General features: G+C 47.0%; 1 protein-coding gene across 1 annotated transcript; it reads left to right on the top strand.

Annotated features, from left to right (window-relative positions):
* The first annotated feature begins 16,084 nt into the window (after window positions 1-16,084).
* Window positions 16,085-42,952, top strand: ATP1A1 (ATPase Na+/K+ transporting subunit alpha 1). Its single transcript, XM_039558639.1, has 23 exons — window positions 16,085-16,336; window positions 23,698-23,802; window positions 25,021-25,080; window positions 26,141-26,344; window positions 26,703-26,816; window positions 27,342-27,476; window positions 27,634-27,751; window positions 28,251-28,519; window positions 29,549-29,747; window positions 31,153-31,262; window positions 32,661-32,795; window positions 33,337-33,529; window positions 34,012-34,187; window positions 34,728-34,864; window positions 36,131-36,281; window positions 36,809-36,977; window positions 37,565-37,719; window positions 38,073-38,196; window positions 38,985-39,130; window positions 39,244-39,374; window positions 39,948-40,049; window positions 41,152-41,243; window positions 41,692-42,952. Exons 1-23 carry the CDS (start codon window positions 16,325-16,327, stop codon window positions 41,718-41,720), a joined length of 3,066 nt encoding a protein of 1,021 aa, XP_039414573.1. The 5' UTR covers window positions 16,085-16,324; the 3' UTR covers window positions 41,721-42,952.
* The last annotated feature ends 17,996 nt before the right edge of the window (window positions 42,953-60,948 follow it).

The raw sequence follows: 60,948 nt of genomic DNA, 5'->3' as shown, positions 1-60,948 counted from the left end.
TTAGGGAGAATAAGGAGACTGAATCTTGTCATTTGAAGAGGCAAAGAACAGGTAAAGCAGAGGAGAACGGGAGCAAATACAGAAGTCAGACAGAAAACTCCCACCTCAGCAGCAGGACTTGCCATCTAGGTACTGCTTTTCAGATACCCCAGATGAGGGACTTGAGGAGTCTCAGCCTCATCTGTTTCTCACCTCCTTGCTTTGGTGTGTTGCAAAGGAGGCAGGAGGCATGTTTTCAGAGGATGCAGCCCATATGACAGGCAATTAGAAAACCAGAGCTCCCAGAGCAGCTCTGCCAGTGATGGATTTTACAAGCAGAGTAGCCCCTCAGTGAAACCTCATTGCTAGCAAGCATGAGGGGCAGCTCCTCAATCCGTCACCTTGTGTCAGATCACTGTTCAGGGTCCACCTTTCCCTCTCCTCCAGCGAGTTCACTGTGGGATGGGCCCAACATCAGCCCTGGCAGCAGACTCTTTCTGAGCACCTGTGGCTTTTTCTGATTAAGGGGCACCCAGCTGAGAGGCACTGGGAATTAAAGATAAGTTCCAGCACTGGGAGTAGTTCTGACAGCCCTCTAGCACAGCTGGAGAAACAGATGAGTGCAGAGATGTGGATTTCACAAGCCCTGTACAAGGTCTGAAGCACACTCAGCTCTGGATGATGCAGTTGAGCCCTGAGCACCTGGGGATGTGGCAGGCTGGCCAGAAGTCCTCTGACGAAGGTAGTGATTCAGTACCTTCCTGCATGCTGGGTGAAGCACCAAGTGCCCCAGCTCCTGGAGCAGGTGCACAGTTGCAAGGTATCACATGTTCCTGGTGGCTCCATGTCCTTAGCCAGCTCAGCCAGAGGTGGAAGGACACACAGACCTCAGACAAGCAGGATGCCTGGCAGGTATTGCTTTCTCCAAACATTGCCAGCCCAGTCTGCCTTGCCTGCGCACCCGGGGTGGCTTTACTGCAGTGGTACAAAATGTGTGCAGCCTGAGAGCCCTTTGCTTCCCCAGGTCACCCCAGACACCCTGCAACCCTCCCTTTCTGTATGCAGCCTGAGGGCCCATCGATCCACCCTCCTCTCTGCCTGGGCACTTCCTGTGCCTTCAGGCTGGGGTAGGAAGCTACAAGACTGTTAACGCCCTCCTCCCTGTCCCGAGAGATAAATGCACAGATGCATTCCAGCCAGGCAAAGCCTCCTGGCAGCTGAGATCCAGACTGGCTGCTTGACAGGAGTGGCCTCCTCTGTGTATTACCTGGCACTCCAGATGTGTCAGTCCTCCTCCTGGATGCTAAACTTCAGATGTCAAGCTGCTACCTGTGTGATTCAGCTCTTGCTGTCACTTTCTTACACATGTCCTCTCAGGTTCTCAGTGACTAAGACAGGGACACAGAATATGGAAACTTATTTCATTTGCATTTATTTTGGTATTTATAATTATAAAATGTGAAAGGCCTGTTCTTCAATAATCTCTGATGCAACAGTACTGACATCCTCTCAGTGCAATTTGCAACAGGATAGGCTGGTGGACTGCATGTTTCTTGGATCGATTTCAGCTTGCCTTCCCCATGGCTCTGCCATGGCTTCTCTGGTTACCACAGGTAGATGTGCTGAATCCCCGAGCAGTAATGCACACCGTGCCTTCTGCTGTCCGTGCTGGTGGGACAGGGAGAAGGAATGCCACCTGGAAAGGCTCCTCCACCTCTACTGTCATAGAGAAGTCACGCAGGCCTTGGTGCTGAGACCTGCAACTCAATCTGTGGATGTGACCTTTTGGTAAATCAAGCTGACTGTCCCAAGTTTCTAATTCTCCTGCATTATTAATATCTTGCTCAGGAATTAATGTGGGTCAGGCACTGTTTATGGGCCTATGTGTGCATTTCAAGTGTCAGCTTATTCAGGGTTCAGAGATGACTAAAAGCAGGATTTTGGCCCAGTCTTTTTTAAAAAAAGACTCTATGAAATAATGATGCAATGACAAGTATCCTCTTTGATTTTGTTTCTATTCCCTCATCAGGGAAATTGTTCACTTAGGGCCACAGTGAGTTTTATGTAGGGGCCAGGATTCAGACTTATGTTTGCACTGTATCAGGATAAAGGCTTGGAGAGGTGAGCAAAAATTTTAAGAGAAAGCAGCAAGCTGGGCAGAGGGCTCAGAAAACACAGCCTCTGAGGAAGATGTGGTAGACTCTGGTGTGTTTTCTTCTAGACACAACAACTGTAAAAGTTGCAATGCATTATTCCCCATGTCCATGGATGCAAGGCAGGCCTGACTTGATTTACAATAAGGATGATTTATGGTAGGCATAGGGGGAATATTTTCAAGTTTTAAGGATTGCTAGTCTTCCAGCAAGTACCCAGAGACAGTGCTGCTGGGCTACCACCCATCGGTCCTTAAAAACCTGTCTCCACAGCTGGGGGAGGGTGAGGTACCCTGGATCCTGTCCGAGAGCAACAGGAGGCTTAGATCACCATGAGCTAATCGGTGAGGCAACTGGGCATGGCCCGTGGCCTTTTTGGAAGAAGGCTTTTAGGAATGCATTCAGTCAGCATCCCCTTCATTCAGCTGGGTGGGGCTGGGTGACAAGAGCCAGAGATCGCACTGCTAAACTGCAGGAGAAAATGTGAGGGCACCTTGTATTCAAGTGCATGGTGCAGTGGGGAACTACAGTGTTCCACTTAGGATATAGCTGGAGTTTCCTAGGCTCCGTGATGAGTCCTCACCAATTAGTACATGGTGTTTGAGACTTAAGTATGGCTAGAAGCAGGGCAATGCCTATGAAGTTTACAGCTTGATCTCCTTCATGGTTCAGGCCTAAACCCTACCCTTTGGATCAAACTTTTCTTTCTCTTTCAAGACTTCGGGTAGAAATCTAGTCTTGCAATCAGACTGGTGTAAAGGTCTAGTAAGAGCAAGCTACTACATTGCAGCTACACAAGTGCTAAGAACAGAATTAGGTGCAGTACTTGGATTATCTTTTTTATTACACTACAATGTTCCTTCAAGGCATTGCCTTTTATAGAGGCAAACCCAGTTCATACTCATTAACTCAGATGGACTGACAGCAAGGAGCTTGGCTTTCCTGCCCCAACCACATCAAACAAACAAAAAACAATCCTGCATCAACAGAGACACAAGCACTACATGCCAACAGGAACCAGAGGTGTAACCTGCATCCACTTGCATGGTTGTTTTCCACCCCAGCCTTCCCTGATCATTACATTTGCTAATGGCATTGCATCTGCAAGAGACACTTTGCAATCTACTGCCCTGTTCCTGAGCAGAGAAATGAGGCTCCACATGGCAACAGGAGAGTGGAAATTGAAAGAGTTAACCGCACAAGATTGAATACAAGTCATGGCCAGGTCCCTCTGCAGTCCTGAAGACCTTCAGGTGAAAAAAGGGAGCTGACATCTTTTAACTGTGCTCCAGCTTGCCACACCTGCCTCATGGCACCCTGCCTGGTGGCACCGTCCCCATATCTGATCACACGCCCTTCCTTGTCCTGTGACTTTTTTTTCCCTTGCCATATTATAGGCTGATTTCAGGATTGCTAGATGTCCACGGAGCATGAAGGCACCTGTGTTTTGCTGTCAAGGACTCTGGAAGTGCTGCTAGAATCTAGCTGACCCCCCACTGCTGCCTGTGTTGGCAATATTAACAAAAAGTTATTTCCAAAACTGAAATGCAGAGCCAACTCCCTGATTGGAAGAGCAATAAAACAAATCTCACCTCCTCTTTTACCCACACAATTTTTTTTCCTTTTTTTTTCCCCCTCCTACTTCTCAGGGGGTTATGCCCTTTCATCACCATGTCTGTTCTCTGTCTCCTGGGAGAGGTAAAAACCCCAGCATGACAAATCCATCTTTCTTAAGGTGGAAGCTCTCCCAAAAGCCTCAGCATGCTGGTGAAATCCTATACCTCAGAGAACCACCCACCTCACTCATGCTAAAACCATTTCTTGAAAGATCACATAAAACAATCTGTTACGCAACTCTCAGAACATCAAATAACCCCCTTATTTATAGTATATACACTTGCAACAATAAACCTCCCTTTTGAACTGCATTGGTCAATATAGATTTAAAAGGCTTTTCCTATTTCAGTCAACATCTCAATTTGTTGTTTAAGCATTCGGTGCTTGGGCTTGAGAGGAGCTGGTCGCGTGACTTCCTTCAGGACTAGGTGATTAGGTTTGCAAAAACTTCTCCACTGTGGTTCTCTGGGAGATGGTACTGCTCCAATTTTTTTAATGCCAGCTGCTTGCTCTATATGCGCAGCCTATATTAGGAAGCCTGTTTTGAGTTTGGAATTATAGCTGGAAAATGTTGCCCCAAAAATTAAAGAAGAGGATAAAGGCTATTTCTTCAAGCGGCTAAGCAAGATTTAAAAAATACCTGTAACATTTGAGAGGTCCTTTCTGCAATAGCTCCAGCCTATAGAGGCCAGCAGCAGAGCACCAACCACTTGCAAGCAATCTCCTCCATGTCCATCACAGCTCCTTTGGTCAGTCAGCAGAAGTAATATTTTTCTGCAGTGCCCTGGGCACCACATCAGCCCCCAGAAGTCAAAGATTTCTCTAAGCCCTCCACGATGGCCAAGAGAACCAGATGAGCTCAGGCTGGGTGGCCGGTGCTGTGCAGGTGCAGGGCCTGAGCCATCCCACTCCTGCCAGTCAGCAGCACCCTGAGCTCCTCCAGGGGCCACCAGAGCTGCTCAGCTGGGGGTGGACTGAGCCACAAGGGGAGCCCTCTGCCCCATTGCCCGGTCCTCCTGGCCAGCATGGTGGTTTTGGCTTCTCCGTCACACAGCTTCATGGAATCACAGGATATACTGAGTTGGAGGGGACCCACAGGGATCATCGAGTCCAGCCCCTGGCCCTGCACAGGAGCATCCCCAAGAGTCACACCCTGAGCCTGAGAGCATTGTCCAAATGCTTCTTGAACTCTGTCAGGCTTGGTGCTGTGACCACTTCCCTGGGAGCCTGTTCCAGTGCCCAGCCACCCTCTGGGGGAAGAACCTTTTTCTAATATCCAACCTAAACCTCCCCTGACACAACTTCAGGCCATTCCCTCGGGCCCTGTCACCACAGAGAAGAGATCAGTATTCCTTTATTGCAGTGACGAAAACTGCAGACAGTGTTCAAGGTCAGCCCCCTGTTATTTCAGCTAGGGAAGAGCTGACCCCCTCTAGTTCTTCCCCACTCTTTTCCATCTCTTTATGGCTGGTGACTTCCTCAGGGCAAGGAAATGCTTTCTTTTACCAGTTGGTACAACACTTAGTGAATGATTTGCATACATTTATGGGCGGTGAGTGCCCTTGCCTGGAGATGCAGGAAAAGAGGATTGTATGGGTGTGACATGCATTAGCTCTTCAGAACATACCTCGGGGAGGCTGTCTGGTGAGTTAGGCAATGCCCTTGGAGAGGTTTGTGTGCACAGTGTAAGGGTAATAAGCTTCAAAGAATGAAGACAAGACTGGCAGTGCTTGTTACTGTTGTCTTCCTACACATTGGGGCATAAATAAGAGACAGGAAGCTCCCTCTGTTTATGTAGGAACTGGAAGCTTTTGTATCTGTCCATTGGGATAGACTGGAGATTACTCAGGCTGTTTTCTTCACCACCTCTCTGCAAAATATATATATATATATATATATATATATATATATATATATATATATATATATATATTTCTATGTGTTTACTTCAATGATGTCTTACTCTTAAAATTTCCAGGTGTAGGTATTCCAGAGGAGCTATCCAAGCAAACCTTCCTTGTGGGAGTACTGCTTTTGCTGTAACAAGAGTTCTCTTGGTTTAGCTGATTTCGATAAGTGAAACAAAAATAATTACATATTGGCAAAAAGACTTTTAAGTGGATTCAACTGCATTGCACTAAGGTTCTTGTCATTATGGGAATTTCAACTTCTCTGCCAAAGGAAAAAAAAAAGATGAAGTAAAAAAAAAAAAAGCTGTTCCTTAACAATATTGTTATTCTGGCACAAAAAAGACTGTCACAGACATGCCTCAAAATTAATTTTCCCAGATATTCACTGAACTCATGATTATCCTCTCCCATAAGCACTTTCAATTTGAGTGGAGACCAGGCTTGAAACAAGATAGTGCATCCAGCAGTCCATCGGAACATTCATATATATGGGAGCAAGATCTGAACTCTGACACAGCCCTCAAACGAAAATAAATTCCTCAGGCTTTTTAGAAGTGAGAAAATTCAGCTTAGAAAATGCTGGGTGTGGTTGGGGGTTTGGTTTTTTTTTTTCCTTTATCTGCAAGAGAGGAATCTGCTGGATTTGAGCGCTAGATCAGAAGATCCTGAGGCTTAAGGGTGGATCTCAATTATCCAGCCCAGGTCTATCTCTAACCATAATGGGCTTTTTGCATCGTTTCTTGAGGACATGCCCATGCAGACAATAGCTATGTGCCGGCAAGCCAAGGTCTAAATGTATCTAAATACCATATAATCATTAAAAAAACCACACCGGGGGATGGGGAACTGGGCTGCTGTACTGCATGTTCTTGGCAGATACCTGTGCGCTGTGCGGAGCAGTGTCATTGGAGGAGCGAAGCACGTCCTCCTGGGACACGCGATTCCTCAGAGCTGCTCCCCCGCTCTGCCGTCTCCACTGTAATTGCCTCTCGGAGCGCTAGATGTTAACGCTGTGGCCCCAGGGAATGCTGCTTCTCCAGCAGCCTGTGGGAAAGAACAAAGAGGACAACAAGAGAGCGCCTGGAGCAAAGCGCACGGAGAGACATCTCGCACTTCATCAGGGGAAAACCCAAGCTCCAAGTCAGCAGATTTACCGCAATTTCAGGTGCTGGTAATACAGCGTTAAGGTCCTGGTACACATGTGTGTATCATGAAAGTAAATCTGCATTTGCCCAAAAGCAGCCAGTGCCAGAAGAACACAGAAAAGAGCCATCAACATCTGGTGAAGAGCAGATGATATATCCCACTAAACAGCGGCTGGGCTTTCAGGTTTGCCTGGAACAGTGTGATCCTAATCAGAATATGGGCAGATCTTCACCATGATCTTTCCAAAGAGCTGAGCCAAGACAAGTTTTTGTTCAATTCACTGCCCCTAACTGTAGCTTACTGAAAAGTTTAGGTCTTTGAACAGGGCCAAAGTTAGTGGGGAAACCTGGGGTCTTCCAAAGTGACACCTCACTCTAGGATCAGTGACGGATGTCAATAGAATGATTTGCTCTTTGGAGAGGTGCTCTCCAGTGAGTTTGGAAACAGCACTAATTCAACCCTGGCCGTCTTGTGCTGTGTTTCTCTCTCCCTCCTGTTCTATGTAGATAATGACACGATGAGGTTTTTAGTGTGGGATTACAACTGGAGAGTCAGTTTAACAGCTGGGTAAATCCACAAGTGGCTAACGCAGTGCATCAAAGCAGCCAGGAGAGCACAGGCGAGCCCTCAGAAGGGTGCACCACGTGCACCTCTTCTTACTCATGGTAAATGGGCAGCATCCTGTCCTCCGCCTTGGGCAGCCACAGGAACGGATGCACTATAACCCACATGATATTCCCCGGCAATAACTTGTTCCCATGTGTGTGGTATGTGCCCCTATCACCTGCCAGCTCATACTTTCGCTAATTTGATCAAACACAGGACCAATTTTTCCTAATCTGGGTGTAATCCTTCAGATGGAGCTATCACTGCCTCTCGTCTATGTGCAACTCTTTTATCTAGGGCAGCCAGAAGAGTGTGACAGCTGCATGATAGTCTGCCTGGTACAATGGGTGGCCCCAGTCAGGGAGAAAGGACTTGGCAGCCTGCTCCCCTCAGATGCACAGAGGAAGCACTAAGGTGGATTGATGGTGCAGGGGAGAGCCTGGAGCAGCCTGAAAGGTATAACTCACCAGCACATCAGGATACATCACTTGGAGTGGCCTTCATCTCAGCACAGGGCTGTAAATCCCCTTGGCCTGCAAAGCCCCCCAAGGTCAGAGAGGGTGGAGGAAGCAACGGAGCAGCATCCTCCTCAGTGCTTGCCCTTGGCAGCTGGCTCTGCCCTGCCAACACGGAGTATGTGAGCTGCACACCCAGAGGAGATAATGCAGGTCCTTCCCTGGTTTTAGCCTGAGCCACTGCTGCTCTGCAGGAACTTTTGGAAAGGCAATGAGCTCCATACTGCTCTGCTCTGCAGTCAGACCATGGCTGTGCTCAGCACAGGGCCACGAAGGGGTGCTGGGCTGGCAGTGTCCAGATGTGCTCCTGGGAGTGTCATACCCCAGTGCCCATGGCCCATTCAAACCCTCTCTTTGCAACACATGCTGAAGCTGATTAACATGTGAGAACCTCTGTGTCCTCTGGTCTTTAAGCAGAGTAAGCAGCAATAGAGACAACCCTTGCTAGGACTTTGCTCCAATTTTTACAGATCTAGTGAACTTCATCCACAGTACAGGTGAAACTGCAGGTTGATGCAGGTTCTTTCTCAATTACCACTAGTTGAGGCTACTTTCTGAGGTCTCTTGTTTGGATTCTGAACATGTAGGCACAAAATTTTTAAAATTATGTTTCTGTAAAAGCCAGTGTCAACTATGTCTGTCACCTGAGTTCTCTCTCTCACTCAGCAATTCTCTTCTTCTAATTAATTTTCTTACTTTTTTCCATGGGGTAATATTACATTGTGTTGATAAGCAGCTCTTTTCTTTTGCTCCAGAACAGTGACCAGTGCAAATAGGGAGGTTTTAAAAACCTTGAAGAGAAAGATTTTCTGCAAACAGGACTTGTTGCTGAATTAAAAATCTGTTGCAGATAAGGAAAACTTGAAGCAAAAATCTATAGCTGGTCAGTGCTTTGCTTGCTCATGCCTATTTGAGTTGCTCTGGGCAGTAAGTACTGGGAATATAACACATCCTTGGGCTACAGCCCATCTTCACAGAACATTTTGCTGCTGAATGTGCACTTCTTAATAAGGGTAACTGCTCATCTTGAGACTATAATGATCCCAATGCACTCATGCCATGGACTGTTCTGGCAGTTCTCTTGTTTTATTTTCCCACCGCAAGAGCTGGAATGAAATGTGTTTGTTGGTGAAGCTTATTTTTGCTGGCTTTCCATCTCAGGCAGTGGAAGATTTTATGGAGTTATCTTGTCCATTTCAAAACCTTTTTTAAATCATCCTTTTCCCCAAGTTACATTGTCCTGAAATAGCCCTGTATATAAACATCAATCATGCATATGTGCTTCGTGTTTCCCAGGGTACAAAACTCCCTCTGCAAACACAGTGTAGGAGAACTACTGTGAGCCTGCACCTTCTAACCACCAACCTGGCTGGCTGTGGCTGGCGTAGGTGACATTCTTGCTCTTTCTTAGATTCTTGTGCATCTCAGCTAAGATGACCACCAATTTATCTGCATATAATTCCAGGAGTAAGGAGTACTTCCGAGTGTCAGGGATTAGCACCATACTCAGACTGTCCCAAACTCAGACTGGGGCAAGACTTGTGTGTTTCATAGCCCCTTCCCCAGCTCTGTCACTTCTGTAGGACCCCAGGGGGATCCTACTTGAGACCCTGCCTCTGTTCCACAGGAAGACAAGGGCATTTCCTTAGTAATTTCGGGTGGGCAGGATGCTTTTCCTAACAGTGAAAGACTTGGCCATTATAAGCTATAGGAACTATACCTGATTACCAGCAAATCTGGGGGCTCCTGTCTCCCCCACTGTGGTGGCAATACCGGTCTGTGGCAATGCTGCCTTGTGCTGGCAGTGCTGTTTGTGTGGATCTGGTGTAAGAGCAGATCTCCAAATAAAAGACTTCATGGAAACAAAATGGGGGATGCTTTCTGCATGTTTGTTTCAAGTGGGACCGGTTCTGCAACCTGTTTCAGTGTTTGTCCATAGCACTTGAGCCCACGTAGCTGCTGGGAGAGATGGGAAGTGCCAAGGCAGCAAAAGGAAAGGCCAGGGGACTGTGGTGGTGAGACAAAGCTTTTGCCCTGTGAATGCTGATGGATGTTTTGGGAACATCCAGGCAGTCTCAGACTCCTGAACGATGAGATTACCCTCCCTCTTTCTTATTGAGACATGTACCTGGGGGATACACCTGTTATCACTTTGATTTCTTCTTACCACATGGTGCTTTTTAGACAATTACACTTCAGGCACTGCTGAAGTATCTGCTCTGTAGTATTTGCCTTATCACAATACTTGGCTTTGCAACTTCTGCAAAAATTTTCATGGGGGCTGGATTCTTACAAAAGTGAACCTGCATAACAAATGACTCCATTTCAGAGCCCAATGCTATCTATCTTTTCTCTCTTATTCTGAGGCTGTATAGAGGAATTTTCCTGGTTTAGGGAAAGAAAACCTACAACAAATCAGTGTCAAACAACCAATGCCTTCCCAAAGCTCAAGCACTGCCATGACAGTTTGATAACCAGCTGAAAAATGTGTATGGTGGAAGATCCAGAGTGAGAGTCTGGGCCCTAAAAACAGGGTCCTAATCCATCACCAATTACTGTGTGCAACACTTGTCCAGAGAGCCCACACAGTGAGGTAAGGTTGCACCATGCTCTCTCTCCTTCCTTGAATAAAAAGTGTCTGCTCTAATGAGAGGCAAGTCCCTGATTCAGCAAAGCACTTAAGTGTTTTGATGAACTGGGGCCAAACTGAACATCTTGTGCAGAACTCAGTTGTCTAGTGAACAATATCAAATATTTTATTCATGGATGCAGACTTAAATGAAAATTAAAGACATGGCTATTTAAGGCCTTAGGTGCCCAAACCAATATGGTTCATTTTTTATTATCTTAAAGTAATCATTTGTACGGGAAAAGAAGCAGCCACCTCCAGAAAATCCATCCCTGTCATGCTGGGAAGAATATTCTCAGTCCTCCCACAGCATCCTGTCAATTTGATGGCTTATGTGTCTTGCTTAGAAACTTGTCACATTCAGGCTATTCCAGATCAACAAGTTCCAGCCAGTATCATCTCTTTTCCTACCAGGAACACCCAGCTTCAGTACCCTATGCAGGTGTGGGGAAGTGAGGCACAGCCTCCTGTAGTCCAGATCAGGTATTAGAAGGGTCTTAATATTGTGCCATCACCCTTACTTGGCCTTCAGTCCCCGTGCAAGGCACTGAGCTCTGTGCTGACCTTGGTCTCTGAGGCTGCAGCCAGCAAGGGTCCGTGTCAGGCTGCTCTCCTCGCTCCAACACCTCCTGCTGTCCTGCCATAAGGGTCTCTCCAACTCAGAGAACATCAGCCTTGGACAATGAAGCATTATGGCAGGTGAACACAAACCTCAGTCTAAGAAAGCTTTCGCTGAGCAGTGTTTCACCTGAAATGCTCGATGCAGCAGCATGCTGTGGCTGAAGGCTGCACCACAGGCAGGTGGAGAGAGCAGAGCTTGGACTTCGGCACATCCTGACTTCAGGGTGTTTCTCTTTGGAAACATGATCTTTCTCTAATGAAAATTTTCAGTAGAACATTATCTATGCCTTTTGTATATTTGAAAATATTTCTGTAGATAGTAAACGCCAAAGAGAGCTGTTTCTAGTATTGCAACACATACTTTTATTTTTTTCTCCTTGTCCACCCTAAAGCAACAATCTTCAACTCCCTTTTACTTATCAATACACCCACTTGTCCTCTCAGTTACGCAGAAAACAGTCAAAGTATGAATTAAAAAAAAAAGAAATCTGGCATTTTTCACCAGCCTGTCTATACTTAGATGCAATCACCTCCCTGCCATGGAATATAGGCAGATGCAAATGAAAGGAAAATGGAGGGGGAAAAAAAAAAAAAAAAAAGAAGCACATGGAGACATTTTTGGCTAAACCTTATGCTCTCTTAGATTTATTCCTATACAGCTACTAGTGCTCAAATGATTTCCAGAGCAAGCATACGTTACATGGCACTCGGTTTATCTGCTCTGGAATGGCAAAGTGCACACACAGATATACACTGTGGTTCCAGGGAGTCTAGGGATTTCAAAGGTGCTTTATCTTCCAGATAACTCACTGGCAGAGTGAATTAATAACAGTGTTGGTAACTAAAACTGGAATGATAGGTTATGAGTATGGGCTTTAAAAAAATAAGTGTCACTTAAATGCATGTTACAGATTCGTTTAGAGCAAGATTTTATCCTCTATGCTTTTTGATTTCTGGATTCCTAAGCACTTTTCCCAGAGAAGCACAAATCCTTGAACCGTGTATTTCAATCTACTGGCAGTGGCTTTGCTTTCTGTGCTCCCTCAGCATCACCCTCCTCCAAATAGTCTTTGGGGATCTGTGAACCAGAAGTAAAACCCCATCTCCTAGCAGTTGGACAGGAACCACGCTCCCCTAAATCCCACACATTGATCTGATTTACTGCATGACTCTTGTAAGCCTCCATCCACCTCCTCTCTGGGAAAACACAAAAGATCCACAGTTTTTAAGTTCTCGGGCTGAGGCACTTTCAGCTCAGTACACAGAAAGGCTGAGTGGCCAGAGTTCCCACTTACGGAAGTCCCAAGTGCACAGGAATTTTGTCCAGGCAAAGAACTGAAGCACTTGAAATGACAGGAATGCTGTGTATTTGTGCCCTTTGCCTCTGCAGCCCATGACACCGTAGCTCTACAGGAAGGTGAATCTATTTATATGCAATGGCAGAGGCTCGAGCCCTCATTTTCACCGGGCCTTTGAGAAGCCTTTGTCATGTTTTTGCAACACCACGTGAATGATTTGGAAGGCTTCAGAAAAATACTAAATACTGTCAAAAATGCAAAATGTTTGTATCTCTCAGCCAGGGGGAGGTAAAAAAGTGCCAGAAGCTTAGCCAAGCTTGACAGGGTATAGTGGATCTTGATCTTTGCTCACCCCATAGTTAGATATTGTTTCCCCCACCCCCCTTTTAATGGAGTCACTGCCTTAGCTCTGAAAGTGATCTCATTAAAGGCAGGGGACAAGACAGCAGAGGGTATGAGGCCTGTAATTACACATGGAAAGTCGACAGAAATACCATTTCATATACCTTGTCTTCTCAGTTTCCCCTCTGAAGGGGGGTGGTCTTCAAAAAAGCATGAACCCCTTTTGACCACTCCTCTGAACCACACTGACAGAGAGTTCATGGTGGACTACATCTCGCTTTACCTGCACTGTTGCTGCTTTTGTTGCCTCCTGTAGTTTGCTGTGGGTAACCCTGTCCTCTGGAGACTCTTGAGATAAGGTAGGAGTGGATGAGAGAAAATAGCTTATTTGGGCTCAACTCTGTTCTGGTTTTTTGGGGGTTTTTGAGTAAGTAGGAACTGCAGGAGCTTTTCTTCTCTGCTGGTAAGGGCACTGTAGTGTCCATAGGCAAACTGCTCCAACACATACAGCGCCAGTCAAGAAGCTGCAGTGGTTTTCAAGGTGAACATTGAAGAGTGGCTCTTGTTGCAACACATCCAAAAAGCTGGTGAACATGGGAGATGTCACAGAAAGAAAAAACAGATGAGGGATGGCATTCTTCCCTGTTCTGGGGACTATCCACTGCTGGGATCCTAGTTTTCCCAGCAAAGGAGGAAAGCCTTTTCCCTAGGCAGTGGCAGTTGTGAAGGGATAAAGAAGCTTTGCTTCGCTGTGTCAAGCTACATGTAGTCTATTACTGGAAGCAGGAATATGCTTGAGTGGAAGCTGTCATATCTAGCAGCAAGAGCAAAGGGCTTTCAGACCCTTGGACTCTTAACTGGAACCTGCTCAGCTACGGCTCATCCTTCTCCTATCAATGCATCCCATGCTACCTACCCTTGGAATTCGACTGCTGTGCAGCAGCCCACAGCCACACCAACAGCTGCTGTCTGAGGGGAAAAAGGATGTATGGTTGCAGATCTGCAAAGTAGCGATTCAAGATTACTCCTGGGATGACCTGAGAGGGACACACAAGCCAAAGAGCAGGAATTTTCAGGTATTAAAGCCTGATTGGGATTTCACCTGCTGGCAAGATTGAAGTTCCCTGTATCTTATCTTTGCTTCTCTCAGTCACACTGCCAAGGTCTCAAGGAGTTTGTAATTGCTTGTAGATACTGAAAACAGAGCTCTCCTGATTTTTCCTAAGCTAATCTCACTGATACCGATTACGGAAAGAGAACATGAGCATTTCCAATACAGAACATTACAATCCCTGCCTGGTTTGATGTAATAAAATTTCCTTTGATCTGTATGGATTTTTTCTCCATTTAAATAACTGACAGCGACACTGAGACACTAATCCAGGTCTACAGTACCACAGCTGCATGCTACAATTTCATGTTATGAAGAAATGACAAGGCATCAACTATTCCAAGGAAAAGACGGGTCAAACTGATAGTCTGACAAATGAACCACACTGGTTAGGTAGCACTTCAAGGGGCAATGTAGTGCAGGAGTGGTCTGGAGGTCTTCTTTTAGCATCCTATTGATGATGCTTCTTCACTGCCACATAGAAAGAAAGTCAAGTTTGGTATGGTGTATTGCTCTTCAGGAGTAAAATGCTGTTAAGGAGTGAAAATGAAACAAACAGGTGATTTCAGGCACTGGAATTTGTACCCAGTTCCTCATGCCTATCCCCTTCTCCCCACCCACTGGCTTTCATGGGAAATCTCAGAGGAAAGTCTCAAGGGTAAGAAATAAAAGCTATGTGAGAGTGTCACCCCGGGATCAGGTGGTGCAGGTTGGTAGGGAGAGAGCTGTCCAGGTATTTTCTAGGTAAACCAAAAGCTTCAGTATTCCAGTCTGTCAGCACAGTGCCAGATGTAATAAAGACCATGAGAGGCTCCAAAATGGAGCTTATGCAGACAACTAAAAAGTGTCTCTGAAATTCTGGCCTGCTGTCTAAAATTGCATCTGATCTCACTGCTGGCTTTTGCTTTCATGTTCAGTATGTTCTGTTGCAGAAGCACCTCAGAACTGAGCAGTCAAGATGTTTCTAAGTCCAGCTGGAGTCACAACAATGGAGCATCCCCCACGTCTGCAAACAGCAGATACATCTGAAGCTCTAAAAGCAGATCTAGGCAGCAGAGACAGGGCCAAGCCCCACCAGTGGTGTGGTGCCTCTACTCGACTGTTTAAATAAACATGATGGTTGCAGTGGCAGATCTTCCCCTAACAGACATGGTTCTGTGGGCAGTTTAATGAGCAAGCTCTTGTGCAGGATGCTTAAGGCTTGAGTTCAGTTCTCTTCTCCTGCAGAAGGGTTTCAAGCCATGCTAAGCAGGGAAGTGCTGTAGCTATGTTCCTCCTTCCCAAGAAAGTTCACAGCTATTTTGGGGACCCTCAGCAGGTGAAGCCTCCTGAAACACTTTCTCCTTTACAAGTTTACACAGGGCTCCAGGGCTTCTACTAAGCTGTTGAGAATACAAAAGAGCATCAGCTCATTTTCTTTGCCAGAGAATCTAGACAGAAGTAAAAGCAAAGTCAACAAACTTCTGCAAAAAAACCCCCAAACACAAACAAAGTGAACTAACACACACTCTTAATTTCTGCATCTGTCTTTCCCAGAATTTGAAGCACAAGGTAACGACGACCATAGCCAAACTTGGTCCCCTAGCCAGGCTCCCCGAGCAGCAGAGGGCACAGAAAGCTGCCCCCCAACTCTTCACCGAGTCCTGAAGCAGCAGAAGTTGTTTCCGGTGAGCACACGCACATCTCCCATGGAACGGGGCGCGCTGAGGCTCCGGCAGGTCGGCAGCACGGCAGGGACCATGCCCAGCAGAAAGCGCTGGGGTGGAAAGGGAGCACCGGGGGTCTTGCGCCGCTGAGCGAGCGGCGACAAAACCCGCGGGGAACCGGCACCTGGGGGCTCCGGGCGGCCACAGCGCCGAGCGGGCAAGGCGCCCGGGGGGCCCCGGCCTGGCGGCGGCGCCGCAGCCAAGGCGGGCGCCGCGGAAGGGGCCGTCGCTCCGGCGAGACGCGGCCGGGGCAGCCGGGGCGAGCCCCAAGGCGAACCCCCCCATCCCAAGATGCACCCGGAACGGCGGAAGGGCCCGCGGGCGCTACTCCCTCCCACAGCCCTGGCCGCTACCCCCTCCCCCAGGACCGCCCCCCGTTCGCGCCGTCGCTGTGCCACGGGGGCGGGGTGGCAGGCGGGCTGGGCGTGGCAGCGGAGCGAGGCTCTTTATGCGGCGGGAGCGCGGCGGCTGCCGGAGCTGCGCGCGGTTGCGGCATCGGAGAGGAACGACCCGGGCGGGGGCAGAGGGGGGCGAGGCGAAGGCGAGAAGCCCCGGAGGAGAAAGAAGAGGAAGGCGAGCGCCGGCCGGGGTGCTGCTATTGTTCCGCACCTGCGCCGGCCGGGACACGTGGCGCCGCTGAGCCCCGCTTCTCGCCCCCCGCCACTTGACCCGCACGCAGTCGCCCGGCACCATGGGCAAGGGGGTGAGCGGCGGGGCCGGGCCGGGACGGGAAGTGGGAAATTCAAGGAGCCGGACCGTGGCCGGTGCCCCTTTGCCTTCGCCGAGGCTGCGCTTTGTCTGTGCCGGGCTGGGGCGGCCACGTCGGGTCCGGTGCGAGGGCGGCCGCGGCCGTTGTTGAGCGGTGCCGGTGCCGCCGGCCCCAGCAACGTGCGAGGGCGGCCGCTGCCGCCCGCGGGAAGGAAGAGCCGGGCCGAGGGCGTGGCGGAGCCTGGGGCAAGGAGCCGGCGTCCCAAAGCCCCCGGCTCCTCCTTGAGGCCGTGTCCCCCCGGCTGGGGGCCTCCCGCCTGCCTGCAGCCCCCGGGGCTGCTGTTATCTGGTGGCCTTGCGGAGCTGGGGAGGGAGCGCGGCTGCTCCCCGGGCTCCTGAGAGTACTTTAGACTTTCCTTGAGACACGAGGGCCCGGCATGGGGGGGCCGGGAGAAGGGGAGCCGTCAGCGTTATTAGGGCTAATTTGCCTGTGATACGAGATGGTGGCAGGAGGGAGGCGGATGCCCCTGAGGGTTTCCTGTTCATTGGGGGGATAAATTCTCTGTGGCTATGTACTGGTTTCTGCCCTGTGTCAGCGTTGTTTCTACCTTATAACCCGTTATAGGGCTAGAGGGAGGAGAAGTCCTTAATTCAGATCGTATCTTTTAACTTAAAGAAAAGTTTGTGTGAAGGCTGTTGGATGTTGTGCTCGAGCACCCGTGTGTGGAGCAGAAACTACTCTTGGCTTGCTCTGATTTCATTTTATGTCAAAAAACTAGAGACTGGTTTCTGGGTTTTGTTGCTTGGGTGTTTGTTTTTTCCGTTCGAATACTTCCCTGTGTATCTTGTGTAGTCGGAGGTGTGTAGATTTGTGTTTACTTTTGGGTTAGACACATTCCTTTAAAATTCCCAGATTTCACTGCTTCCTGAGGAGAGGGTGACCGTGCAGGGCCATGAGACTACAGCAGTGGTAGCGTGTTTCCTGCCAACAGGTGTTCTGTGCTTCCCAAGCACTGTTCAAACATTGACTTGACTTTGTATTGTCCTCATCAGTTCAGTACAACAGCAGCAATGTTGACATAACTGCATGAGTAGTAGGAGAGCTGCAAGAACATGGCTGAATGGACAGTTACTTGGAAAAGGGGGTTGAGGAGTGTGTGGGGTGGGCTTTCAGCGTTTTTCTGTGTCTGGGGTTTCTTTCTTTTCCTAATGCAGTTCTTCTGATGCTTGGCAGCCCAGCCTGTTGCATTTAAGTTCAGTAGGCAACAAGCATGTGGACAGTAAAAGCTCATCCAGGAGACAAAACACTGAGGGGATACTTGGCAGGTGTGGGCAGTATTCTGAATCTTGTTGAAGACATCCGAGCAGACTGAGTGGTGTGTGTGTGTGTGTAGGACTGCAGTGCAAAACGCCTGGGGGGCTTAGCCTGCCTTGGTGGGACTAATAGGAGGTACAAACTCTTTCTAACGTAGAAGGCTGTCTTGCTCCATTTCAGATTTCGTAGGTTGCATGGATAAGAAAGCAATTAGCCTGAAACTGAAGCGCCGCCACAAGGGATAATTCAGCAGGGATAATACGGCTGCCTCAGGCTTTCTGGTAGCAAGTCACAAGATTTGCTAGTTTAGCAGTGGGAATGCATGCCTATAATTAGGGACCCCCTGAAAAACGGGAATGTGAGGGAGAGAGTCTGGATGCAACTGCATGTGCCTGCCCTGAGTTAGGGTGCCCAAAAAGGAAACTTCTTTCCCATGGGAGCATGGGATGGAAGAGAAAGAAAGAGCCTAAGTGTGAGAAAACAAGTTTCTTCTCTCTGTGGCTGTGAGGAGAAGCTGAGCAGAGTGTCTGTTTTACTTTAAATGGTAACAGGGCAAAGGGAGGGCCATCAGCTGCCTGGCTATGCAGCCCAAAAAGCAGATTATCCAAGGGGGGTTGTGTAGTGGAGGAAAGCACTCTGGATTTCATTCCTGTTCAGAGCTGAGTGGAAGCTGTTTGTAGACAGCAAGTTTCACTCCATCTCCCTTGCTCCACAGGCAAAGCACAGAGTCGGTGATGTGTGCTTTGGGTCACATCTGGAGGTCAGCTCCGCCTTAGAGCCCATGAGGAGGAGAAGTCCTTAATTCAGATCCTATCTTCTAACTAAAGGAAAGTGTATATGAAGGCTGTTGGAAACAGTAGTGAAGGCTTTTTGAAGCTGGATGCTGTGATCAAGCACCCGTGTGTGGAGCAGAAACACCTCTTGGTTTGCTTGGATTTCCCTGAACCCCAGTTAAGGGTTTTTTTCCCTGTCAGAAATTAGGAAGGTTTACTGCATAATGGAACCAGCTGAGGGGAAATCACGCAAATCAAAGCAATCCTTATCTGGTGCAATTAAAAAAATCTTAATATATTACTTTCCCCCTCCCCCATCCTTTTTACTCCTTTATTACTACAACTATTTTATGACATTCGCTTTTTTATTACTATGGCTAGGGGATAGTCCTTTAGCCAAAGAAAACCCTGGGCGTAGTCAATGCACATTTCTGCAAAAGCGGGGTAACAGGAACAGGGTTCTGTGGCAGGTGAGGTGGGCTGTACAACCCACACCGATCCTGACCTGCTGAAAACTGCAGCTCATGCTTCAACCAGGCCTTTCCAAGGGGTAGCCCTTCACCAGCTCATCCAGGGGAGAACTGGGTCCAGTCCACTCATCTTGATGCGTTTGTCAACTACTAGAGATGTCTGGAGTTATGGTGACTCTTGCAGGTAAAGAAGTGAGGAAAGTGACTCTTTGTAGTTGGCACAGCACCAGAAAAACCCAGCATGGGCTGCTCAGCTGTGCAGTGATGACATTTGGAAAGCCCGCTCTGCTCTTGGGTCTTCACACAACTCCACGAGCAGTAGAGATGTTTGTCCTAATACCCAGAGAGGGCTTAAGGTGTGTGGGTGGTCCTGGTTTTATCCTGATGATTAAAAACCTGATTAGGTTTACATCTCTTACCATGGGAGAAGAGCTTGTCCTTCCATAATTTGGGGAGCAGCAGTCTGTGCACAATTAGCAATTACTAGCTGTTGAGTAAAAACTGCCTTGTACTATCCTAGATGCTGAGAGTCTGATCAGTTGATGCAGCTTAAATTTTTGGTTCAAGATAGGGGATTGAACACAGCTCTTGGGATGGAGTAAGAAGGATCCAAAGAAGCAATTCCATCTTTTGCTAGGATTACATAGGGTCATGGAACAGAGTTTCCAGTCCAATAGGTGGAGTGTAGTTTTATGACTCATGTGGTTAATATATTTACTGTCTCATAAGGCAGCAGGACAGTAACTTTTCTGTTTTCTCTGCACAATTGATTGTAATGACATAAGCAGCAAAACAGACCAGGCCTCCAGAGACTGCATAATTTATTTTGGCTCTTACTTGACATTTCTTGTTGGATTAGGTGATCATAGAACAGGGTACTTCTGAGCTTGTCTGCTGATTTGTACCCCTCCTGTTTCCTGGTCAATCATGGCTTGTGTTGAGAACATCAGCCATGAATGGCTCAATTAGTCCAGAGCGGAAAATCATCAGCTGTATCTGAAAGACAATAGGATTTTCTGGGGGATGTCTAAAACTTCTTACACTCGTGTGTAGAAATGTTGTGCTTAAGCCAGTGGAAAAAAAATAAATCTTGCATGGAAAAAAAAAGAAGCTGCGTTGTTTTTTTTGAGGCAGTTTTGATGAGTCAGTTCTTGGGCTAAGTCGAGGAACAGGGGTGACATTTCTGATGAGACAGACCTTCCTTTGTGTTCAGGCCATGTGATTAAATCCTGATAAGATGTGGATCTGGAGTACCATAGGCCTTCTTCTCTTTGTACAGCAGGAAAAGGAGGGGAGTGCAGGGAAATCCTACAGCGCCGAGGTGGGATGAAAACCTCTTCCCCTGGCAGCCCAGTCAGCATGAGCCTTTGTTGAATAGATTGGGCTCATCTTGCAGGAAGGGAGGCAATGGCCCTGGAGGCACAGAACAGGGGCAGGACTTAGACTCTGATGTGTGTGTCAAGTTCAGATTTGAATGATGGAGCAGGAAGTTCAGACTCTGCGTGAAATGATCCTGTAACAAGAGCTGAAACTGATTCTCCTGACTTACCTTTTCAGTAAGGGTGGGATGTAGTAATAAAGCAACAGAAGGGAAAGTATTGTGCTTTTTTTTTTTTTTTTTTTTTTTGAGCTGAGGAATTGCTGAGCTCCTCTTTAAGATGGACTCCATTAAGACCCAAATATGTGGATGCTTAAAGAAGCAAGTAACTCTATCAACTCTTTGTTCTGACTGCAGCTGATTGCTGGGTTTTTTGGGTTTTGTTTGTTTTTTTTTTTTTTAAAGCAAATCATGCTTGAACAAGGGCCATGAGCCTTTTCATGTTTGCCCACTTGTAGATTGTTTCAACTGCAGCTGTAAAAGCTTAAGCACTCCTATATTGCTGGATTATTCACTACCTCCAATAAGCTGAGTAACTCTACTTCTCACAAGTTTCAAAGATCCAGGAGGTTTTTAAGATCACCTGCAAGAGCTTGCCAAGCTTTTCTTGGGGAGAAGGGGTGCAGCTGAATGAGATGGAGTGCTAGTCAAGCAAGGCACCTTGACCTTCGTTGGAAATCATTTTTCATCTCAAGCAGTAATGAAGAAGCATGTGTTTTGTGCAGGGCTGTGTTTGGACTTGTCTGCCATAGCTCTAGCAGAAGTCAAAGTTGTTTTCTTCGGAGACTGAAGGAGAGAGATGCTTCATGGTGGCTCTTTATGAATTGCCCTGTGGCAGATTCCTGTGATGCTGGAATGCATGGACTGTGCTTGTTTAAGTACTGTGGCTTTCACTTTTTTAAGAAGGGAAATGGGAGTTTAGGTGCAGGGAAGAGAATGTCAGGAATGCTGACAGTCTGTAGTTCTCTAGCCTTTTCCTGGATCAGTGGAGGCAAATAGCTGGGCTCTGCTCCACTTGTTAAAAACTGTTTCCATTGCACAGCTTCGTAGCAGCATGTGAAGCTTGCATTTGCTGAACAGGGCAAGGGGAGACTTCTGTGCATGTGAAGTGTGTGACTATGGCTGCAGAGTGTTGCACACAGCTTTCTCAGAACAGTAAAAACCCTTGTCTAGATGTGACTGACAGGTTGTTTCAGAAAAGTCATGATCTTTCTTCTTTTTCATGCAGTTTCACTTCTGGTTTTGGTTTCTACTTCTCTTGAAATAGATAATAAAAATTTCCTGTGGTAGCTGCTCATCAGGACAGGTCTTGGATCCAAGCAATAGTTGCTGTGTCCAGATCACTCAGGAATCCAGTTCGTGGTTTGAGGTGTTCGTGCAAAGATCAAGCAAGGCAATGCCTTTGAAACCTTTTCTTAATCTTGTTAAAGATTTGACTGGTGCCATGAAGTGCTGTTTTATCTTAAAGTTCTTCTCAGGGATCTTACTAGGTGGAAATCTCAGCACATAAAACTTGGCAGGCTGCAGGGATGTAATAGGCCCTACACAGAAGGGAACAGAAGGTTGTCTTTTAAGTGATGTTCATGTGCACTAAGTCATGATTTGTTTGTCCTTAGATGCTTGTTTGCCCCATTATGACAAGATCTAAGTCTTTGCACGATTTCATGTAGAATTAACCATAATAAAAGTGAATAAAAATCCTACTGAATAAAGAGGCTTTAAGCAAATCATCTGCTCTGTGAAGTGTAAGCAGGACTAAGCACAGATTGAATCTGCAAAAGTGTACTGCTGCTTTGTATACCATTCTTGCTGCTCAAACTGCCATAAATTGAAAGCAGATTTCTGTTGTGTAAACCAGCCAGCTAGTGTGCCGAACTGAGAATGAAAGTGTTGGAACTTAGCCCCCAGAATTGACCAGCCAGAGGTACCACCTCTTATTTATCTTTAGTTGATAGGCTGCTCCTCCTCACCAGAGGATGTGGAAGACTGGGAGGGGGGAGGAGGAGTTAATGCCTTGAAGGGAACATACGTTTGCTCTCAGGAATTGGTTTCTTCTGCTCTTCATCACTTTTTCAGCTTGAGCTGGGGCTCACACGTCAAGACTGCCTGAATAGTGTGTGGCTTGCTTTCCTCCTAGCCAGACTTGCACAATGTCTGGCTCTAATCTGTGTATTGGGGATGATACTGAGCAGACTTCTCCCTTCACTAGCTCATTTTTATTATGTATTGAGGTGGCATAACTTTCATAGAATCATGTAGGTTAGAAAAGACCATTAGAATAATTGAGTCCAACTGTTAACCCAGCACTGCCAAGTCCACCACTAAACCATCTCTCCAAGTGCCACATCTACACATCTTTTAAATATTGCTGGGGATGATGACTCAATCAGTTTCCTGGGCATCCTGTTCCAGGGCTTGGCAGCCCTTTCCATGAAGAAAATTTTCCTAATAGCCAATCTAAACCTCCACTGGCACAAGCGGAGGCAATTTCCTCTTGGCCTGTTGCTTCTTGGGAGAATAAACCAACCTCCACCTGGCTACAGCCTCCTTCCAGGGAGTTGCAGAGAACCAAAAGGTCTCCCCTGAGCATCCTTTTCTCCAGGCTAAACACCCTCAGCTGCCTCAGCACCTCAATGTCCTTTTTGTAGTGAGAGGCCCAGAACTTGTCATGGGACTTGAGATGTGGCCTCACCAGTGCTGAATACAGGGGGACAGTCACTGCTGTGGTCCTGCTGAGCACGTTATTTCTGACACAGGTCAGGTGCCATTGGCCTTCTTGGCCACCTGGATACACTCTGGCTCATGTGCAGCCACTGTTGACCAGCACCCCCAGGTCCTTTTCTGCTGGGCAGCTTTCCAGCCCCTCTGCCCCCTGCCTGGGGTTGTTGTGACCCAAAGGCACGACCCAGCACTTTGCCTTATTGAACCTTGTATTGTTGGTCTCAGCCCATCAATCCAGCCTGTCCAGATCCCTCTGCCAAGCCTTCTTGCCCTCCAGCAGATCAACATTCCTGCCTGCCTTAGTATTATCTGCAAACTGACTGAGGGTGCACTCAATCTTCTTGTCCAGATCATTGATAAAGATATTAAACAGGACTGGCCCCAATACTTAGGCCTAGAGAACCCCACTGGTGGCCAGATGCCAGCTGCATGTAACTATTTACCACCACTTTCTTGGTCCAGCCCTCCAGCTGTGTGTTTTACCCAGCACACAGTGCATCTGTCCAAGCCACAAGCAGCCTGTTTCTCCAAGAGGATGCTGTAGGAAACACTGTCAAAGGCTTTACTAAAGTTTAGGTAGACAACTTCAAAAACTGTAATAATTTTGTCTGCCTGGCAGTCTTGTGTGTATAGTTCATGTCTGCTGCTGTGGAATTTGACTGTAAGATTTTTCTAATTCTGCTGTGTCGTCCCTTGCAGGCTGGAAGAGACAAGTATGAGCCCACTGCTACATCAGAGCATGGCGGAAAGAAGAAGGGGAAGAAGGAGAGGGACATGGATGAGCTTAAAAAGGAAGTTACGATGGTAAGAGTGTAGGGCACAGAAAGAGCAGCTTTAAGAATGTTTGCTATGCCCAAGGCCCTGTGCCTAATTTGACTAAAAGAGAAACGAGCTGGTGTGCTGACAGCATGATGTGACCGAAGGCAATGATCTCCCTTCTCCTCCCCTCTGTCCCCAAGCCAGACATGCTGTAAGTGTTTCAGCATTAAGATGAGCATGCAGTGGAGCCTGGCAGCATCACTTCTCACAAGGCACTTGACACAGAGCCTAAGTCTGTGCTTGCCTGCATTACCCCTAGCACAGTATAGATGGATTTCCTCAGCCAGGCAAGCACTCTCTGCATAGCAGCATTACAGCCTTTATTGTGCTGCCATGTGAGTGGAACTGCTGTTTTCATTCCAGCTGAGGAGTTGAGGCTGTACAGCTCCATTTACTGCTGGCCTCTGCTCAGACTGACCTCAGTATTATTCCTTCTAATCATGTTTGAGGCTGTGGGGAGTGTCTCCCATCCCCATCTGTGAAAGCTGGATGATGCTATATATCTGTCTGTGAACATCATCTGGCTTAGATCTGCTGTCCTTGAAGGTGATGCAGATTTTGTTTCTGTTCTGTGGGTTTGAGACTGGGCTTTCACGTTTTTGACTCCTCTGTTAGGAAGAGTGGATTCTAAAGATTTCTTAAAGATTAGATTATGCGTTCAGTAGTGATGTGTACTTAAAGCACCTGCTCCTCCAGTACAACCTCTCAAGTGAGGCACTGCTCTGAACCAACTTGAACCAGCTGAAAAATAGCCTGGCTATGAAAAGAAGCCTCTGGGGGAAGAAACACTTCCCCCAAAGTAGTGCTTAATCTAGCAGCACTGCTTTAAAATGTGTGAAATTACAGGTTTAATCTTCTGTACATTCCTACCTTCCTTCCCAATTCCTTTTCTTTCCATCCTCTCTCAACCTCCCAAAAAAAATCACCCATGGTGGTTTCACATAATCTTCTGGGGGTGTAAAGACTGCACTGAGATAAAGTCAGAGTTTTTCAAAAAAGCTGTCATGTACTCAAATAGTCACAAGAATGCAAAAGATGAGACTGCTGAATTCCAGAATGAGTTTGAGACCTCTCCACATAGAGGATGAACTGGAATCCTGCTACCTCACCAACTGTTGCAGATAGGAAACCTGGGGTGGGGAGTGGAACTGCTGAGCTCTTTTCTCAGATTCTTTTATCTTCCAACTATTTCTTGTCTTTCAGGATGACCACAAGCTGAGTCTTGATGAACTTCATCGTAAATATGGAACAGACTTGAGTCGGGTAGGTAGGCATTGTATTCCCTCCCTGCTTGCCCTGATCTGAAAAGAAACAGTCTCTGCTCAGAGCATTTCACAAAGGGAGATCTGGGTGGTCTGGTTTGGGGGTGTTTTGTTTTTTTGGGGTTTTTTTTTGGTTGGGGTTTTTTTATTTTGTTGTTGTTGTTTTTTTCTTTTTGTGTTTTATCTCCCCTCCTCCAGTTAAGTTTCCCAGGCTTTGGGAGAACCACTGAATTCACAAACACTTCTCCTTATCCTCCCACTGTACAACTTGACTGCAATACTTTAGTGACTTTGCTTCTAACAAAGTCACTGTTATCTGCCTCTGAATTGTTCAAGGTTGATTTCTTGGTTTTATTTTTTCTCCCGAGGAATACGTAATGAAGACAAATGTTTGTTATGTTGCAAATGTAGTCTAGTGAGCTAGCACATGCCCAGAGACTTAATGATGGCTAGTAGCAGTTACAATTTTGCCTTTCTGCAGTAAGAGGTGTGCCGATGTCCTAGGCTACCTCTGAGTCCAGTGCAGAAGTACTGCAGTGGTTTTACACTTTTGCTTCTGTTTGCTTTGCTTAATGCATTTCTTGCATGATTGCATGTAGAATCAAGTCTGCCCTTTACTCTATAACAGCACAGAGATTTGCCTTTTTGTGTCCCAAGACCTCGGCTTCTGAAAGCTGAACTTCCTGGATGTAAGGTTGTTCCAACATGTCATCACCTTTATGGCCTCCAGCTTTCACTTGTTCCATAATTTGATAAGGGTGGATGGCACTGTGCTGTTCCTCAGAGCTCAAAGTGTGTGGCAGTAGCTGTCTTGTCCTGCCCTTCTTCAGTGTTCATAAGCCCATGGCCTGCAGGCTCCTCAAGTAGCGTTCAGCATCCTGTAGCTCCTGTTCTGGCATTCAGCTCTCACATCCTGCACTCGTGTTGTGGAACCTTGGCAGCTGTGGACATCTCCATTACCTGTTGGCAGCTCCTTGTTGCTGTGGTAGAACTTGATCAAATTCAGACCTACCCTGCAGCTGGTCTTGCCTCAATGCCTAAAAAAGGAACCTCTCTTGTAGGGTTTGACTCCTGCACGTGCAGCTGAGATCCTGGCTCGCGATGGCCCAAATGCCCTCACGCCCCCACCCACCACTCCGGAATGGGTAAAGTTCTGTCGGCAGCTTTTTGGAGGATTCTCGCTCCTGCTGTGGATTGGTGCTATTCTGTGTTTTCTGGCTTACGGCATACAGAGTTTGATGGGAGAGGAGCCCAACAATGATAACGTGAGTAAAAATGTCTGCTTTACCTCAAAGGCAGGCCAAGCAGCCTGTTGGGCTCAAAGCAGATTAACTTCCTTTAAGCATTCAGTCCAGAAGCTTTTCCCATAAGCACGGGAAATTCAGTGTGTGAGCTTAACATGTTTTGGAGTGCTTCCACATAATGAAATGAACAGCCAACTTCCTTAGTGTTGTGTTAACAGCACTAGCTTGTGGACAGCCTTTGTGTACAAAATGTACAGAGACTGCAAGTGCCTTCATGCTTGTAATGGGGCACTTAAATGCCAGGCAATTTTTTGCTAGGCAAAAATTGGAAGCCTTTCAGGCAGATTGTCCTCTGACTCACTTTCTCTGCTCTTTGTAGCTGTACCTGGGTATTGTGTTGGCAGCTGTGGTTATCATTACTGGCTGTTTCTCTTATTACCAAGAAGCAAAAAGCTCCAAGATCATGGAGTCCTTCAAGAACTTGGTGCCTCAGGTATGGAATAAATAACTTCCTTGAGGTCTGGCAAGCCATAGCTTGTTCAAAGGTATTAATGGTTTCAAACATCATCTCCAGTTGCAAGGGCCTGGCTGTTAATGTGGGTTACTGGCTCTTAATTTTGAGGGATCTGTGAGACTGCTCCAAGTAACTATGCTAATAGGCCAAGGTAGTTCCTGGAAACCTGTGGGTTCCACCAGCTTATTAACAATCATAGGACACTCTCTCAATAGTCTGGAGAGTTCAGAAACTGGTGTGATAAGCACTAAAGTTTGCATTCCTTCATGGATGGTCTGGATCATACCTAACTATCATACAGTCACCTTGGGAACAAGGAGCTTTAATGTCAAGAAAACGAAAAATACTTACTTTTCTTATATAACATGTTTATCAGCTATAAACATCTTAGTACAAGTAGAAACCTTGTAGAATCATAGTATAACTATTTTAAGATTCTCAGATCTTTTGAGTCCTTTCTTAAGAGTTGCTTTTGACATAGATTGTTTCTTCACTGTCTTTCAGCAAGCACTTGTAGTCAGAAATGGTGAGAAGATGAGCATAAATGCTGAAGGTGTTGTAGTTGGAGATCTAGTGGAGGTGAAAGGAGGAGACAGAATTCCAGCTGACCTTCGGATCATATCAGCACATGGTTGCAAGGTACAGTAATGACAGGCTGTCTGGAAACTTCATTCTGAAGGAGGATGAATTTGTCTTCTATGCTGTGAATGGGGGCTGGAGTGGAGGAGAAGGGTGGGGGAAGTACCTACTAAGCATCTGTCTGCTCGTGTATGACAAAGTACTCTCTTTCGTGTAGGTGGATAACTCCTCACTTACTGGTGAATCAGAGCCTCAGACCAGGTCTCCAGACTTCTCCCACGAGAACCCACTGGAGACCAGGAACATTGCCTTCTTTTCCACCAACTGTGTGGAAGGTGTGTGTGTCTCCTACTTCCTTGCCGTCTGAACAATGATGTTGAGCTGTATGGATAAGCAGTGTGAATACACCATGGCCTACTTCTACCATGCAGGAACAGGGTGGAAGTTCCCATCAAAGTCTTTGCCCATTCCAACAGCAGTACTGTAGAATGGGCAAAGACTCCACAGCACTACTGGGTTTTTTGTTCTTGCGTCTTCTAGAGGAGCAGCTATGTGGTGTGTCTTCTAGCCTGCCTGCTTTGTTACAAGTAAAAAGTGTTAAAGTGCAGATAACATAATGTGAACCATGAAGAAGAGCTGTATGGAATACTACAGCTGCTGCAGAAAGCAGGAACATCAGATATCTCTGGCAGGACTTCTGTTGCAGCTCCGAGTATGGGGATGGACAGCCTTTGTGCTGAAGTCCACCCAGAACATCTCTTCAGGATATTAAGGATATTAACAGGATATTAAGCTGTGGCTCCTTTTGTTTTCTAAAACCCATCTCTCTTCCAGGCACTGCCCGTGGCATTGTAATTAGCACCGGGGATCGCACTGTGATGGGCCGTATTGCCAGCTTGGCTTCTGGACTGGAAGGGGGGAAAACTCCAATTGCCGTGGAGATTGAGCACTTTATCCACCTCATCACTGGAGTGGCTGTGTTCCTGGGTGTTTCCTTCTTCATCCTTTCCCTCATCCTTGAGTACACATGGCTGGAGGCTGTTATCTTCCTCATCGGGATCATTGTTGCCAATGTCCCTGAAGGGCTGCTTGCAACGGTTACGGTGAGTGAAGCTGGAAAAAAGATTGAATTTGCTACATATGTGGTCCTTAAGGAAGTGGAGTGCTTTGTGCTCAGTGTGCATTCACACAGGTGAACACTAAAGTAGTGGAAGATGAGTGTGTAGGGCTGGGCTTTATAAATTCAGTGTATTTTAACTACTTGCCTGAATCAATGTCAATTTCTGCAGCTATTTATCTAATAAAGATGAGTCCCTAAGTTAGACCTGCACAGAGGCTTGGCATCATACAGCTGGAGTGAGCAAGACTAGGAGTTCCAGTCTTGGCTTTTTCTGTGGCAAGAAGAGGCTTTCCTGCTACAACCATCAGGGTTTCTACATCCACATGTGCACCAGCCCTTCCAACCCTTAAGGGCTGGCAGAGCATCTAGCAAGCTTCACTCTAGCCCCAGCTTTTGATCTGGGATCTGTCAGGGGTTTTTATAAGTTTGGTTTCCTGAAGATGTGGTGAGAGTATGTAGGTGTGCTTAGGTGTATGGAGAGTGGTGGTGGACAGGACAAAATGCTTCCATGTAGCCCTTAGGAAGCAGAGTGGCAACCAAGCCAGGGAGTGAACGGTTGGGAACTGGAACCAGATAAGAACCTCTATCAAGAAAGTGAGCTGGAGCTGGTCACTTTCTACAGCAGCAAGTTGCAAGCCCTATCACCAGAGCTAATTTGGGCCATCTCTTATGTGGCCTGCCTTCACCTATTTTGAGAACTCCTATGATTAGGAGGTGGCAGCTTTGACTGAAATGTTAGTCTGGGGCATGTTATTTACTTCCTAATGCTCTGAGAAGCAGGAGGCTGAAGCCTTGACAGTCCTTTTCTGGAGGTTCTGTAATGAAGATGTCATTTAAACCTAGCACCTGGGCCAAAGTGGTGGTGTTTGTTTTGCACTGGGAGGGTGAGCAAGGAGTTAGGGAGTCACTGCAGGGCATGGAAAGCTGGTTATCATTCCATGTGCATATGGAGTTGGGCAGCAGTGTTATTACTGCACAAGTGCATCTAACCTGTCACCTTTCTTGTCCCCAGGTATGTCTGACACTAACAGCCAAGCGTATGGCTCGTAAGAACTGCTTGGTGAAGAACCTGGAGGCCGTGGAGACCCTGGGTTCCACATCCACCATCTGTTCTGACAAAACAGGCACTCTGACACAGAATCGCATGACAGTGGCCCACATGTGGTTTGACAATCAGATTCACGAGGCCGATACTACAGAGAACCAGAGTGGTAAGATCACTTCTCTGTGCTTGAGGCATTTCATTAAAAAATGGCTTTTTCTGAGGCTTCTTGGACACTGGTACTTCCAAGAATCTGTGTTAGTAGCTCTCCAGTCCAAGTGAAGTTCACAGTGCTGGGACTTCTAACATACAACCTAGAATGAGCACAAAAAACAGAAGTGACACATAGAAAGCTTTGCACTGTACCCTGGTTCTGTTTAATCCTTTAACTCTGTATAGCCTGCCTTTTGCACAGAATTACTCCATTGGAATTTGAGCCTCTTGAATGTTCAGCCCTATATGTTTGTCCTGTATATAGAAATATTTGCAAGGTGCCTGATTATCTTTGCTAGAATGTATCTTGATGAAATTGCTCGATCTTAAATCTGTTGAAAGTAGGGACAGCAGAAGTCTTGGCCCTGATAATAATTACTTGAGGCTGGACATAGATGGAAAGTTCCCATGTGGAACTAGATGGTTGACTTTGGACGGGGGTTTTCCTGGGACATCCAGGTTGTGTTTGCATAGTGCCAGCTATGAATGTAAGACTTTAGCAGGAAGTTTCTCCTAGTTGGTGAGAACCTGAAATCCCAGTGTGCCGTGCAGTTGGGAGAGATTATTATCTCTCCAAAACTGTTCAATACAACCAAACTCAGGGGTTTCCTAGCTGTCATCTACCTCGTGAAATGCTCTGCTCACAACACATTATTAGCATAAACATTTTTACACTGGTGCTGCTGCACCCTGCCCTGAGCCACTCCAAAACATTGTGCTTGTATGCACTGTTTAAAAAAGCCACTTTACTTAACACTAGTGCAAAGTAATGAGCTATAAATAGATTTTTTTGGAAGCCCTTGGCCTGGCAATGGTTGGCTTGGCTGCAGGGGAAATAAACCTATAAGATTTCACTTCATGGAAAGTATGTTAGGTTATCAGTTAACTCTCTCTTCAATTGATCTGCCTTAAAGCCAACTTAAGAGCTGGCACAAGAGAGTATCTATCTTTAAGCATTGTTCCTTTGGGGGCTGTTTCATCCAGTTCCTGGGTTGATGGATGAAGTGAGACAACCTGGAGGTGGAGCCCAGCATCTCTTACTCAAGCCCTCTGAATGAATGTTATCTGTCCAGAATTCCTTGGTTTTGTCAGTGTGTCCTCTGCTGCTGCTGGATACAGCTGTTACTGGAATCTTGAAAGCTGAGGTGTTCTCTTGCACTGCTTCTGTTCCACCTTCTGGTCTTAAATAATCAGCTGCTCATCGAGTATCTGGGAAGGGAGGAGGGATAAAAGAGATGTAGTGATGTTCTGAGTGTTTCCTGTTTCTGAGATAAAGGCTTCTTGCTCTTAAGCCTGTGGGATTTTGAGCTTATGTGACTTTCTTGATGGGTGATTTTCTGACATCCTTCCTCTGCTTTCAGGTGCTTCCTTTGACAAGAGCTCAGCCACTTGGACTGCTTTGTCCAGAATTGCAGGTCTCTGTAACCGTGCTGTGTTTCAGGCTGGCCAGGAAAATGTACCAATTCTTAAGGTGAGTTCCCAAAAAATTGTTGGTCTTGTTCCTTACCACCATCCTCCCATAATGGTAGTGAGATTGCATCCTGTGGGTCACAGGAACCTGCAAAGTAGAGTTATCTGCCACTCTTAATCTTTTCTGCAGTCTAGCACTCTTAGAGGAGGTGTGCTGTGGGCAGGGGAGAGGGGGTTGGGAAGATGTTTTTCCTACAGCAGAATCCCTGCCATCCTGGCATCTACACTCAATTTGGGAGGCCAGATAGTTCAGACAGGGCTAGGAAAGACCAGAAAGCTTTCCTAGGCATTTCCCAGTATCTGGCTGTTCCAGGAATTGCTATCTCAGGCATTTGTACACTTCAAAGCTACAAACACCTGGTGCTGGGAGAGGTAGACACAAGAGCTGGGGGGGCAGGGGCTGTGGGAGACTGGCTAGAGACAGTCTGCTCTCACTGGTGAGTCTCCTGAAGCTTTCACTGGTTCAGTGCTGGTGCAAATGCTGGCACAGCACCAGTTCACATTCCTGCTTCTGAACTGTGACCCAGCCAGGGCTGAAATTAACTGTACAGTGCTTATAATCTGTCAAGTATTAGTCATGTTGCTTAGTAAACTTATTCCCAAGGGTGTTCTGATGCAGTGGTAGTAGAGATGATGGAACAAGCTATTTTTCCCCAGCACTCCTCTGACTGTATCTTAGGTCTGCAAAACCTGACCTGAAGTTAAAGAGCTGGAGTTCTTCCTGGTCAAGGAAGACATGGGAGAGGGGAGTTTTGAGAAGTCTTTAGATACCAAAAAATAGAATAGAAATGAAAAAAAAAAAATTTTTCATGGACAAAGAGACCAGAGGGCAGGAAATACTTGGTTTCAATTGCAGCAAAGGAAACTCCACCAGGACATTGAGCACACACAGATCTCCTGGGCTGAGAATCCCCATCTCCCATCTCTACCAGTGCTAACTTTATGGGGAAGGAAGGGCAGATCAAATCTCTCCCAGAGGCTTGATAAACTGATCTTACATTGGAGTGGGAGAGCACATGGAAGTGTTTCTGTGTGCGTGTCGTCAGTCTTCGTTTCACATTAGCTGTTCTTCATGGCAAGCAGCTTACAGCAGTTCTTCTCAAAGCTGACCCTCCAGCCTCACTAGGTCTGACTGTACCTGGTTATGTGACTTTCCCTAACCCTTCAAAAGGGCTTCTTGACTTTGTCACGAAAGGACTGCTGCTCTCTCAAGATGGGAGGCCTGTCATTCTGAAATGGAGTATTTGTCAGTACTAGATAATAGAATTATTTATTCTTTGCTTTCATATGAAGTTATGTGGAAGATGGGACTGGGCTGTGATGAATTCACTTCTATAATTTATTTTAAATATCCAGTCTTCTGTGGGTGTATGTTTTGATAGTTGTGTCTTTTCCTCAGCGAGCAGTGGCAGGAGATGCCTCTGAGTCTGCACTTCTGAAATGCATTGAATTGTGCTGTGGTTCTGTCAAGGAGATGAGAGAAAGGTATCCCAAAGTGGTGGAAATACCATTTAACTCCACCAACAAGTACCAGGTAAGCACGTGTCCTCTTGAAGGAGCGCTGCTGTGTGAAGCACTGGTGTAAACTTACACACAGTGTGCCTCAAAGCTTGTTCTGGCACCCAAATCTTGTCTAGCCTTACTTGTTTGAAGACTGCTCTATAAATCTAAGTTAACAGACCATAGTTACACTGTGTAAGAGCCTCTGGAGCTGCACTAACAGCAAGGTGTCAGCTGCTAACAGAGGATCAGACATGCTCTCAAGCTGTGTAGCAGTAGTGCACAGAGCGTGGAGTAACTCAAATCTGGGAATAGGAATGAACTACTGGGAAGTGGCCTTAAGAGGTGGCACTTGGATACAAAAAACGTCATTACAACACCTGCAGTTATATGGTAATGTTAAAGAATGCACAGATTTCTTAGTCTGTAAACCTCTTTAAAGTGTGGGTAAATGAAAACTGGAGCAGAATATCACAAATGGCCCTGAGCTGCCATAGTTGCAAAACATTGGTGTTGATTATTTGTGTCCTTCACAGTACATGTTCATAGAACAAATTCATTTCTTCCACCCTTAGCTGTCTATCCACAAAAACGCAAATCCATCAGAATCCCGTTACTTGCTGGTGATGAAGGGAGCTCCAGAGAGGATCTTGGATCGCTGCAGCACCATTCTTATTCATGGCAAAGAGCAACCACTGGATGAGGAAATGAAAGATGCTTTTCAGAATGCCTACCTTGAATTGGGAGGCCTCGGGGAGAGAGTGTTAGGTAAGGAAAAACAGCCTTATTACATTGGAAAAGATTTGTCCTTCATGTTCGTGTGCAGTCCTCGCAGATTAAGTGAAGGGTCACTCTGTTCCTGCAGTGTAACCATATAGTGTTAAGGTCACTTCAGCAATTCATGTAGGAACGGTCCTGCCTTTAATCTCAAAGGCAGCCTGCAGGCTCTTGTCTTGCCCAGCAGCAGAGTCATGTGGATTAAAATGCAGCGAGGCATTTGGGACCTTCCATGGGACCACATGGTATTAGGTTTGTCCCACTGCACAAGAACCAGGCTGTGTCTGGGCACCTAGCAACAGCTGGTGGCTATCAGAATAGGAGCGTGACTCCTGTCTCAACAGCCCTGCTTAAACCTCTGACTAAGCTGCCCTGTTACTCTTGTGTAGCTGTTTGCAGAAGCAATAAGTGTTCACTCTCTCTGCCTCCTGATATGTAGGAAGAGAGTAAATGTGGGTTTGATTGTGTTACAGGATTCTGCCACTTGGCTCTGCCTGATGATCAGTTCCCAGACGGCTTCCAGTTTGATACAGATGACCTGAACTTCCCTGTAGACAAACTCTGCTTTGTAGGACTGATGTCTATGATTGATCCACCTCGTGCTGCTGTGCCAGATGCTGTTGGGAAATGCAGAAGTGCTGGGATCAAGGTAGTTTATTCCTGGGTTGAAAATTGCCTCACTTCATACCTGTGGAAATAAAGGGCTTCCCTGAGTTCCTGTATTGCTGTAATGTGAGTGGCTGAAGTAATTGTTCAAGATTTAACTACTACTGCTTCAGGCTTAATTTCTAAGTTAAATACAAATGGTTGTATGTTAATGAACTGAAAAATGAGTGAAACTCCAAACTGCTAGGGCACTGGCAGGTGTTGAGACCATGGTGTCCCATAGCATGCGATTTGGCTCAGGGCGTGTTCTGCATGTGCCACAGTACTAAGATCAGAGGGAAGCACAGGCTGGAAATGGAACTGGCTCCATTGGCTCAAGATGAACAATTTTTTGTCTTCCATCCACCTCAATCCCTTGCATACTGGTATTGGGTTACTGCCTGTACCTCAGACTTGCTCTGTGCCAGGGCTCACGAGTAGAACAAAAGACACGTGGCCTTCTGAGTGTAAGGGACCCTGCCTTCTGGGCAGTGCTGCTCTGCAGTACAGGCAAGGCTTTCACGGCAGTCTGTTTGCATTTCAGGTTATCATGGTTACTGGAGACCATCCGATCACAGCCAAGGCCATTGCCAAGGGTGTGGGCATCATCTCCGAGGGCAATGAAACAGTAGAAGATATTGCTGCTCGGCTCAACATTCCTGTCAGCCAGGTCAACCCTAGGTAATGACTGCGGGGGAAAGCCGGAGCTGTTCAAAGAATTAAGCATTTGCCTCTCTCCTTGCCTTGGATAATCCCTCAGCATCTCCCCCCGGACTTGAAAAGCTTGGCATTTGCTTAGCTCAGTGTATTGTGGCTCTTCAATGTGTATCATGAGTTATGTGAAGAATGCACAAGATTGTCTTAAATGTGCATGTCTCGTGTGTGGGAAGCAGTTAAGGGTAAGATTGTAGGGAGAGCAAAGGGAGCAGGACTTATGCTGGGTAGAGGAGTTGACACACTAGTGCATAGCTACACGCAGGATAAATGTAAAAATGGAGCTCTTCCCTCTTAAGGGTTAATGCTGGCCTTCATAGCCTAGCTGGGACTGAGGCATCCTCAGAAAATGTGCCTTGGCATAAGCAGCCTGTTTGCAGAATGGCTGGGCTGTCTGCATTGCTTAGCTTGACCCAGCCTGTGTTTGGGCTGGAGGACAGCCATGCAGCTTATGAACTGTGAATAGAGACACCCTGTGAAATGGAATTGCTTGGGGTTTTTTTTTGGTTGGGATTTTTTTTTTTTTTTAATTTTGATGGTAACTTCAAAACCCAGCAATGCAGGCTGGGGTTGGCTGGCTGTATGACTGAGCAGGTCAGCAGCTGGCTCTAAGGATGGGGAAGGAATTTCTGGGTGATGTCAAGAGCTGCATGGATTGTCTCCTAGACCTATAAGGGATGGTATGCTGGGCTGGAGAGATGGTATTTTGCTGCAGCATGTAGGGTACCAAACCAGTCTAAATATAACACTGCATGCTTTTGTGGCCAAAGGGTGTAAATTAGTTGGAACTGGCATGGTGTGAATACTCTCTGTGAAGAACCATGTGTCATCAGTCTATTGCAAAAAGCACTGCCCGCAGAAGACAGCAGCATTTCTTGAAATGCTGGATGTTAACTACCTGAGCATGGGGTTCCTTTTTTGCAGAGAGGCCAAGATTTGTGGAAACAACTAGGCTTTGCCTTGATGCACTTTAGAAAGCTGTGGAAAGAATTAATCTGCTCATGAGGTTTTTTGTCTGTTGCTTGGTTCTGTCTTGTTGTCCTTTTCTTGGTGTTCCCCATCTACCGCTTAAATTTTGAGCATGAAACCTTTCTGCTGAGGCTGCTTGGATTAGTATTTAGTCATAGCAGAAGTTGGTCTTTTCCCAAGAGCACTGAAGAGCCATAGTTTTATGGGGCAAGCACAGCTAATGAAAAACTTCTTGTGAAGTAAAACACTGTCTCTTGTTTGCAGGGATGCCAAAGCTTGTGTGGTTCATGGCTCAGATTTGAAGGACATGACTAGCGAGCAGTTGGATGACATCCTGCTTCACCATACAGAAATTGTGTTTGCCAGGACATCTCCTCAGCAGAAGCTTATCATTGTGGAAGGCTGTCAGCGACAGGTAAAGAGAGGGAGAATCAGGATGTCATATTAGAGAAATCTAATATGTATATGTAAACTACCAACCAGTTCTGCTGTTGCAGTGGTAGGGCTAAGCCTCCTCAGTGCCCCCCTGTAAAAGGGCCAGATTAAATCTGTCTGTCAGCAGCCTTCAGCTGTCAGGCTGCTCTACAATACATAAATATAAGGGTCTGGCAGGAAAACATCTTCAGTTTGTACAGAGGCTTTCTTCTGATCCTAGAATGTTCATTAGTATGCTTAATTCCTAAATGCTCTGGATGTGCCTGGGAGAGGAGGATTCAACATTTTCATGTGTTGTCCAGTGTTTCTTTTGGAGAGAGCAGCATGGTTCTCTTGATGAGCCTCATCAGAACAGGGAAAGGGTGAGAGGAGGGCAAGGAGGAACTGAGTTCTCTTTACAGCAAAGTGAAATAGTTTCTTGTGCTTCATCTGAAAGATAGGAGAAAGCTTTTCTGCCCAAAACATTTTACATGATGATTTCAGTCTTGCTGTTCCTCTTTGTACTAGGGTGCCATTGTAGCAGTCACAGGTGATGGCGTGAATGATTCCCCAGCCCTGAAGAAGGCTGACATTGGTGTTGCTATGGGTATTGCTGGTTCAGATGTCTCCAAGCAGGCAGCTGACATGATTCTGCTGGATGACAACTTTGCCTCCATTGTCACTGGGGTTGAAGAAGGTGAGTTTATGACTTGGGTGCAGTGGCGGTAAAGTAACATGCTTCAGCATCCCCTCTGACAGAGAGGCATCTGAAAGGCTCTTCTTTGAGCTTGCTTCTGAGATAAGAGTTTTCGAGGAGAGCAGCACTTTCCTTCTCTCTTCGGAGTTTTATTCCTTTCCATGGGTTCAGCATGATCCTTTGGGGTGGGTGACAGTAAGAAGCAGCTGAGTAACAAAAGCTACTTTGTGCTTTTGCCTAACACGTGACCTTACAGTCATCTTTGCCAGCTGAGTATGAGACATTTTCCCCCCCGATGGAGAAGTAGCTCTCAAACAGGAGCATGACAGAGGGTCCCTCCAGGGGCTCTTGATGTCCAGAAACCAAGGCTTAGTGTCCTACTGCTGTATGCAGTGAGCCCTGATTGCTGTGACCGAAAGTGTTACTCTCTGTAGGTGTTCCTGTGCATGGAGCACGGTCTCACTCACCCTTCCTTTTGCTGCACTAGCATTTTGCTGTTTGGTGTTAGCACTGAGGCTGCCTGTGAGCTGCTTGGCTGCCTTCTGCTGCTAAGTGAGAGTTACCCTGTTCTCTCTTCCCTGCCCCAGGGCGTCTGATCTTTGATAACCTGAAGAAGTCTATTGCCTACACCTTGACCAGTAACATTCCTGAAATCACGCCGTTCCTGATCTTCATCATTGCAAACATACCCCTTCCCCTGGGAACAGTCACCATCCTCTGCATTGACCTGGGCACTGACATGGTGAATATGGGTTTTTTTTTGTCTAAAGAAAAGATGTGGGTGTTCTTAGGTACCCTAAAGAAAGGACAGATGGATGGAAAATGCTTAAATACAGTTTTCTATAGTTCTGATTTAAAATAAGCGATCATCTGATACTCCTTTTATTCACATCCATCTCATGGCTCTTGAGTCTGAGGATTTTTCAGCTCTGTGCAGGGACAAACTGGGGATGGGAAGGGGGTAAGGCCGTTTTGGAATATTACAGCTAGAGCTTTTGGAGAGTGCTGTTTCTTGCACTGAATACATGGGACAGGGAAGGATCTATACAGTGGAGAATTGAAACTGTTCTAACAGCAGTCGTGCCATCCTCAAAGGTCCCTGCTATCTCCCTGGCATATGAGCAAGCAGAGAGTGACATCATGAAGAGGCAGCCCAGAAATCCCAAAACAGACAAGCTGGTGAATGAACGGCTGATCAGCATGGCCTATGGGCAGATTGGTAAGCTGCTCCGTTTTCTCTGGCATCTGTTTGAACTTGGTGGTAGCCAGGATTGTACACAATCTTGAGTCAGTGGCTGCTCTGCTTATTTTGGTAGGGCTGAGGTTTGGGGTGTGTAAACCAGAACCTCAGGCTGTAAAGAACTTGCCTTGATTCTTCCCCCATGGCTTATTGCAGTGGCTTGTGCAGCTTGATCCATTGAATCGCTTTCACAGTAATTTTGTTTAATTGCACAGTGCTGTAAAGGAACTGGCTGACAACCAGCTCTCCTCTGGTTCAGACTTGTTCAGCAAGAACATAGATCCCATTGTTAGTTTAATTAGAAGTAAAGGATTCTCTCCAGCATATCCCTAAACACACAGCATTAGGAGCCTTGATTAAAGGCAGCTACAGAGATGTGCCCAGTTCACAGGATGGAAGCTCATGCTTAATTGCAGCAGACCTTGGGAACCTTCTTGACTGTATTTTGCAAGGGTTGGGGGTGGGCAAGGCTTAATGAGAATGCAAAGGGAGTTTTATCTTGTGTCCTTGAGTGTGGTGCCATCAGAGTACAGCGCAGAACAGAAGTAACTCTGTACAAGGTCAGGGGCAGAAGCTGCTCAGCAAAAGGGTTGCAGCTGAGTTTGATGTCAGTGTGAACTATTTCTACTTGGGTGCTTCTTGTAACACTGAGCCTCACAAGGAGTAATTTTTAAGGTGGTTGGGGTTTCCTGCAAGCTGTTGTTCTCTGTTGTAATTGCTCTGCACAGCATCCTCATCAGTTTTGTCACCCTTTCTTACCTGTTTAGGTATGATCCAGGCCCTTGGAGGCTTCTTCACCTATTTTGTAATCATGGCGGAGAATGGCTTCTGGCCTTCTGGCTTGCTAGGGATCAGAGTTCAGTGGGATGACAGATGGATTAACGATGTGGAAGACAGCTATGGGCAGCAATGGGTAAGCTCAGAGGCTGCCAGCCAAAATATTAACACCTGCTGAACTTGCTGTGAGCACCAGAGAGCAAAGGCAGCATGTCTGAACAAATGCTCTCTGCTTTGTCTGCTTCCTAGACCTACGAACAGAGGAAAATAGTGGAGTTCACTTGCCATACAGCCTTCTTTGTCAGCATCGTGGTTGTGCAGTGGGCAGACTTGATCATTTGTAAGACCCGAAGAAACTCAGTCTTCCAGCAGGGGATGAAGTAAGTCAGGCTGTCTATGGAGGACTTAGAACTGGACTCTGTGTGTTCTCCAGCACACACCATTTTAGTCCTTCATCCCAGCAGTGTCTGGGTGTTTTGGCATAAGTCTTGACTGGACTGCCATGGTAGTGGATGAAAGAAGACTGGGTGCTCTCTTCCCTGTAGTACTTGCTTGTAGACTTGCAGTTGTCAGGCTGAGACTAAGAAGTGGGGGCTTCTGTTGGCATTGTCTGTGGGAGCTAGCCCACCTCAAAGGACACTTGACAGGTAAGATCAAGAGATCAAGGCTGTGTGCTGGACTGTCAGAGATCTCATGGCATGAACCCCAGCCACCTCCTGAATTTGTGATGAAAGCAGTTGCAGGTTGACCTGATCATGTCTCTTTGAAGAGACATAAAAGACCATCATGGCAACTCTGCTGTTGTCTTGGATGTCCTGGTAGTCCCCACCTGATGAACTTCTGGGCTAGACTGGAATGTCTGTTTCCATTCACTCCCATGTGGCACCTAGGTGTTTTTTAGGATGTCATCTCTGAATGTACTTTGTCCCTGATTTCTTTCCTGTCTCTTCTAGGAACAAGATCTTAATATTTGGTCTCTTTGAGGAGACTGCGCTGGCTGCCTTCCTGTCCTACTGCCCTGGGATGGATGTTGCTCTGAGGATGTATCCTCTGAAGTAAGCATGATCATGCTTTTTGTGTAACAGATTGTACCTCAGAACGATAGTGCTTGGGTGGGGAGATGGATAAAAGTAGTAGTGATCTAGTGGAGCATCAAACCTAGTCTTAAGAGTTCAGGCTAGAGGGTGTTAGTGATCCTTTGCTGTCCTGTGGCATACCAGGGTTTCCTTCACTGTGTGTGGAATGTTTATGGGATGCCTGCCGTTCAGTGCCTCACTAAAAATCAGTGATACAACTTCAGTACCAGCGTGCTCTAGTGCAGCAGCCTCTTGCACTTATTTGCATGGAGAAGTTTTATGGGTAGGGTACTGCACCTCCAAAGAAAGCCAGTTGTATTGCTCTAAATCGTAGGCTGGATGACTCTTGGGTACGAAAGAGCTGCTGATGACGTCTTGTGCCTTTTTCCTGCATTCCATGGGAACAGAACAACTAGTAAAGGCTTTTAAAAGCTGCTACGTAGATGCAGATGACCAGTTGATGCACAGTAACTTTCCTAAGGGTTGGGAAGGTGCCAACATCTTGTGTTGCTCAATAGCATTGCAACATTTCATGGCAGGGTTTAGCCTTAAGCCAGAGGACTGTTCAAAGTTTGTGTCATGAAATCTTCATGGGAAAGAAATATTCTGGTACATCTTGCATTCCATTCCAAGTGTTGCCTGGAGTTGGGTGCTGCTGAAGTGTGAGCATTTCCTAACAAGGAAGCTGGCCTCTGCCCAGTGCCTGCAGCAGCTGGATGTTAGCACATGTAAATCATGAGGGAAACAATACAGTTCCATTGAGCAGGGCTCTGGGCACAAAGGTTATGTGTACTTAGAGGAAATACTGCTTGATTGGTATGTGGGGAGGTGGTGGTACAGAGATGAGCAAAGGTGCTATGACACACCTTTTGTTGGAATTCCTATCTGAAAGTGGACTAATCTATTGCAGCAGAAAACCTGGTAGTAATTCTTGGCTTGGAGAATTCTTGACTGAACCCCAGCCGCTGGCAAACTGGGTGATGCCAGCCTTCTTGCACTTGAGTGTGCCATCAAGTCAGAGCTGTGCCAGGCAAAGAGCATCTCCACAGCCTGTGTTCTCACTGTCTCTTCTCCCAAACAGGCCGACCTGGTGGTTCTGTGCTTTCCCATATTCCCTCCTGATATTCGTGTATGATGAAGTCAGAAAGCTCATTATCAGACGCAACCCTGGTGGTAAGAATCTGCTGCTCTTCTGTGTGTTTCCTTCCCCACCTCTTCATGCTGCTGAGCTCTCCAGAAGCCCCAGCAAAGCTTGGGGACCCCCAAGCACTATTCAGGGGTGTATTTTGCTGTGTTTTCCCCTTCCTCAACATTAATTGTGCAGTTAGTTCAAGCTAAGGGTTTCCTGAGTTCCCTGCATTCTTCTATCCCCCCATTATATAAAAGTACCGATGCGCTGAAGTAGATGGAAAAGACTGATTAATGCTTGGATAGTTCTAGAAAGCTGGAAGAGGTCCTAAAGCTGCAGAACATCAATTTGGCAAGATTTTCCCATTGTGACAGGTCACTTATTACCTCAGGTGCTACAGTGCAAGTTTTCAAGAACCTAGAAGGAACTCCCATGACCTCATACTTGGTCTACCTTGAGACTAACTCTGCTTTCTCCCTCTTTTTCGTTTAGGCTGGGTGGAAAGAGAGACCTACTACTAAAAAGTACCTGTAAAACATTCCACGCACAGCCCATGCCACCTCTCCGCCATCTCCCCTGTGTGCATACTTTATCTTTGCAAGAGCAGAACTGTGCCTGGGCAGGAGTGAGCTGAAACTAAAGGAAACATGAAGAAAAATGGACTGGAGGAAAAAGCAAGGGGGAGGTTGGGGTGGGGGGAATGTCCGACCATCAGTCCAGGGGGATGAGAGTTTGAGTAGTTTTATGTGCCTTTATGTTTTTGTAAAAGGAAACCGAAGATTTTATATGTGGATTTTTACAAATAAAGATGGATTATAAGAGGATGCCCCCACATGGTCTTAGGTGGATGTTTTTCTAAAGGCAAAAACTGGTTCAGGGCAGCCTCCCCACCCGGCTTAGGGTGTGCTGGTGAGTGCAAGGGTTAGTCCCTGGCTTCCTGTTTTTGTAACAGGGAGGCAGAGCTGCTTGACCCACAGACAACAGCATGTGTAAAAGCCCCGGGGCACCTTACTGTAGCTGAGTGCTTGCTGTGACAAACTGTTGGCCAGCACTTGCATCTCACAGCCTAAAGCTCAGGAAGCTTCCTGGGCTCTGACTCTGCATCTTGGCGTCTTTGTGCAAATGTAGCATTGAGTGGAGAGAAGAGCTGGCCTGCCTTAAGGGGCTGTTTGCTGGGTTCAGAATGAGAACAGGCTTCTGCTGAACAGCACTTGGATCCAAGCAGCCTTGTTCTCAAAATTGACACTGATTTTCCTGCTTGCTTAGCCAAGCAAGGGATCGTGTTTCCTAGTGTCCTCTGTGCATGGCACTTGCCCCATCCTGATACTGGCCCATGCCTCCTGTGGAATGAATGCAGGGGCTGATCGTGGGTGCTGCATCTTCCACTTTTGAGAAGGCATTGCTGTTGTCTGGGGTCCAGGCTGTCTCTGTGAGCTGAAGTGAGTCATGCTGCTTCCCTCTGAGCATCTAACCTTTTTCTGTATGCTTTGATTTACTGTTAATGCCTGTATGGCTCACTTCTGTGAGAACTCTGTGAGAGAGCTGGCCTTTTGCATGTGGGCAGTCACCATGAAGTCGTAACTATTCATTGCTCCTAGTGCTGTTATGCTAAAGCTAGCTGGAGATGCTTCAAGCCCTGTTCCTTAACTACTGCTCTGTGCCCCTCTTAGATATGTGTCTACCTCTGCAAATGGTACAGCACTGAAAGGCCCTGCAATTAAAACTCCATGTTGTCATCCCTCCTTCCTCACAACTTTTTGGTTTTTTAAGGTGGTGTTTTAAAGCTGGGTTGCTTACCTCATGTACTGACTGAACCATATAAACTCAGAGAGCACTAGGGAGGGAACAAATGACAGGTTGAGGGTGGCAACTGTTTCAATTTTTCTTGGACACTCTACTGTGCAACCCCCAGTTGGAGATGATTAAAAATAATAAAGTCTTCCAGTTGTTGGAGTCTGCCCGTGCTAACAGTTGAATTGATGCAACTGGGTGTGAGGTGATCCCAGGGGGCAAGGGGAGATCATGAGTTGCACTAAGGGAAGAAGAAAAAAAGTGGGATGAATGTTGCGGGATCTGATGATGACTGAGAAATGCAGAAATGACACTCAGTCCACCCAGGCATGACACTTCCTTGACTTGGGTGTTACACTTCCTTAAACGTTTTGGTCAGTGCCTGAGACCCACTGCAATGAAGTTGCAAAATCAGTGTTGCTTGTCTGATGCAGGCAAAAAAAAAAAAAAGGTCCTGTTACTCTACCTTCTCTCTGGCATTTCAGCTTTGAAGAGCCTTAGCAGTGGGCTTCTCACTAAGACTAAAAGGTGTGGTGAGGAGGGACCCCTGAAGGTTCAGCTGCCTGCTCACAACATCGAGGCCAGAGCTCAACCCCTGCCCTGTGGGCTCGCAGGGCTCCTTGCTGGGCTGTCCTTGTGCTGCACTGTAGCTGAGGCTCCTTTCCAGCCAGATCCAACTGCATCTTGCAGGAATGCTTTTTGGCTACAGTTGCTGCTCAGGAGTTAGACCTCACCTGGACATCTCACACCAGTCCAGGAGCATTTCTTGCGCTTCATGCTGTGACTCACCAGTTTAGATACCATCTTCCAAAAGAAAACTACACTGAAGCCAAGTCTGGATAAGCACTGACTAATAGTAAAGGAAAGCTTCACCCCACTGTGACTGTGACATCCTTGCCTGGGTAAGGGACTGAGGGAGCTGTGACTGGGGCAAATGGGGCTCCAGTGCTTGGGGAAGGGAGCAAGTAACCAGGGCCAGGTTGGGACAGAAGGAAATGGAGGATGTTCTATATTGTCTCCAGATGCTGGTCAATATTCCCAAGCTACGTACTAGTGGTAATTAGGGACAGCATTTACAGCAGCTTCCCTTTAGCACAGTGAGTTTTGTCACAGGGCTGAGCTCACCCTGACTTTTTTCCCACCCTCAAAGGGCAGGATGTGCTTATGATGGCAGCACCATCTCCTTTAGCCTAAAGTGTCATGGAAGATCTTGCATAAGATGCCCATGAGCCAGCAAAGGAACCTGAAATAGCATCAGTGCTTGAGTGGATGGACACCAGACATCTGTGCCAGACTCCTGCATATCCTTTGCTGGAAGTGGGGGCCTGAGGCAGAAGCATGAGGGCAGGGCATAGGACCAGGATGTGGGAGCCTCAGCAGACCTCTACAGAGCAATTACCTTGCTCAGTGCTAGGCTCTTGCTGAGGTGTTTATTTCCCCAGTAATCCTTCGTTTTCACAAGATCTGCCAATTAGCAAGAAGAAAGGCACTAGTGCCTCCTGGGGACCTGCTCCCCAGCACCATTCCTCAAGGGATAAAGCACTTTTCTGCCAGACTTGACAGCAGGCAGCTCTGAGCCCCCCCACAGTGCTCGCTTGCCCCTGACTCTATGGCCTTGAAAACAGGAGGAGGGCAAAACATCCCCCTCCAACCTATTAGGCCTCTGGACCAGCTGATTAGCCAAAGTAGAAAGCAGATTAACCCCAATTAGGTGAAAATGTATAAACAATTATATTCAGTAAAGCTCTGTGGATAGGCTTCCCAGGAGTCTGGCTTTGAACATACATCCCAGGGACCTTCCATAGCTTACACTCACAGCTTCTCACTCCATCAGCTCCTAAATTGTACCAATCCTCGGAGCCCCTTCTGTGCTCTCCCACAGCTCACTGCTGCAGGCTTGCTCAGATCCTGCCTGCACTTGCTTCGGATGTTGCTGTGTTCCTCTATCTCTCCTCCTCCAGCCTCTGCAGCCCTCCTTCTCTTTCCCCATCACTCCATGTGCCATCCCAAGGGCCTCTGGGCTCCTGGGCTTTGCTGATGAAAAGTATGACAGAAGGTCTGTATCTATGGAAAGTTTTGCTTCCTATATGGAAGGATAGAAATCCCTCCCAACACACTCATCTTTGCTCCCATGAGATCATCTATCTCCCTGCTTCTTTCATCTGGCTTTCCAAGCACAGTAACCTCTTCGCTTGCGTGAACCTTTAAGCCCTCTGACTCTTCAGAAGGCTGGAAAGCTCTCCCCAGCTCTGATAATAGCAGCTGTAGGATCTGGCATTTATGTGCTTCCTTTCACTTTAGGAGGCCCCACATTTTCCTGTGCAGTACACAAAACTTTCCCTCTGCCTCTGGGAGGCTTCTGCTGCTGTCCGGCAAGCAGCCAGTTCAAACAGCCCAGAGGGGAGATCTGATCAGGAAGGAGATACTGAAAAACTCTCCAGTGAAATGCCACCAGAACTTTGCAACTATCGCTGGAAAACAGCTGTGCTTCCTAAGCATGCCTGGGAAGGTTGTTGTCACCTCCCAGAGGTTTGCCTAGCCAGCACCCCCATGTCCTATGCTTAACTGGATGCCTGATGAGCTGAAATAAGCCAGAAGGTCAGGGATGGTTAGAAAACCATCAGCCATGAGGAATGGGAAACTTCTCCACAGGCAGAGCAGCTCAGCTTTTCCCTTTACTGTGGCAGAGGACATTGAACAGCCAACAGAAGAAAACCCCACAGCCTTTTTTTAAATGTTAGAAGGTAAAGAAAAAGGGATTCTTGACAGCATGTCACGTTCATGGACTGGAACCCACAGCTGACAGGAATCAGGGCTAAAAATAGGCATCAGTGCTAATGGGCTCAGAGCAGCCTTCAGCAAACGAGTCTCAAGGTGAATTATGAAATCTAACACGCATTCTGTCCCTAAGAAGTGTGGTTTCTATTGCGGCTTATTTACTTTGATCTTCATACCTGCCGGACATAGGATACGAGTGTCGGTTTCACAGTGAAACAGAGCTGGGCCTGATGGGGGGACAGCCAAGAAGTCAACAGGAGCACTGTTCTGGAGGACGCAGCTCCACACAACTCAGCAACAGCACTGGGCAAAGGAGTTCTGGTGGTCATCCTTGCCTGGAGATACAACCTTGCTCGGTTGTGATGCCCCTTGGTGACTTGGCTTTCACATAACCTCCTGAAACCCTTCATTCATACAGCACCTGCCAGTCCATCCACATGTATCTTTGGTGATGCTGTTCTGCAGTGACTACCTGATTGTCTTCATTCAACCAATGCCCTCCTGCATTACCCTATATATCTGGTCTGGCTGAGGCATGGTGACAGGGCTCCTTTCTGTTGAATGAGCATTGTGGGGTGCTCTTGACAGCTTTGCCCCATGTGTGGGAGAATGAGCAGCACCTGATCCGGAGAAAAAACAGAGCAGCACAGGAATGAAGCTTGGCTATGCAAGAACTATTGTCTCACAAAGTATTTTGAACCAACAAGTTTATACTTATCTGCCCTGTGTATGGCATGGCTGGGGTGTGTTTGATCTGATGGCAGGAGCCCTGCTGTGAGGTTTACCACATCGTTAAGCTACTACCTGAAATGGCTGAGAATAGTCTTCCCACAGCTCTGTGCTGCCCCAGCAGACAAAGCTGGGCCCATGGGCAGAGGAGAAGGGAAAGGGAGTGCTCAGCAGACAGCTGGGGTTTTGCTTTCCAGTTAGGGTATTTTCTGCTGTTGTTTTCAGATGTGTCTACAGCTAATCATCCAGGGACTTTTTTCTGTTCCTTTTTAGTATTTTTTTCCTTTTACAAAATACTTTCTAAAAGCAAACCTGTGCAACAGCCAGTCTGAAACGTGGCTGTCCCCAGCCTATCCTCATCACACGTGTTTGCCTGCATGCTCTTACTTCTCTTCTCTTCCAGGGTTTTTTTTAAGGAGGCAATTAATCCCCAGGGAGATTAAAATAGAAAGGAAGGGAGTTTTTCCTTGGAGCAAGCATTTCCGAGTGACCTTCTTTCTCCTCCACAGTGAAAATGGACCATCTTGGACGAATCACTCCCAAAGCAACAGATACCACTTGAAGGCTTCCGGCAAAGCCTTCTAATTACCGTGGGCCAGGGGTCAGGAACAGCTCAGCTGCACTGCTGGCAGTCAGCACAAGCTACTGGGAACAGTGTGATCACCTGGAAATAATGAAGGTACGATAGGAAAGAAAACGTAATACTGGGATGACCACCCTCAGGGTCTGCTGGGGAAGGTCTATTTTGGTCACAAACAGAGCAGTCAGGGCGGAGTCCTCACTACCTCCTCTGGAAGTAGTCAGATGGCTATAGTTTGCCCCAGCCTTCCTCTTTTTCATTCTGGATTTCAGTGTGTTTTTGTAATCAGCTGCCTGAGCTCATCCACCTCTTTAAACCACCACATGTCATTACTGGAATCAAGGACCTGACACTCGTGTCAGCAGGGTCCCTTTTCAGGCCACGTGTGAAATCCCCAAATTACTACCAAATTTGGAAGAAGCACCCAGAACCTCTTCCTCCTCTCCGTGCCTTATCCTTGAGTTACCCCCACATGAAGCTCTCTACTCAGTGCTTCATGCATGTGGTTGCTGGATTCTCAGCCAACATCCATGAACCCCCTCCCCAGAACACACACATGGGGTATGTAACAACCATGTCAGGACTTTTCTGTTCATATTGTCCTTCAGGATTGTCCTGTCTTCACTCCTGTCAGTGGAATATTAACACCTGAACACTCAGGTAAGATCTAGCTGTTTAAATACATGCCCACAGATGTCTTACAGCTACAGCTGTATAAATACAGCTACATAAATACTCTTTTGCCTGAACACATTTCAGGCTTGAATAGGCTTGTCCCGCTGTCTAGGGAGAGCTCAGCCATGCTATTGGTCCCAGGGTGTCAGTGGGGCTTGAGCTCCAGCAGCTCAGCATCCCAGCTGTGCCCCAAGGGAGATCAGGGAGCTGGCTCTGGATGCCCTCCAGCAGCAGTCTGGGAAGGGTGCAGCAGTCCCCAGCGACAGGGCTTGCATTGTATGTCCAACAACTTAGGGAGAGACATGTATTCTACCCAGGGTTTCACAGAAATTAACTGAATTGCCAGCAGATCTGAGCAGCAGTTTAGGACATGCCTTGTTGGGCCATAAGTATGTGATGGTTCACAAGGGGTGGGGGAAGCAAAACCTCCCAAGCCAGTCTTGAGAAAGAAACCCTGCTACAGTCAAGCTTGAGGGAAGAAGGAGTAAAGAAAATCCTTTTCTTTCACAGCTTCATGCCTATCAAGCCTTGAGCAGGAAAAGGGAGGTCAATCCCTCTTTGAATTTCAGGCTAACATCTGTGATTCCACCCTAACAAGGCTTGTCCCACCTCACTGAGGAACAGAACTGTCTTCAGATGCCATGTGTGTGTTACTGTTAGACAAACAGCTCTCTTCACACATCTCTGGGATGAGCTTCTGCACCCACTGAGTGTGGTTGTGCCACAGCTCTCACGTCCCACAGAGGTGAGGGGTAGGTTTGATGGAAGGGGTTGTGGCATGGGCAGGAGGAGAAAAGCCCTTGAGCTCCTGTATGGTGTGTCCCACCTCAGTCCATTGGTGCCCTTTGAAGTTGTTCCTCTTCCTGGTGCCTGTCCCTGACATCTCCAGTGTACCCTGGACACTCATGGTGTAGGCTGAGCCTGTTCAGCAACCCATAGCTTGTATCCCCTTTATCCCAAAATAAGTGAGGAAGGGGATTTTTGCTTTGCTTCACTGTAAAGCATTTGTGAGCAGATAGATTTTGCCATAAATGGCAATTTTTTTCTGCTCTGTGGGGAAAACTACATCACCCTTGGCACAGGAGTACAGAGCTAGCCAAATTAGAGGTATTCATCTGTACTCACAACATTCCCAGCTCCCCAGACCTCCCATCACCAGCCAAGGCCATGCATCAGGGAACACAGGTCAGGGGTGAGAGGCAGGAGGAGATGGGGTTCTTAGAAGAAGATCAAATCTCAAAACATCATATTTTCACTCATTACAAGGCAGTAAAGAAGCTAGGCAAGCAGGGCAATTAGAGATAAGGGTGAACAACACACTGTTCCCAGACATGTCCTGCCTGCTGGTAAAAGTGGGGGTGCAGTGCAACGCATTCTTGACATTTTGTTCTCCCAACTGATGCCAGCTCAGTTCTTATCAGATATCTCCACGGCCAGTGATTTTTCACAGTGGGTAACACAACTGAGCTGCATAGGAAATAATCATAAACCTCTGTCCAGGCAGCTGAGCAGAATGTTCCCCTCCTGGCCTTCAAATATTTGTGGCTTTACCTTTTCCACTCTTCCTCACTTAATCTCTTTCCTGCCCTGCACATTCAAGGCTCTGACCCACCCTGAGTTACATGAAGGTGATGAACTTAGACCAGATCTTTCCTCCACTCCTTGGATCCAGTCTGACTTCCTCTTCAGCAAACAACATAGACTTGTCTTTATCTCGAACACACTCTTTGGTGGTTCCCTGCTGGTCAAACAAACCTTAAATTGCAGGGACAATACGGCCAGCACACAAACTCAGAGCTGGGGTAGGAGGGCACAGTCAGAGCAAGGCTGCCATCAGGGACCAGTATGGCAACAGGAGAGGCCATGTTTTGCTCCTGACTCCCCAACTCTCCACAGCAAGAGAATGCCTCCGTCCACCCTGTCTACTGAGGAAAGCTATCTCCATGCTCAAGGATGCTCCAAGCTCAATAGCTTCCATGAGAAAAAATTGCACAGTCTTGGCAGTGCTGGATGAGGTGGTGGTGCATCAGCTGCCCACCACAATTTCAGGCTGAACGTGGAGATCATTCTGCAGGCAACAGAGCCGCCTCTGACAAGAATCTGACCTTGAGTACACTGGCCTGACCTCTCAGCAGAAGTGGCACCTGAAGTTCCCTCTTGGGCGGATTTTGGCTGAGTCTCAAGGATGCCTTTGCTGCTATTCTTCCTTTATGTTGAACTTCGTGAAACTGGGCTTGGTGTCACCACACTGTGCAAGAGAGACACCCTCCTTGTTCTGCTCTGTGTCCAGCTCTCTGCTAAAGCAATATTTGAGGAGCTCAGTTATATGTGCCAAAGCCAGGGGAGCTGAGGATGCAATCCAGTTTACTCCCTTTAGATTCTGCACTCCAGGAGGATAAGGAAGCTTTCCAGTAAGCACTCACACCCTGGTGATAACGGTGACAAAAGCACACCCTTGCCTAGGTTAACACGTGACGGTACTGTTAACTCAGGCAAGGTACTGCTCTGCCCTCCACACGTGCATACCACAGCTCCAGACTTTCTCAGAGCTCCATAGGATGAGTCCTTACAGATTAGGCAACAAGGAGCATGTTAATTTTGGCTTCAATTTACCCTGGTCTGCTCTGCCCTTGGCTATGCGCCCCAGGGGCTCCCCTTTTGTAGTGCCCTCACTCCCAGGGCACAGAGCACATCCCTCTGGGGCTGTCAGTGATTCTAGGGCAGTTCAGAGCCTCAGGCTCTTTGCAAGAGATTTCTGTGTGCCATCCATACATATGCAAACATACACATTGATACAGACATGTATGCATGTATCTCTGTGATCTGTGTCTGGATTTACACACGTGACATTACACTGTCACATCATAGTTGCTGTGCACTGGAAAGCTTCTTGGCACTGTGATTGCAGGGTTTCTGGGAGATGAGCTGCATGGCAAGTTTCAGAGCCAGTTTAGGCCCTTTTTGGGGTCTTTTTCAGAATAAGCAGGGTAATTTCCCACTTTGTGCATTCCTCCATTTTACTGGCAATGATAGGCATCAGCAGCCATCAGACTGAATCTCTTCTGTGCTGTTTGCTCTACTACAGGCCCACTGAACTGGAGCCAGTCTCATGCACTATCATAATATGGCATCAGCTGTATCCAGCCATGTTCAGATTTTCATGGCTTGTGTGGCTTGTGCAGGGCCCACAGGTCTGTGTGCAATCATCCTTTGCCCACACACCCTGCTCTGCAGGTCCTAGCTCCCTTTCTTCCATTGCTGTGGATTCCCAGCTCTGCAAACACTTTCAGGACACTATTCACCCAGCCATAGCCATGTTTTTTGGGGGGATGCACTGTGTTGCTTGGCACAGCCAGGGTTAGTTCTGGCTCTCCAGCAATCCTTGTTTTCAGTTCCAACCATGGGCTGGTCTCCTCTAAGGGAGCTGGCTATGCTCCTCTTTTCCTTTCTCCTCCCCTAAAACTACCAAACCTATCAAGCACATCAGAGCCAGCCAGTGTAAGAAATAGGACTGTTTCTTGAGCTCTTTATATTTGCTCACACTTTGTGCAGGCACTGAGTGAAACAGTTTTTGACCTTCCCCTGCTGCTTTCCATAGTCCCAGATCTCCTGTGGAGCTTTAAGACCTCCAACCTTCTGCTCCGATGTTTTCTTGGTATGTCTGGCACTGTGTGACCATCAGAGATTACTCACTAATTCAGTTCTTAATTTGCAGGACAGAGGCCTGCCTGTGGTCAATAAGGAGGTGCCTTTCTGTTTATTACATGGAAACTCTGCCCCTTCTCTGTCCCAAGAAATCCTTCCCTGCACCTGTAACTGATGGGAACTTTTCCAAACAAAAGCCTGTAAGCACAGGAGTGCCAGTTCCCAGCTCCTTGGAATAGCAGGACTGTATCTGCCAGATGAAATCCTGGGCAACCAAATTCCCACGATTTTTCCCTACCTGACCAGAACAAAGAATTTTTCCTGGCTTCAGTCTGGACACTGGTTTACCTTTGAATTCATGAATAAGAGAGATCCTTGAGCAGTTTCCCAGCTCATACTGTCCACATCCCAGCTGGTCTCTCTATCTGTGGTCAATCTCTAGCATTTCAGAGAGTCAGCCAGACCAGCCCTGATTTTACAGGAATATGCACCAGTGGGAAGCAGTTAAGCAAGTGGTTTGCAGACAGACAAAATCTAGGCAGACAGCACACCTTCCTCCAGACCATGCAGACAGTGAACACATCTGTGATGGAGAGGAAACTTCAGAGAGTGCTCTTTGCACCTGGATCAGAGCTCAAGAGAAAAGGGGAGCTGTAGCTCAGCGCCTGCTTCTGTACACCAAGCGTGCACTGCTACAGGTGCCACAAGGACACCGTCAGTCAGATGACCCTGTGACCTGTCCCCTCTCCCTCACTTCAGCAGCTGCCTGAGGCCCCGTGAGTGGGAGCCACAGGGTCAGGACTGCGTTTTTCAGCAGATGGGGGAAGGCACCCTTTTGCCCAGGGTGCATGGGTGACAAGGGCAGGGACAGCTCACCTCAGCTAGCTGCTGCATACGGAGCTCCTGGCTGGCTCTTGTTCCAGGGTTTATCTAATGGCAACACAAGGTCATTAGCCAGCAACCAAGCATCGCTCCACAGTCTTGCTTCCTTGCTTGTGTTCCCTGCCAAGACCAGCCCCCAGCAGGGACTGGCTGTGGCCTCTCTCCCAACCCCAGAGGAAACTTACTGGAAGAGCCTGATCCAGTGTCTGCCCAAGATCCTGGTAAAGGCAGCCTGAAAGAGCAAGGTGTGCTGTCCCACTCATTTGGGTGGACATGACGCCGCTGGAGCACCCCAGTGGTGATTTCAGTGGTTAACATGGTTTGCTTCTCTGAGGGCTGTGTTGGCAAAAACATTTGATCTCCCTAGTGACATAAATACACAGCTGCTTCCTCCAAAATAGGAGGCAAATAGAAAGGAGAGGAGTGAAAGTGTGTGTGCGCGTTTGTGGTGCTTGTGCTACAGAAGAAAAGGGAGAGGAAATGAGGCTTAGTGCAAAACACAGGAAGTGAGAGAGAAACAGCACAAAGCAAACGTTGCATCCATTGAACGGGACTTGAATTGGTATCTTAGCTGCTGTTTGACTAACTTATGGTATCACTAAATCCCATTCTCCTCAGAGGGAAAGAAACCCTGCAACTGTGCATTGTCAGTGTGACGGAAGAAACAGCGGCAGCTGATGCTGGGTGGGTCAGTATTACTGCGGGGCTCACAGACCAGCCTTTGTTCCAGTGCGGTGACAAAGGGCTCCCTTCTTTCCTTCACCTCCTGCAAGTTGTTCACAGGCCTGTTGGACAGTGCATGTTTTAAGACTGTATCAGCTACGGCTGACATGCCTTGGCCAGCGCCCATCAGGACCTTGGCCACTCCTGACCCATGGGAGGTGTCCCTCTCATGCACTGGAGCCCTCCATGGCAGGTGCAGGCAAAGGTTGATTTCCTTATCACTTATTGGAGCTGCATGCTCCCAAGAGTCTGTTGGTACTAAACATGACCACAACCCCTGAGCCAGCAGGTCCACAGGATACCAGGAACATGCACAGTGTTCCTACTGCTTTCTTGCTCACCTCTCTGGTTACCCTCAGTGCTCCTAAACTTGTCCCCTGGGCACTCTGCTCCACCATCTTTCTTGGCAGATGAGTGCTGGGGAAAGGGAGCTGCTGTTGGTGAGTCTTAGCTGGCATTCATCAGGGTGACCTCCTTCTCCCTCCACATGGAAGAAGAGACTTTAAAAGGTTTGGCAAGTGCCTGAAAAGGGGCAAGTTCTGGCTGCTGGTGTAATCCCAGCCTGTGGTACATGGTTTTTCTAGAAGAGGTAGCCTCTCAGCTTGTGGTTTTTGGCAAGTGTCTGTGCCCAACATCTGGCAGAAGGAGGGATGCAAGGCATTGTGCTGGGTGGCAGAGCTCTCCCAGACAGGGAACTCAGCTGGAAAACACACTCCCCATATTCAGCTACCCTCTGACTGGTAGGATCTCTGCCACCCCACTGCCAGGCTGTGAAGGTGTCCCCACCCAGCATCTCCTTGCTGCAAATGGACACCATGTACAGTCATGCAACATCTGAAGACCTGAGATGTGATCTTGCACTTGCAAGACCATTTGATGTGACCCCAGTACTCCCAGTCTGCACACTCTGCACAGTTCTAGTCTGAGCTATTAGAGTGGCAAGATTACTCCAGTCACATTTCTAGTGCTCTTTAACTTGTCAGCGTAAGGATTTCACCCTCTTTACCTTTCTCATGTTCTTGGTACAGAGGGCTGAAGCTGCACAGAGACATACAGAGATACAAAACAGGACCCATGCCCTGCTGCATGCAGTTCCTGACATACAAAAAGACACATTTGGAGGCAGATACACAGACAACCACTTGCAAAGTGATTCTGTGATCTTGCATGGACAAGCAGAACAGTACACAGAGATAATGACACAGGCAGACTTCTTGCAGTGATCAACAAGAAATCCTAAGTGTCATTGTCCCCTAAGGGAACCTGGAAAAAGTAATATAGTAATATAGTACATTAGTTTAGAAGTTGATGTTTCAGTGTCTCCCTTTCAGAAAACAGGGAAATAATTGTCAACCTCTGAGAGCATCAAACATCAGTGTAAGGAGAAGTCAACATAGGAGCCACTGCTTCAGCTGTAGTTTTGGTGCAAGAAACCTCAGCAGGAACACCATGTGCTGGTCAGCATGTCTGCACCCAGGTCACACCACTGGGAGATGCCTGCTGTCAAGTGATCCCAATTCTTTGTTTGGAAGTTGTGTCTCCAGGTCACGTTTGTACAAGCTAGCACAACTACAAGGAGCAACCTTCCTCGAACAAAAGAACATTTCTGAGCGGAAGCTGAACACCTGGAGTTGACCACATCAGTCACAACAAGGAGTTTGTGACCAATGTTCTCCTCTATCCTTATGCTTCCTTGGAGCTCTTTTTTCCCTTTAAGCCTGTGTCTGATGCCAGACAACACCACTCTGTCATGAGGCCTCCACAGGCAGCCCAGAAACACAGCTCAGACTCTCCTCTGGGGTTTAGATCCTGGGGTGTTGTTTTTTGATAGTAGGGGTGAGCAAGGTGTCTCCATATATAGGTAGTGTAAGCTCAGGAGAAAAATGAAACGGGAAGATAAAAGATCTTTAGGGGTGCAAGACATCCTGCTTAACCCATATGTGTTGATTTCCCTTACCCCGTGTAATGCTGTCCAGAGCCCTTTGAGGAGCTGTGGTAACATCCCCACCTGTATCAGGGAGTGCACAGTGGTGAAAGGTGTGCCAAATATGCACATTTCTGGGAAAGTCAGCACAGAAGTTTCTTCTGTATGCTAACAGGAGCCACCTATGCATTCAAATCCTGGGATCAATGAGACGAGGGACTGTACTTCATAGCTCATGTGAAGCTGGGCAAAAAACCATGACCTTGAATCTGGGACGTTTGGAGAGGGGGGGGGGAATTGACCTGCAGCAGGAATTACGAGTTGCCTACAGCTCGGTTTAGCTAACATTTCCCACAACAGAGCAGTCAGAAGGGCTTAAGCTTGTTGGAGATTGTTTGAGGGAGAGAGAGAGCTTGTCTCCAGAGCTGTTTTTATGGCATACATCTGAAAACAGTTTACATGTGGCTAGAAGGAAGCCTCTGTTATTGTGGTTCAAATGACCTCTTAGTATCTAGCCTCTATTTTAAGCAGGTGATGCATACATGTTCTCATGCCAGTACTCTTCAGTCTTTCAGCTGAAATAGCAGTTCCCTTTCATTGGGATTTACCCATCTGATGTATTAATAGGCAGCAATCATATGCCCTCTTAACATTCCTTTTGCTAGGCTAAAAAAAGCGAAGACTGTCTAGACTTCTACCATCACCTCTCTTTTTGTCCAGATCTCTCTAGTGCCATTCTTTCCACTTGTTAGAATTTTCTCTACTCTTTTCCAACTCTTTTGGAAGGTATTTTTCCCTTTCTCCATATCAGCAATGCTTCTTTGTTTTGTCTCTTTATCTAACATTTACATTTTTTCTCCAAGGTCATCAGTGAAGATATGAAATTAGTTGGTGCCAAAACCAGTCCCTAAGGAATTTCATTAGCAATTGCCTACAACTTTATGTTTCAGGACCTGTTCATTAAGCAATTTGTTACTCTCTTTTCAGTTCAAGTGTGAATCCCTGCACTCCCCTGTTTCCACAACTTCCCAACCACCCTCTGTGAAACCCAGATATCTTTCATATGCCATATAACCAGTGTTTTAAAAATTATTTATTCTCCTACCCAAACATAAAAATAATAAAAAAATACTCTGCCTTTCATACAGTCACACGGAATTTTGTCTCATTGTCTGTGCACTTCCATATCTTTAATTATTCCTATTTTGTTCTAGGATAAAAAGAAAAGCTGTTCTAAGGTCTTGTGTCTGTAAGTAACTACCTCCCTTTTTTTGTTCCTTAATTAAGTTTAGGTAAAATTGTTGATTCTAGGTAACTGTCTGGTCCCTATCCAACCTCCATCTCCACAGTTGATTGTATATCAGTGCTACTGGATTTACCACTTGATCTGTCTCCAGGAACCTTCTGATCTGAACAAACCTTGTGAATTTTGTCTTGACCTCTGATGAGATTGTTTGTGTTTCCAGACACTTTTAACAGTCAACTTGTAATCCCCTTCTCCTGCACCATCCTTCCAGCAAATGAGGCAAAACTTCTGGTTTCTGAAGCGTGCCTTGATCTTAGCTGCACTGTGCAGAGGTCTGATGCCTTGCCTGTTCTTTTTACCTTTACAAAGAACTTCATTCAGCAACTCTGCCAGGTATATCTCACCTGGATTTCTGCTGACTGACGTGTCTTTTTCTCTAAACTTTGTGACCTCTGCATTGTAGATTTCTTTGCTGACCACTCCCATTTTTCACTGAGGAATTTTTTTCACCAGTAGGCCACATTTTCTATACAGTCTTCCCCTGCTCTTTGTTTGGGAAAGTAAGGTAGCTATTGCCATAGTGAGCCTGCATGCCTTCCACATACAAATACTTAAGACTTTTAACTCAAATTGCTTCATCACTTCAGTCTTATAACTTCTCTGACCATTAATGTTTGGAGGCTGAAAAATCTTAGCTGTGGCCCCATGATATTTACTCTTCCATTTAATTGAAACAGAATCAGCCTGTGCACAGTCAAGGTTAAAAGTTATCTTCTGCCACATTGTTCTGCAATGTCTCACTGGCTGTCAAGACCAGGTCAAACACAACAGCAGCTGTGGTTAGTTTGCTGCCTCTTTAGTGAAGGAATGTCAGGCAGTGCATCTTAGAAATCCTAGGCCCAGCCTATGTTAGTAGCAATTTATTTTCCATGGAATAACTTCAAACTTGTAGTAATGGCAATCCCTGCATCTGCATATCATTCTAAAAACATAAGAGACCATCATCAATACCCAGACACAACCTTGGATAACAGCAGCAGAACTACAGCTGTCTTTCCTCAAGGTGATTTGAACCCAAACAAGATCTGTTTTATCACCTCTGCTCCTGCTTTTGCCTTCACACTCAACAATATCGTGCACGGACAATACTACCACACGCTCCACTGGTCTTGCTCCTCTGAGCAGCACAGATCTTTCCGTTTTAGAGGTCCAGCCATGCCAGCTGTCCATCCTGCCCCCGAAATTGCTGGCATACACCGTCTGCATATTGCTCATGAGGACCTTGTCTTAGCATTCAGGCACTTCCATTGTTTTTCCTAGTTCCCCATATGCACTGGCTGTACAATCTTGGATAGAGTATCAGTTTCCTGCTCAAATTTGTATTACACTCCTGCTCTCATATGTTCCTTTAGTCATCATTGTATCTTAATATCAATGCTCTTCTTTCAACTAAACATCATAGAAACTGCACAAGTCCCAACTAAAAAGCCCAGACAAAATCCCAAGCCCTCCTCCTTACGTCTTAGTCTAAAGCCTGTCTCAGGTGTCTCGCTCCTGGCAGGCTGTGTTCTTCCACAGGCACACTCAAGCTGCCAAGGAGGGTCCTCTTTCTCTGGATGCCTTCAAAGAGAAAACACTGCTGGCAGGAGTTCCCAAAGAATCTGTAATATCTGGGCCATGGATTTGCCCTTCTTCTCTTAGGACATGTTTCACTGAGGTATGTAAAGTGCCTTGAACAGTATTTGCAGTCATCCTTCTTCCATTCCAGGGGCAACCTAGCTACCTCATTTGTCACAACACCAAAAGAATCACTGGATTATTCTCTTTTCCTGAAAACACCTTTTCAATTCCAGATCCCCTTTGTAACAGGATTTGTCTTAAAGTGTTCCCACTCACATGGACCTATTTTTCCTGATGTTCCTGCTGGTCTCTATAGCTTCATTTTGTCTCTTCCCCTTGCCCTTTGCAGTGCTTCCTGCAGCCTCTTCTTCTTTCCAGGTTTATGGACTCATGCTTCCCTGGTGTCTGACCTCAAGCCATCCCTATCTCTTCTTTTCATTTTCTTCTAGGTTCAGTTTTTCTCTCCTTCTTGTTGCTATTCCACAAGTTTCTTCTTAATCTCTAAATGAAGCAGTTGCAAGGAAGAACTTGCATGTGCCAGATAAGCTCTGCTCTGTTTGCTCAGAAGGTACCATAGGAATGACCTGAGTGCACTCCTCTCTGCACTAAAACCTGAAATCCCAAAAAGAGATCTTTCAGCAGCACAGAAGCTGAATCTAGATTTACCCAGATCCCAGCTCTGAAGTGGCCTGCTGATTTAAAACAGCAAAGCAGGCTGTAGCAGCACAAGGCCAGAACACACAACAGTCTTTACTTCAAGGCAGCAATTTCAAGTTTGAATTGAGAATCTCATTTCTCCAAGAGGCAGGCAGCTACTATTACTCTCATCGTCCATCATGGTGACAGAGGTTAAATAACCTGCTTGTTGTTATTGGCTGAAGCCAGCTCCAGACACCTCTGCCTGCCCCTTGGCACCAGGTGAGAGCTGCCAGGAAGGTGGGGAACTCAGCCAATGTGCCTCCATTGTAGATGTCTCAACCTGACTGTGCTGCCTTAGACAACACAGTTGGAGGCAGAAATTATGGACGTATCTTCAGCGCTGTCATCCAAGTGTCGTGCCTCCTGCTCCCCTCTGAACCTCTGAGCCTCCCATCCGAGCTACCGTCCTGCCCACAGCTTGGGTACAGCACTGTTCAGCACAGCACCATTGGGTAGCATTCCTTAGGTGGAAAATGTGTGTTTCCTCCATAAAGTTTCCATCTCAGACAGATGGGGTTGCGTTGTCTAAGGTGAGTGACATGAGTGAGCACAGCAAAGGACATTGTTGTCACGGGACCATCTCCCCTCACTTCCCATTGGCCTTGCTCAAGGTCAGGCTGCATGGCAGCAACAGGAATAGAGCTTGTGAATTCCAGCTCCTTATCCCACTTGACCCAGAGCCAGGCTCAGCTGGGAAAAAGCAATATCCGTCCAAGCGCAGCGGCAGTGCCCGGGTGTTGTTGTGCAGCTCGGGAACAGGTTAACAACACTCGTGCTGAAACCCCCGCCGTGCACACAATAGGCAGTAAGAGGTGCCAGCTCTGGAAGCTGCAGACCTGGGGACACGCTGTGCTGGAAGCGCTGGGGCCCCATCCAGCTGCACCAGCACTCCCTCGCCCGTGGGACTGCGAGTTCCTCCCTGGGAAAGCAGCAACGCCCAGCTGACTGCACTCCAGCCCTGGCAGGAAAACGCCGATGTTACGGACAATGCCCAGATGGGGTGATAAAGCTCGTTCAGCAATGCATGGTCCCACGGGTGAGCAGTGTGCACACCTCGGAGCACGCCTGCACTCCGGGATGCTTTTTGTGCTTCTTTTTCACTACGTTCTGTGCGCTAGGGATGCTTTTTCCCAGAGAGGCAAGGGAGTAGCAGGGTGTTCCCCCCCCCCACCACCTGCCGAGCAGCTTCAGCTCTGCCCCAGAGGCATCCTGGAGGAGGATGTGGGTTGTTTTCCTGAGGTTGTTTACCCTCAATGAGAGCTATCAAATCTGTTAGCGTGGACCTTGGAGAGCTTGAAGGATTTGGGCACCCAACCACTAGGGAGTAAAATGTGCTGCTTTAACTTCGGTGGAAAAGGTCACGCATCACAGGCTACTGCCAGCTAATGAGAAATGAGTCTGGACAATTAATCAATACACAATCTCCTCCGCTAATCATATTGATGGAAGATGAGCTCCATCCCCCAGGAAGGGCAAAGGCCATTGAGCTAAGCCATTTAGCAGCATTTATTTATATCCTTGGTGGTTCAATAATTTGAGTCTTGCCCAATAGCATCAGGCCCCTGAGGGCTGGGTAATATTGTCCAACTAGAAAAAAATCCCAACACAACAGGTATTACTTAGCAGAAAAATAGCCTTTTAATGGAAATGAACACTTATAAGGGAAAATACATTCCTTTTCTCTACATTTCAACCCCACACATACGTACAAAAGAAATTCTGAAATACTCTATGTAAATGGTCATACAAATATTTTCTAGGAGGAATACTTTAAAAAGTTGTCAAGGTCTCAGGACATATATTACTCTCAGTTGCACCAGAATGCCTTTCTCTAGAAGCCGACCTATTCTATTAAAATAGAATTTGTCCCTCACTCATTCATCCTAAAACCACGCCTTTCCTCTGGCAGGCACAACCCATTTTGTAAGAATGCTGGCCCCATAGGTAAGGTGAGTTCACACTTGTGTAATTAAAGCCTATGTTGAAACACATACACACCAAGGGACAAAGATGATGTCATGGCACAGCTGTTTCTGCGACACAGCTTCTTTTCCGGCTTCCCGATACAAATCCTGCTCTTTCTGAGCTGCAGCGAAGTGGGTGGTGAAACTGTCAATTGGAAGTTGCAGATTGTCCCTGCCTGGTGTGTGGTGCTTAGGCTGTCCCTGCAAAAGCTAACAGAGCCCTTCCGCTGCGCTACGTAAACTGTGGGGAAAGGCACTGGTGCTCCCAAAGAAGCTGTTTACCTACGCAGTTGCCTGCTGGTACTTATTTACAGAGCACTACTGACAGCCACCAAATCTGCTTGTATAGCTCTGGAGACAGTTCAAACTCTCTGTTCCCAGACAAGTGATTAATGGTGTATGGAGAGAAGTTGGGACTGAGGATAAAACCGAGCTTTCAAAACAAGAGCCTCTGATCTCAAACTGAACAAACATTTTCCCTTGCCTGTGTCAG

Source organism: Corvus cornix, chromosome 1 (assembly GCF_000738735.6).
Source record: "Corvus cornix cornix isolate S_Up_H32 chromosome 1, ASM73873v5, whole genome shotgun sequence".
NCBI lineage: Eukaryota > Metazoa > Chordata > Aves > Passeriformes > Corvidae > Corvus > Corvus cornix.
This window is presented reverse-complemented; position numbering and strand designations above follow the sequence as displayed.

Coding starts and splice junctions, on each gene's coding strand:
- ATP1A1 (XM_039558639.1), top strand. Junction 25,081..26,140: donor ATGGAACAGACTTGAGTCGG/GTAGGTAGGCAT, acceptor CCTCTCTTGTAG/GGTTTGACTCCTGCACGTGC. Junction 41,244..41,691: donor TATCAGACGCAACCCTGGTG/GTAAGAATCTGC, acceptor TTTTTCGTTTAG/GCTGGGTGGAAAGAGAGACC.